Source organism: Meles meles, chromosome 6 (assembly GCF_922984935.1).
Source record: "Meles meles chromosome 6, mMelMel3.1 paternal haplotype, whole genome shotgun sequence".
Classification (NCBI taxonomy): Eukaryota; Metazoa; Chordata; class Mammalia; order Carnivora; family Mustelidae; genus Meles; species Meles meles.
The window spans coordinates 53,273,919-53,339,582 of record NC_060071.1 but is presented as its reverse complement, the minus strand read 5'-3'; the positions used below and the strand labels follow the sequence as shown (position 1 = coordinate 53,339,582).

At 41.6% G+C, this 65,664-nt stretch overlaps 3 protein-coding genes and 1 pseudogene across 3 annotated transcripts; 1 reads left to right on the top strand and 3 right to left on the bottom strand.

Annotated features, from left to right (window-relative positions):
• Positions 1-5,376: 5,376 nt before the first annotated feature.
• On the bottom strand, positions 5,377-6,333 carry LOC123944730 (olfactory receptor 10G2-like). Its single transcript, XM_046010062.1, has one exon. The coding sequence runs from the start codon at positions 6,331-6,333 to the stop codon at positions 5,377-5,379; it is 957 nt and encodes a 318-aa protein (XP_045866018.1).
• A 6,014-nt stretch (positions 6,334-12,347) lies between these two features.
• On the bottom strand, positions 12,348-34,061 carry LOC123943533 (annotated as a pseudogene).
• Positions 34,062-47,887: 13,826 nt separating this feature from the next.
• LOC123944707 (olfactory receptor 1509) lies at positions 47,888-48,814 on the top strand. Its single transcript, XM_046010025.1, has one exon. It carries the CDS (start codon positions 47,888-47,890, stop codon positions 48,812-48,814), a length of 927 nt encoding a protein of 308 aa, XP_045865981.1.
• Positions 48,815-52,220: 3,406 nt separating this feature from the next.
• Positions 52,221-53,168, bottom strand: LOC123944709 (olfactory receptor 4E1). Its single transcript, XM_046010030.1, has one exon. The coding sequence runs from the start codon at positions 53,166-53,168 to the stop codon at positions 52,221-52,223; it is 948 nt and encodes a 315-aa protein (XP_045865986.1).
• Positions 53,169-65,664: the final 12,496 nt, after the last annotated feature.

The following is a 65,664-nucleotide window of genomic DNA, read 5'->3' as shown; positions in this document are numbered from 1 at the left end:
TGACTTATTTCACTAAGCATGATACCCTCTAGTTCCATCTACGTCGTCGCAAATGGCAAGATTTCATTTCTTTTGATGGCTGCATAGTATTCCATTGTGTATATATACCACTTCTTCTTTATCCATTCATCTGTTGATGGACCTCTAGGTTCTTTCCATAGTTTGGCTATTGTAGACATTGCTGCTATAAACATTCGGGTGCACGTGCCCCTTCGGATCACTACGTTTGTATCTTTAGGGTAAATACCCAGTAGTGCAATTGCTGGGTCATAGGGTAGTTCTATTTTCAACATTTTGAGGAACCTCCATGCTGTTTTCCAGCTGGCTGCACCAGCTTGCATTCTGGGACCTGTTTTTAAGTAAGTTCCACTGGGGGGAGGGGGCAGAGTCAATTTAAGTTTTACAACCAAATGGCAGTTCAACCGGGGTGGGGCTGTTCTGGCTGAATAGGCCCTTAGAGTGTCATAAGATGACAGTATTATATCTACTAGCTAGGTGTTATATTCCACTCACACGCAGTAAGTAGAAATTAATTCTTCCAGAGTGTTGACAAGAAATACAAATTGCTGGGTGCCTGGGTGGCTCAGTGGGCTAAAGCCTCTGCCTTGGCTCAGGTCATGATCCCGGGGTCCTGGGATCAAGCCTCACATCAGGCTCTCTGCTCAGCAGGGAGCCTGCTTCCTCCTCTCTCTCTCTCTGCCTACTTGTGATCTCTGTCTTTCAAATAAATAAATAAAATCTTAAAAAAAAAAGAAATCTTGACTTCATAAAAAAAAAATAAATACACATTGCCTTTAACTTTTTCTTTTGCTTCCAGCTTGTTTATTTTCATCTTTATCTCAGCTGTATGGAGTTTATTTCAATTTTCTCATCACTGACACTAACAGTTTGTTCCCCCTCTTCTACCGGTTTTACCAGACATGGGAAAGATGCACAAACATGCTGTTCAGATGAAGTCAAGTAAGGTGAGGAGGCAGCAACCCCGACACTTTGGCTATCTGTCTACTGCTGCGAAAAAGTCGGCTGTTGTTCAAGAGACTGAATTCAGTGTACACAAGGAATTTTAATGCATACTTATCATGTCAAGGAAAGCCTGGAGTAAACCTGGACTCAGCAGTAGCTTCAACAGTCTTGATTCCATAGGCCATCCATGAGGGAAGATGATTCTGAATCTGCATAACAAAATGAGCAGTGAAGATTCAAAATTCCTGGTCAGAGAGGAGATTTCAAAAACAAAACTGAGTTCATGCCAGGGCTCAATGCATAGCTTTATTCCGCCCGCCCCCCCCCCCCCCCCAATATGTTGATCTCGAGTGTAGTGAAATTCTCTATCAACATTTATTTATTTATAAAAAGATTTTATTTCTTTATTTGACAGAGAGAGATCACAAGTAGGCAGAGAGGCAGGCAGAGAGAGGAAGGGAGGCAGGCTCCCCGCAGAGCAGAGAGCCTGATGCGGGTCTCCATCCCAGGACCCTGAGATTATGACCTGAGCCAAAGGCAGAAGCTTTAACTCACTGAGCCACCCAGGCGCCCTCAACATTGCTTTAAATAAAATTTAAAAATAATAGCTTTATTGAGGTTAATTCAAGCACATTTCACCTGGGGCATCTGGCTGGCTCAGTCAGTGGAGCATGCAACTCTTGATCTCGGGGATGTACGTTTGAACCCCATGTTGAGTGTAGAGATAAAATAAATAAATAAATAAATAAATAAATAAATAAATAAATAAAAAAAATCTTTTAAAAAGGGACCTCTGGGTGGCTCAGTGGGTTAGGCCTCTGCCTTTGGCTCAGGTCATGGTCTCAGAGTCCTGGGATTGAACCCCGCATCAGGCTCTCTGCTCATCGGGGAGCCTGCTTCCCCACCCCCTTCTCTGCCTACCTCTCTTTCTACTTGTGATCTCTTTCTCTGTCAAATAAATAAATAAAATCTTTAAAAAAAATCTTAAAAAAAATACATCCCAACCCCTGATAACCATAATCTACTTTCTGTCTCTATGGATTTGCCTCTTATGAACATTTCATATAAATGGATCATGTAATATGTGGCCTTTTGTGTCTGGCTTCTTTTAGTTAATATAATGTTTTCAAATTTCATCCATGTTGTAGCACGGACCAGAATTTCCTTCCTTTTTGTGGCTGCTTCTATTCCATTTTTTATGGGTATACTGTAATTTGTTTATCCATTTATCAGTTGGACATTTTGGTTTTTATACTATTTGGCTGTTTACATAATGCTGCCGTGACCGTGTACACGTTTTTGTGTGCACATATGGTTTTATTATTTTTTAATTTTTGGAATGTATGTAGGAGTGAAATTCCTGGGTCATATGCTCTATGTTGAACATTTGGAGGAACTGCAAGACTTCTCAGTGGCTGCACCATTTCACATTCCCACCGACAGTGTATGAGGGTTCCGATTTCCCCACATCTTCAACAACACTTGTTATTGTCCATCTTTTTAAAAATTTTAAAACTTTTTCTTATTTTTTAAAAGATTTTATTTATTTGAGAGAGAGACAAGGAGAGAGACAGAGAACATGAGCTGGGGTAGGGACAGAGGGAGAAACAGACTTCCTGCTGAGCAAGGAGCCTGAGGTGGGGCTCCTTCTCATGACCCTGAGATCATGACTTGAAATGAAATTAAGAGCCATTTGCTTAACTGACTCCACCACTCAGGCACCCCATCTATCTTTTTTTATTGTAGCTGCCTTTGATAGTAAATGGTATTAATGAGAAATCAATAGGTGTGGAAAAATATCGCACCAGAGGAATTTTTTTTTTGAAGATTTTATTCATTTATTTGACAGAGAGAGAGAGAGAGCGAGTTAGAGAGGGAGCACAAGCAGGGGGAGTGGGAGATGGAGAAGGCGGCTTCCCGCAGAGCAGGGAGCCCTATGCAGGGCTTCATCCCAGGATGTTGGGAGCACATCCTGATTAGGAGGCAGACGTTTAATGACTGATCCACCCAGTGCCCTGAGATCACAGGAAATTTCTTTCTGGAACATCTTATGAATGGGTGAGTTATGGGTGAGGTTTTTCTTTTTTTACTCTCTTTTTTCTTTAATTCTCATTTTCTTCCTCTCTTCTTTCCGCCATCTCATCTGTTTCCTATATCTCTTTTCTTTCCTTTCAGTTCTCTCTTTTTACTTTTTATGGTTTTATTATATTATTTTTAATTTATTTGTTTGGGGCGCTTGGGTAGCTCATTGGGTTAAAGCCTCTGCCTTCAGCTCAGGTCAAGATCCCAGGGTCCTGGGATAGAGCCCCACATCGGGCTCTCTGCTCGGCAGGGAGCCTGCTTCCCCTTCTCTCTCTCTGCCTTCTTGTGATCTCTCTTTCTCTCTGTGAAATAAATAAATAAAATCCTTAAAAAGAATTTGTTTTTAGTAATCTCTACTCACAATGCTGGGATTGAGTTCATGACCCCAAGATCAAGAGTCACACAGACTTCTGACTGAGCTGGCCACGTGTCTCTCAGTTCTCTCTTTTAAACTAAATAATGAAATCTGTTAATTTTTACATTGAGCAATAGAGGTGTGCAGGAAAACAATCCCCTCCACTCGCCACGGCAGCTCCTAACATAACCAATGTTAGTAGTTCACTGTGTGCACTCCCACACTTTTAAAATCATATATATATGTACATATGTATCACAAATACATGTATATAATGCATGTACTGACAAAGATAAGACCATTTAATGCCCAACACTCTGCAAATTGCTTTTGATTTTTCTTTTTCTTTTTTTTTTTTTTTAGAGAGAGTGTGAGAAGGGGGAAGAGCATAGGGAGAGGGAGAGAATGGTTTTTTGGGGGGGTTAAGAGGACAAAAAGCTAGTCAGGAAATCAAGAGAGATATTCTAAAAGTGGCGGGGACAGAATTGGTGTCTTAGTGTTGGGTCCCCCAATAATGGGTGCATGATTAAAGGAGCGAGACTGATACAAAGTGAAAGTCAAGCAAAGCTTTATTTCGCGCCAAGCATCGAGAATCAAACTGACTGGCCAGGGCCACGCCTCTTACAGAGAGCGCCTCACAGACTAACTTTTATAGAGCAAAGGCCATGTGGTTGGGCCTGGCCACACACAGGTTGTGAATGAGATTGTAACACACAGAGGAAGCTGCACAGTCATGCTAGGTCACACATAAGTGACCAATTGAATTACAATTTACCCTATAGTAGACATTTGAACCAGCCTATCACCTTGGTCAGAATTGGAGCCCAAAAGGCAGGGCCCACACTCCTTGGTAGCCAGGGAGACCATATGCGTGCTTTACTGATTGGATGTCTCCACCTGACCCGACTCATCCCCGCATTCTGGCTGTTATCTCTACCTGACCTGACCCACCCTTGTATTTGGGCTTTGTTACCTGGGACTGGTTTCCTGGACTTGCTTTTAAATAAGTTCCCCTGGGGGGGCAGGGTCAATTTAAGTTTTCCTGCATAAACAACAAAATGGCTGTTCAACCGAGGTGGGGCCGCTCTGGCTAAATGGGCCCTTACATTAGCACATGGAGAGAGTGAGAAAAAGGAAAGACACACAAATGATTCAGTATTTTCAAGTTTAAGTGCTTGGTAATGTTAATGCCATGCATAAGCAAAGAAACAAAGAAGTTGTAGAAGTCTAAGGTGGAGGGGTAAAGAGAATGTCATTTTTGTTTCCTTTCAGATTTTCTGGCATAATGTAATTCCGAAGTTGCTGACACATTCTCATCCTTTTGAACGTTTAATAAGGCATTTTCATATCTCACAAAGTAGTCAGAGTGGTAGAAGTAATGTATACACTTGTTTCTTTTTTTTAAAAACATTTTATTTTTATTTATTTATTTATTTTGAAAAAGATTTTATTTATTTATTTGACAGACAGAGATCACAAGTAGGCAGAGAGGCAGGCAGAGGGGGAAGCAGGCTCCCCACTGAGCAGAGAGCCTGATGCGGGGCTCGATCCCAGGACCCTGAGATCATGACCTGAGCCGAAGGCAGTGGCTTTAACCCACTGAGCCACCCTTTTTTTTTTTTTTAAAGATTTTATTTATTTTTGAGAGGGAGAGAATGAGCCGGTTGGGGGGGGGGCTGCAGGAGAGGGAGAAGCAGGTTCCACTGAGCAGGGAACCTATACAGTCTTGGGTTCCATCCCAGGACTCTGGGATCTTGACCTGAGACTAAGGCAGATGCTTAACTGACTGAGCCAGCCAGACAACCTATACATTTATTTCTAAACAAATAATATCAGGGGCACCTGGCAGGCTCTGTAAGTGGAGCATGTGACTCTTGATCTCTGGGTTGTGAGTTCAAGCCCCATGTTGGGTGTAGAGTACTTAAAAATGAGACGCGTGGTAGCAACCATGAAGCAGGTAGTCCCTGAGCCTGTAGTTACTTCTTTTCACTGGCGGCCCCTCGACCTGCTGTTATTCTCTTCAGAGCAGACTTCACCTCCTGGTTCCTCAGGGTATAGATGAGGGGGTTCAGAAACGGAGTGACAACAGTGTAAAACACGGCCACTGCTCCATCCAGGGGACTCTTGGAGCCAGCCCTGAGATAGATGAAGATACAGGGCACATAGTAGACAGTGACCACGGTTAGGTGGGAGCCACAGGTGGAAAAGGCTCGGCGCCGCCCATCGGCAGTGCGAATCTTCAGGATGGCGTAGACTATGTTGGCATAGGAGAGCAGAATTAACATGAAGCAACTGGCTGCCACCACCCCAATGTCCACAATGGTCACGAGCTCATTGATGGTTGTGTCAGCACAGGCCAGTCTCAATACTGCAGGGATGTCACAGATAAAGTAATCCACCTGGTTGGGCCCACAGTAGGGCAGGCGGAAGGTCAAGGTGGCCTGGATAGATCCATGGATGGAGCCAGCCACCCAAGCTCCAGCCACGAGGATGGTGCATAACCTCCCATTCATGAGCACAGGGTAGTGCAGGGGCTGGCATATTGCCAGGTACCTGTCGTAGGCCATCAAGGTGTAGAGGAAGCACTGGGTGCTGCCCAGGAAGTGAAAAAAATACAGCTGAGCCACACAGCCCCCAAAGGGGATTGCCTTGTTGGCGGGAGTAAAATCCAATATTAGCCGAGGGTCGATGACCGAGGAGAGCCACATGTCCAGGAATGAGAGCACGGCTAGAAGAATGTACATGGGCCGAGCATGGAGCTTTGGGTCAGCCCACACGGTGAGCAGAATGAGCAGGTTCCCCAGCTGAGTCAGGACGTAAATGATGAAGAAGACCAGGAAGAGGAGGGTCCTCAGACTCGGGGGATGAGGTAAGCCCAAGAGGATGAAGTCTGTCACCACCGTGTCCAGGGATGTATTTTTGGTCTCTCCCATGTTTTTCTGTAGTCTGCTAAAATGAATGGTGAAGTCAGACAGGGGAGATACATACAAGGAAGAGGCAAGAGAATGCTTTTGTCTGATGGTTTATGCCTTAGGGTAGTGATGAGATAAACAGAATACACAACTTATATATTTTTTTAATTTCTTTCTTTTTTTTTTTTTTTAAGAACAGGCAGTGCTGCTAAAAACTATCTTGGTTTACTTGGTTAGAGGAACTGTCTAGAGGCTGATTATTTTCCTAGATGGATGGAAACTCTTATCTATTAGGAGATACCAAGAAGCAGAATTTGGCAGATCAAGGCAAAAGGGTACACATGGATAGTAAAGAAGAACCATTAATTCCAACACAAAATGGTGTTCACTAATGGGCGCCAAGGTCGAGGGAGAGCAGTATGGAATACATACCCCACAACAGCCACATTGACTTTTCCCTCCAGTTACCAGCATTGCAATGTCTCAGCTAAGGTCCCATCTCCTTATCATAACGTGTAAAAATATTCATTATATGGCCTTATCTGTCACTCTATCAATCTCCTTTCAGTTCCTCCTTAGTGTTCAGTTCCCAGGACTCCTCAGGGCTCTCACAGTGGCCTACTCCAGCTTGAGCCTAAGTATGCACAACACCTCTGCTCACTTCACCTGGGTAATGTGAACTTTCCCTTCAGGACTGAGTTTGGAGGTCTTCTTTTTCAAGAAGACTTTCCTCATTCCTGAAGACCATGCTTACACTTTTCAGAGCACGTGTCACATTCCATTACTGTTGTCTAATTTCTTATTTGTCTCCCCCATTAGTCTTTCCATTTAACACAGCAAATGTGGTCATTATTTTCTGAATGGCCAATAGAATGGCTGTTACCAAAACCCAATGATCAGACACTGTTTCTTTCACTGCTGCTTCATCTTGTTTGACCCTTGGACCCTCCTGACTGGCAAGCAACCATCTCACTCTCATGAAGTATGGGTTGAGTTTTATTATAACAAACTTGGAGGGCCACTCATGTTTTTTATTGCTCCAGGATATTATTCAGGTTTTTTGGCTGATTTATGTGGTCTATTGGTTTGGGGTTGGATTTTTTGGTATGGGATTATAATTTTTATTATTTTTAATGGCATTGATTAATTCAGGACTTGATATCTATCTATATATTTATCTCTCTATATCTAGCAGTTGACCATGTAGTAACTCTCTCTAAACATCTTGAGAGAATTTGAAGTTTCTTCTCCAGATGAAAAGATAGAGGGATAATGTGTATTTGTTGAATAGAGTATTTGATGTTTTTCTCCCCACACTCAGGTTTGAGATAGAGTCATCTGCCATTTAACCATAGTATCTTTGTAATTTAAATGACTATTTTCAGAAAGCAATTAAAATAGTAACAGATTAATTATGAATGATATGTAAATATTAATAGGTTTAACACCTTAATCTCCATCAGAAAATTTTCCTGAGAGATTTTTTTTAATTAAAGATTTTATTTATTTGACAGAGAGAGAGTAGGCAGAGAGAGAGAGGAGGAAGCAGGCTCTCCACCGAGCGGAGAGCCCGATGTGGGGCTTGATCCCAGGACCCTGGGATCATGACCTGAGCTGAAAGCAGAGGTTAAAGCCTCTGAGCCACCCAGGCACCCTGAGAGATTTTTTTTAAAAAATATTTTATTTATTTATTTGATAGACACAAGTAGGCAGAGAGGCAGGCAGAGAGAGAGGAGGAAGCAGGCCCCCCACTGAGCAGAGATCCTGATGTGGGGCTTGATCCCAGAATTCCAGGATCATGAACCGAGCCCAAGGCAGAGGCTTTAACCCACTGAGCCACCCAGGCGCCCCTCACCCCTAGAGATTTTTATCTGTCATTTTTTATTTTAATTTTAAAAATTTATTTATTTATTATTAACATATAATGTATTATTTGCTTTAGGGGTAGAGGTCTGTGGTTCATCAGTCTTAATTTTATTTTTTTAAAAGATTTTATTTATCCATCAGAGAGAGAGAGCACAAGCAGGGGAAGCAGCAGGCAGAGGGAGCACAGACTCCCCACTGAGCAGGGACCCCCATGCAGGACTCGATCCAGACCCCAGGATCATGAACTGAGCTGAAGACAGAGACTTAACCGACTGAGCCATCCAGGCATCCCTCAGTTATTTTTTAAAGTAACTTAAATTCAGGGTGCCGGGGTGGCTCAGTCAGTTAAGCCGTTAAGGGTCTGACTCTCTCTCTCTTTTTTTTTTTTAAAGATTTTATTTATTTATTTGACAGACAGAGATCACAGGTAGGCAGAGAGGCAGGCAAAGAGAGGGGGAAGCAGGCTCCCTGCCGAGCACAGAGCCCGACGCGGGGCTCAATCCCAGGACCCTGAGACCATGCTGAAGGCAGAGGCTTAACCACTGAGCCACCCAGGCACCCCAATGCCCAAAGATTTTTAAAAGACAAGCTCGCTTCTAAAGAAAGTCACTTAGTGTCTTCTGCACTGAAGAACAGAAAGGACAAAATCGGGCTATGTTTGCACAACTACCGAAGAATCTCCTTCATGACCTTTGTGACTTTAGCACTTCCCAACTGTGCCCTGTATCACTACCCTAAAAAAGAAAAAATGGAAGGAAAATTGTGTGAAGATTCTTTCGAGACTTTTTCTCAGGCAAAATAAACTCCTTAACTTTGGAAAAAAAGGAACTTAATTCCAGCAAAGAGTTAAGGAAGATTAAGAAAGAGACTAATGAAATTAACAGTTAGATGAAATGACAGAAAACCTTAAAGTTCCAAAGTTAGTTGTTGGCCTTATTTTGAATGGAGCTAGTTTTTGGGACTGTTTTTCCATCTGCTTGGACTCACATGGGCAGAGCTGCAAAGTCGTGGAGGAAGATGGCTGCTGTCCTTGAGCTTCTGGAATACTCCAGCAGACAGACAGATGTCCTTCAGAGAGTCAGTCTAGCTTATGATAAAGGGCTCCTCATCTGTTCTGGAAAGGCTTTAGAACTCTTTCAGGGGTTTTGCCCATCAAGGAAGTATTCAGAATCTGAGAGCATCTGCCTTTCAGGGCTCTTTGATGAGTGTGAATTCTATATGTCTTGAGCCATATTTTACATTGGTTTTGATTAGCTGTTGCCTCTGGAGTTTTGATTAAAAGGAAAAACAAAACAAAACAAAACAACCCATGCTGTTAAGAGATACAAAGAAACATTCAAACCTCAGGGGAATTCCTGCTCTAACGTATTTTCCCTACTGACATCTTCCCTTCCTAAATCCTCATTATGTTATTTTGAGAGAGAGCAGGAAATGTTTCTAATAGATCTCTGGAAAGGGAGCTGTGGGGAATAACTTTGTCAGTATAGTTTTGGATGACCTCCAATTTCTTAGTGGTTTTATGAAGTCTCAGTTGATCACCTCTTTCCCAAATATTCATCAGGGAACTCATGTTATCCCTTTTGGTTTCTGTCCAGATATCATCTAATCAGTGAAGTCTCTCTTGATCCCCCCACCCTGTTCCTGTTGTATTTTTCTCAATAGCAAATCTGACATACTATGTTATTTGCTTATTTATCATTTGTCTTCATTCACTAGAATGTAGGCTCCATGACAGGAGAGAGTTTTGCTCACTGTGCAATCCTCAACACTAGCACAGTGCCTGGTACATTGTAAGTTCTCAGTAAATGCTTTTATTTTTTAATTTTAATTTTTTATTTTATTTTAAAAAAGATTTTATTTATTTATTTGACAGCCAGAGATCATAAGTAGGCAGAGAGGGAGGTAGAGAGAGAGAGAGGAAGAGAAGCAGGCTCCATGCTGAGCAGAGAGCCCTATGCGGGGCTCCATCCCAGGACCCTGGGATCATGACCTGAGCCCAAGGCAGAGGTTTTAACCCACTGAGCCATCCAGGCACCCCTTCTCAGTAAACACTTTTAAATAAATGAATAAGAGAAGCAGCCACACATATTAAATACTGTGGACAAAGAAAAAAGCCACGCTTTCCATTATGAACCTCAGATTTAAAGTTACCAGGAGCTGATTTTTTAAAGGAGATTGTATTTATTTATTTGAAAGAGAGAGAGAGAGAAGAGAACAAGTTGTGGGGAGGTGCAGAGGGAGAGGGGGAAGCAGACTCCCCACTGAGCAGGGAGCCAGATGCTGGGCTCGATCCCAGGATTCTGGGATCATGACCTGAGCTGAAGTCGATGCTTAACAAACTGAGCCGCCCAGGCGCCCCACCAGGAGCTGCTTTGATATCAAATTGATTCTCACACACATGTGCAGGTATGGGCAGCATATGCCAGTACAAATAACTTTGAGTATTTATATATTTATTTACAAAAGTTAATGTTAATCTGAGTAATACTGGGGAACTGGCTAAATGTGAAGAAATGAAGCCTGGAGTGGGATATAAGCTTCAGGAGCCTCCACTGTAAAATGATGGGTCTGAACAGAAACTGGATGACATTAAGATTCTTTTTCATCCTAAATTAATAAGCGAGAAAATGTTTAGTGCATGTGTGTGAAGTTGCAATGCTACAATCTGGCCACAAGATGACGGTACGATCTCTATTAAAACCAAGTATTGTGTCAGCTACTTAAATAGAATAAAAAATAGAAGGCTCATGAGGCAATTTCTTTAGTAAATATATTATATGGGGGGAGCATCCATTAGCTTGGGAAAACTGTGTGTCAAAAGAGATAATTTTCTTTTGTGACAACTGGGAAATAGTTTGAAATAGAACTTCCTCCCTCCATCTCTCTTTTCCTTCCTTTTCTCCTTCCTTTCATCCTAGTTTTCTCTTCCTTCTTTCTTTTCCTTTCATGTCTTTCAAGTTCCCACTTGATTACATAAAAAATTACAAGTCAAACAATATAGGGATGTATAAGAGAAGGTTAATATTCTCACCACTTGCTTTTATTTTTATTTTAATTTTTTCCACAGGTCATAATTCACATCCTTTTGAAAGTCTAGAATTTGGTGGGCTTTTTTTTTTAGTGTAATCACAAAGCTGTGCAACTGTCACTGCTATTTTCAGAACATTTCCATCACCTCAAAATGAAGCACCCCTCCCCTTCTCCCCTTCTCCCCATCTACCCAGCTCCTCCTACCCCTGACTCTCTCCACAGCTGTCCCCCAGCCACCCAGTCTGCTTGGTCCCTCTAGGTTTGGACTATTCTATTTGGCCTTTTCCTATGCGTGGAATCACAAGGTATTAGGTCAACCCTGGACGTCTGGTTCCTTTCACTTGGCATCCTGTTTTCAGGGCTCACCCAAGTGTTTGCCTGGATCAGGGCTCTGCTCCTTTGTATGGCACCATCGTTTCCCACAATGAGCCATTGAGATGAATGGAACCACCGAATGATTTTCACATGCTACTGGGTCCCTTTCCCCTTTTCTTAAAATTTTCAGCAGACTCACCATTGGCTTTTAACTTTAACCTTCGAAAGCAAAGCAACTAAAGTTGATAGTACTGTCTTTCCATTTCTTTCTCTAACTAGGTTCATACATACGTACGGATGGACATATTCTATTTCGTTAGACTTAACAAAAATATCTGATTGCCGGCGGAAAAACTTCCCCATCTTTTCTGTATTGTCACAAATATCATCATCACCAGATCTACTTACTGACCGCCTCCCCCAGCAGTGCATAACCCACCTCTAATCACAGTCCTGTTCCATTTTCTCATGCCCTGGGAAAGAGAAACTTTTATTATGGAGAAATTGACCACTTCTGCCTTTCCTTTTTGTTATTCTTCCCGCTTGTCACCTCTGTTCTTTACACGCAGTTCTATTATTGTTCAGTGTTCACAGAATCTCTTGGACTAAAACTTGTGGAGTCATCAGTAGAAAACGTTTCTGCGAAGACACTGCAGGCAGTTTTCAAAATAGTTTTTTTTTTTTCCAGTTAAATGATGGAAACTTTTGGTCTTTGTAACGACAGAGTCTTTTCTGGTGCGTGTTTTCCTGACGTGGTGCTAATTGTCCCCACATTACCAACACGACCCCTCCCACCGCTGCTACCGCTCCTCCTACCCCTGCTGCTACTCCAGCACCACTTCTTTGTTTCTGAGGAGCTCCTCCTTGAAAATAATGACGGGGCTTCCGGGAGTGCTGCCCTGGTCAGGGTCTGTGTCTTCTTGCAGGCTCCGCGGGGCAAGGCGTTGAGCAGCCCACCAGGTGAGGCGAGGGAAGCAGGTGGACTGCACACGTGCCAGACATCGGTCCCGCGGGCTGGGCTGGCACTGCCCCCGTGATGAAGTTCTAGAACCTAGGTGAAGTTCGGTGGGCTGAGGTCCGGAGCCGATGACCAAGAAAGAATTCTTGAGACATCTTTGGTGCAAAATGGTGGTTTATGAAAGCACGGGGACAGGACCTGTGGGCAGAAAGAACTGCTGCCCCGGGGATGTGAAGAGTGGTTGGTTATATACACAGGTGTTGGGTAGGTGAGAACAAAGGGGATGATGTTAGTCTCTAAGGAATTTTGGAAGCAAGGTCTCCAGGACCTCGAGAGGCTAGCTGTTGTCTGGGGAAAAGGTTATTCGTTACCAATAATAAAAATCTTCTTGTGAGACCCTTTAGATGTATATCAGTGGGCCATATGCTTGGGATTGATTCTCAACACTATCTTGGAGATCTAGAGATAAAGTTTCACATTTCTCCTATCAAGTGTCCTTGTTAGTGAGATTTGGGTTTAGAAGAAATTTAACTTTATTTAGGGCTTGAGGAACTGAGTTATTTGCCTCTGGAAATTGTGCTATTGTTAAAATAGCTTCTTTGTTGTAAATCTCCAGGACATTGGTAAACCAAGGGAGACTCCTATTTTGCAGGATTGTAATCTCTGCAAGTTAACTATTTGTTTCTCTTTTATGGCGGTCAGGGGTGCCTGAGGAATATCACACATATTACCGAGGGGACCGGGTGGAGAGGGGGTGCAAGGTGCCAGCTTTTGCTTTGTCCTCAGCCAGCCTCCTGCTCCCTCATCACCCGTGCTGCTGTCTTACCGTGTTGGAGATGGCTGGGGGAGGAGAGGTGGTTTTTCTTCATCCCTTAGTCTCTCTGATGCACCCAGTTACCTCCTCCTGATGGACCTGTGGGTGTCAGGCTCTGCCTCTGACCTGTGTGCTGTGACAGACAGGTGGCTCTAGGGCATCTTGACTGTAGCTAAATCCAGAGGCCACCGTGGCATGAGAAGTTGTATTTCCTGAGGTTGTGCCTACTATGATTTAAGACTGGGGACTTGGGGAGCAGACTGCCTGAACTTGAGTATGCTTCTTTCTAGCTGTGTGGTTTTGAGTAAGTCGCTTTCTCTCTCTTTGATTTAGTTTCCTCATCTATAAGATGAGAATAATAATAGTACCTTGCCTCATGGGTTGTTGTGAGTTATAACTATGTATGTATATCTCTGTCTCTATCTACCTACCTACCTCTATAACATGTAACTCAGAACAGTGCTGGCAGTAATAAGCTGTATTTAAGTGTTAGCTATTTCACTTCTAATCTTGAACTTTTACTAACTATTAAATGGCAGGGGTTCTGGGACTGGATCTCAGTATTTCTCTGTTCTCTGGTTTGTGGAAGGTGAAATCCTGGCAACAGACTATTTGTATCTTGGAGATCTAAGGCTGCAAGATGGAGTTTGTATATGGGATAAGTTCTTTGTGCAGGAGAGACCATTGTGGTGATACTCATTCTTTTTAGGGTGACCCTGAACTTTGGAAATCCAAATCAAATGCTTCAAAATGAGGTGTAAGTATTCGGATTAATTTTGTAAGGATATCTTTACTATGTGCATTCCTGAGAAATTAACATGATTCTAACATATTTTATTTATTTAATTTTATTTGACATATTTTATTTTAGGAGCTTATAAGGAAAGGTAGAAATGAGGTGTAGGGCTTTGAACTTGGGAGCAGGGACATAATCACCCATAGAAGATGGGGGAAAAAGGTAAGTATAAATGACATGCTACAATTCAAGGTGAGGAAGGACAGCTAGGAGGGGATTCCTATGACAAGGCATCGTCATTAGGCATTAAGAACTGTAAAAATCAGGACACCTGGGTGGCTCAGTCATTAAGCATCTGCCTTTGGCTCAGGTCAAGATCCCAGGGTCATGGGATCAAGCCCCACACTGGGCTCCCTGCTCTGTGCGGGAAACCTGCTTCTCCCTCTCCCATCCCCCTGCTTGTGTTCCTTCTCTCACTGCATCTTTTTCTGTCAAATAAATAAAAATCTTAAAAAAAAAAGAACTGTAAAAATCTGGGCACACCCACAAACACACACATGAACTGTAAAAATCTGAAGTCAATTTTAAGATTTTTCTTTCCTGCTTTGTAATTCCCTGTATATTGTCTTTAAATCTTCAGTGAAATTGGTTAAACATTATAGCCTACTGTCAGCTATGTTTAGAAAATAGATGATTATTGTTGTGGCTTTGTCCTCACACAAGCTAAAGCTGACCAGAGCTTTGAAACTCAAATTGTAGGTTATTTGAGTATGAAAAGTGAGGGCTGTCCCACATGAATATGATAATCAGCCATATATTGCACAATTTGTTTGGAATCAAAGACCGAACAAAATTCTCTTTGGGTGAAGTAAGGGTGGGTTTTCATTCTGATTTACAAAGTGAAATTTGAGATGGAATTTGGAAGTACACAATCTGATTGGAAAGCAATCTAACATTACAAATCAAGGTCATTAAAATGGTCATATTTCTTTTACCTGATAATTGTGTTGGGTCCATGGTCAAAGGAGTGAGACTGATACAAAGTGAAGGTCAAGCAAAGTTTTATTTCGTGCCAAGCATCGAGAATCAAACTGACTGGTCAGGGACATCTCTTGCAAAGAGGTGACCCCTCTCTTCTTTACAGACTAGCTTTTATAGAGCAAAGGCCATGTTGTTGGGCCTGGCCACACACAGGTGGCCAATGAGACTGTAACACACAGAGAAAGCTGCACAGTCATGCTAGGTTCCACAAGGGTGGCCAATTGAATTACAATTCACCCCATAGTAGCTATTTGAACTAGCCTATCACCTTGGTCAGAATTGGTGCCCAAAAGTCGCCCAAAAGGCGGGGTCCACACTCCTTGGTAGCTAGGAAGACAGTATGCATGCTCTACTGATTGGATGTCTCCACCTGACCCGACTCATCCCTGCATTCTGGGCATTAACTCCACCTGACATGACCTGCCCTTGTATCTGGGCTTTGTTACCTGGGTCTGGTTTCCCAGACTTGCTTTTAAGTAAGTTCTCCTGGAGTGGGGCAGGGTCAATTTAAGTTTTACTGCATAAACAACAAAATGACTGTTCAACCGGGGTGGGGCCGCTCTGGCTGAATAGGCCCTTACAATTCCATTTTTGAGTTCTGACTTAAAGAAAGGCAGGCCTAGGGCAATAGTTAGGCATCCAACTCTCAGTTTTGGCTTGGGTCATGATCTGGGCATCATGGGATTGATCCCCTTGTCAGGTTCTGCACTCAGCACAGAGTCTGCTTGGGATTCTCTCTCCCTCTGCCCCCTCTCCTGCTTCTCACAGGCGCTCTCTCTCAAATAAATACATGAATCTTTTTTTTTAGAGATTATATTTATTTATTTGACAGACAGAGATCACAAGTAGGCAGAGAGGCAGGCAGAGAGAGAGGAATGGAAGCAGGTTCCCTGCTGGGCAGAGAGCCCCATGTGCGGCTCGATCCCAGGACCCTGGGATCACCACCCGAGCTGAAGGCAGAGGCTTTAACCCACTGAGCCACCCAGGCACCCCAATAAATGAATCTTAAAAAAAAAAAAAAAAGAAAGGCCGGTCAGAAAGGAGTGTTTATATAGTAGCATTATTTATGAGGGCAAAATATGGGCAACAATCTTAAGTTATGATGGAGAGAAAATTCTAAAGCTGTATTAGTTTATATTGCTATATGACAAATTACCACAGCACCTGTATATTTCTTTTTAGTTCTTTAGGTCAGAGATATAGGCAGTCTCAGGTGGTTCTGTGCTTAGGTTATCACAAGACCAAAGTCAAGGTATTGGCTGGCTGAGTTCTCATCTGGAGCTCTGCTAATTTGTTATTGCCAGGATTCTGTTCTTTGTACCTGTGGAACTGAGATCCCTGTTTCCTTGCTGTTTGTTCCCTGGGGACCTCTTCAGCTCCCCAAGTTCCCCTGTATTCCTTCTTACATGATCCCATTCACCTTCAAAACAGCGATAGCACTTCAAGTCCTTCTGAGGCTTGGAATCTTCTGGCTTTACCTTCTGTCTTCTTCCTCTGCCACCAAAGTTCATGTGCAGGTAAGGTCTCATCTGATTAGGTTAGACACACCTAGAGGCCTCTCCTTTTTAAGATCAGCTGTGCCTCATAACACAACACGATCATTGGAGTGACATTTCATCATATTCAAGTTTCTGGGCATTAGAGTGTGGAATCTTAGAGCCATTCTTTGAAATTCTACCTGCCACACAGTAAATAAAAGACATTCATAAGACCGTACAAAAACTCTGGGGTGCCTTGGTGGCTTGGTCAGTTGGGCATCTGACTTCAGGTCAGGTTAGGATCCCCGAGTCCTGAGATAGAGCCTTGCATTGGGCTCCCTGCTCAGTGGGGAGTCTGCTTCTCCTTCTCCCTCTGCTACTCTCTTGCTCTCACTCTCAAATAAATAAATAAATAAAACCTTCAAAAGAAAAGATTATATAAAAACTCTGAGTTGTGGAGGAGGAGTCAAGATGGCAGAGAAGTAGCAGGCTGAGACCGTATCAGGTAGCAGGAGATCAGCTAGATAGCTTATCAAACAATTGTGAACACCTACAAATCCAACAGGAGATTGAAGAGAAGAGCAGCAATTCTAGAAACAGAAAATCGATCACTTTCTGAAAGGTAGGACCGGCAGAGAAGTGAATGCAAAGCAATGGGAAGATAGACTGCGGGGGGAGGGGCCGGCTCCCGGTAAGCAGTGGAGCAACGGAGCACTAAATCAGGACTTTTAAAAGTCTGCCCCACTGAGGGACATCGCTCCAAAGGCTAAACCAGGGTGAAGCCCACACAGGGTCAGCATGGCCCCAGGTCCCACAGGGTCACAGAAGGATCAGGGGTGTTTGAGTGTCGCAGAACTCGCAGGTATTAGAGCGGGGAAGCCTGCTACAGAGACAGAGCTGAGGAGTGAGCTCTCAGCTTGGGGCTACCTTGAACCAGTCACAGGCTGGGTGAGCTCGGAGCGCAGCCAGAGGCTGGGGAGATGGGAGTGATTGAGTGCTTTTCTCAGAGGGCGCACTGAGGAGTAGGGCCCCGAGCTCTTGGCTCCTCCGGGCTAGAGATTGGGAGGCCGCCATCTTCATTCCCATCCTCCGGAACTCTACGGAAAGCATTCAGGGAACAAAAACTCCCAAAAGTGAACCCAAGCGGATTACTTAGCCCAGCCCCTGGTAAGGGCAGTACAATTCCGCCTCGGGCAAAAACACTTGACAATCACTACCACAGGCCCCTCCCCCAGAAGATCAAAAAGAAATCCAGCCAAGACCAAGTTCATTTACCAAGGAGAACAGCGGATTTCTAGAGGAGGAGAAAGCAAAGCATGGAATTCATGGCTTTCTCCCCATAATTCTTTAATCTTGCAGTTAATTTAATTTTTTTTAATTTACTTTTTTTTTCTTTTTCTTCTGCTAAATTTTTAAAATTTTTACCCTTTCCTTTTTAAACATTTTTAACTAGTTTATCTTAACAATAATTTCTTTTTTTAAAAGATTTTATTTATTTATTTGACAGAGAGAGATCACAAGTAGATAGAGAGGCAGGCAGAGAGAGAGGGGAAGCAGGCTCCTTGCTGAGCAGAAAGCCCAATGCGGGACTCGATCCCAGGACCCTGAGATCATGACCTGAGCCAAAGGCAGCGGCTTAACCCACTGAGCCACCCAGGTGCCCAACAATAATTTCAAAAGAAAAAAAAATAATAATCTTTTTTGAATTTTCATTATTATAGTCATATTTTATCCTTCATTGTATCTAACTTTATTTTTTGTATACACATAGGGTTTTTTCTTCTAAAAAATTTGGGGTACAACTTCTTCTAATAGATCAAAATATACCCTAAGTCTAGCTCCAGGCTTGTTCTAGTCTCCAACCTGAGCAAATTCTCTCCACTTTCTTTTTCTTTATTCTCCCAACCAACTTACTTTATCAACTCCTTTTTTTTTCATCTTTATAGGCATATTCCATCCCTTCATTGTGTTTACCCTTATATATGTTTTTCATTCTTTAAAATTTTGGGAGGTAGTTTCTTCTAAGAGACCAAAATACTCCCAAAATTAAGTGGGTGACCCTGTTTAGTCACCAGTCTAATATATATATATATATATATATATATATATATATATATATATAGAAAAAATATAAAAAAATATATATATATATATATTTATATTTTTTCTTTGTTTTCTTTTTAAAAATTTTTTTCTGAACTTCTTTTTGTCCCCTTTCTCCCCGCCACAATTTGGGGTCTCTTCTGATTTGGTTAAAGTGCATTTTCCTGGGGTCTTTGCCACCCTTTTAGTATTTTATTTGCTCCTTCGTATATTCTTATCTGGACAAAGTGACAAGGTGGAAAAACTCACCACATAAAAAAGAACAAGAGGCAGTACCAAAGGCTAGGGACCTAATCAATATGGACATTGGTAATATGTCAGATCTAGAGTTCAGAATGATGATTCTCAAGCTTCTAGCTGGGCTCAAAAAAGGCATGGAAGATATTAGAGAAACCCTCTCTGGAGAGATAAAAGCCCTTTCTGGAGAAATAAAAGAACTAAAATCTAACCAAGTTGAAATCCAAAAAACTATTAATGAGGTGGAATAAAAAATGGAGGCTCTTACTGCTAGGATAAATGAGGCAGAAGAAAGAATTAGTGATATAGAAGACCAAATGACAAAGAATAAAGAAGCTGAGCAAAAGAGAGACAAACAGCTACTGTACCACAAGGGGAGAATTCGAGAGATAAGTGACACCATAAGACGAAACAACATTAGAATAATTGGGATTCCAGAAGAAGAAGAAGGAGAAAGGGGAGCAGAAGGTATATTGGAGAGAATTATTGGAGAGAATTTCCCTAATATGGCAAAGGGAACAAGCATCAATATCCAGGAGGTGCAGAGAACTCCCCTCAAAATCAACAAGAATAGGTCCACACCCTGTCACCCAATAGTAAAACTTACAAGCCTTAGCGACAAAGAGAAAATCCTGAAAGCAGCCCAGAAAAAGAAGTCTAACATACAATGGTAAAAATATTAGATTGGCAGCAGACTTATCCACAGAGACCTGGCAGACCAGAAAGAACTAGCATGATATATTCAGAGCATTAAATGAGGAAAACATACAACCAAGAATACTATATCCAGCTAGGCTATCATTGAAAATAGAAGGAGAGATAAAAAGCTTCCAGGACAAACAAAAACTAAAAGAATTTGCAAACACCAAACCAGCTCTACAGGAAATATTGAAAGGGGTCCTCTAAGCAAAGAGAGACCCTAAAAGTAGTAGATAAGAAAGATACAGGGACAATATACAGTAACAGTCACCTTACAGGCAATACAATGGCACTAAATTCATATCTCTCAATAGTTACCCTGATTGTAAATGGGCTAAATGCCCCAGTCAAAAGACACAGGATATCAGAATGGATAAAAAAACAAAACCCATCAATATGCTACCTATAAGAAACTCATCTTAGACTCGAAGACACCTCCAGATTTAAAATGAGGGGGTGGGAACCATGCTAATGGACATCAGAAGAAAGCTGGGGTGGCAATCCTTATCTCAGATCAATTAGATTTTAAGCCAAGGACTATAATAAGAGATGAGAAAGGACACTATATCATACTCAAAGGGTCTGTCCAACAAGAAGATCTAACAATTTTAAATATCTATGCCCCTAACATGGGAGCAGCCAACTATATAAACCAATTAATAACAAAATCAAAGAAACACATTGACAGTAATACAATAATAGTAGGAGACTTTAACACTCCCTCACTGAAATGGACAGATCATCCAAGCAAAAGATAAACAAGGAAGTAAAGACCTTAAATGACACACTGGACCAAATGGACATCACAGATATATTCAGAACATTTCATCCCAAAGCAACAGAATACACATTCTTCTCTAGTGCACATGGAACATTCTCCAGAATAGATCACATCCTGGGTCCTAAATCAGGTCTCAACTGGTATCAAAAGACTGGGATCATTCCCTACATATTTTCAGACCACAATGCTCTGAAGCTAAAACTCAATCACAAGAGGAAATTTGGAAAGAACCCAAATACATGGAGACTAAAGAGCATCCTTCTAAAGAATGAATGGGTCAACCAGGAAATTAAAGAAGAATTGAAAAAATTCATGGAAACAAATGATAATGAAAACACAACTGTTCAAAATCTGTAGGACACAGCAAAGGCAGTCCTGAGAGGAAAATATATAGCGGCACAAGGCTTTCTCAAGAAACAAGAAAGGTCTCAAATATACAACCTAACCCTACACTTAAGGGAGCTGGAGAAAGAACAACAAAGAAAGCCTAAACCCAGCAGGAGAAGAGAAATATAAAGATCAGAGCAGAAATCAATGAAAACCAAAAAACAAAAACAAAAACAAACAAACAAATAAAAAACCCCAAAACAATAGACCAAATCAATGAAACTAGGAGCTGGTTCTTTGAAAGAATTAATAAGATTGATAAACTCCTAGCCAGACATATCAATAAGAAAAGAGAAAGGACCCAAATAAATAAAATCATGAATGAAAGAGGAGAGATCACAACCAACACCAAAGGAATACAAACAGTTATAAGAACATACTATGAGCAACTTTACACCAACAAATTTGACAACCTGGAAGAAATGGTTGCATTCCTAGAGACATATAAACTACCACCACTGAACCAGGAAGAAATAGATAACCTGAACAGACCCATATCCAGTAAGGAGATTGAAGCAGTCATCAAAAATCTCCAAACAAACAAAAGCCCAGGGCCAGATGGCTTCCCAGGGGAATTCTACCAAACATTTAAAGAAGAATTAATTCCTATTCTCCTGAAACTGTTCCAAAAAATAGAAATGGAAGGAAAACTTCCAAACTCATTTTATGAGGCCAGCATCACCTTGATCCCAAAACCAGACAAGGATCCTATAAAAAAAGAGAATTACAGACCAATATCCTTGACGAACACAGATACGAAAATTCTCACCAAAATACTAGCCAATAGGATCCAACAGTACATTAAAAGGATTATTCACCATGACCAAGTGGGATTTATTCCTGGGCTGCAAGGTTGGTTCAACATCTGCAAATCAATCAATGTGATAGAACACATTAATAAAAGAAAGAACAAGAACCATATGATACTCTCAATAGATGCTGAAAAAGCATTTGACAAAGTACAGCATCCCTTCCTGATCAAAACTCTTCAAAGTGTAGGGATAGAGGGCACAAACCTCAATATTATCAAAACCATCTATGAAAAACCTACTGCAAATATCATTCTCAATGGAGAAAAACTGAAAGCTTTTCCACTAAGGTCAGGAACACGGTAGGGATGTCCATTATCACCACTGGTATTCAACATAGTTATAGATGTCCTAGCCTCAGCAATCAGACAACAAAAAGAAATTAAAGGCATCCAAATCGGCAAAGAAAAAGTCAAACTATCACTCTTTGCAGATGATACTTTATGTGGAAACCCAAAAGACTCCACTCCAAAACTGCTAGAACTTGTACAGGAATTCAGTAAAGTGTCAGGATTATATCAACGCACAGAAATCAGTTTTATTTCTCTACACCAACAACAAGACAGAAGAAAGAGAAATTAAGGAGTCAATCCCATTTACAATTGCACCCAAAACCATCAGATACCTAGGAATAAACCTAACCAAAGAGGCAAAGAATCTATATTCAGAAAACTATAAAGTACTCATGAAAGAAATTGAGGAGGACACAAATGGATAAATGTTCCATGCTCCTGGATTGGAAGAACAACTATTGTGAAAATGTTTATGCTACCTAAAGCAATCTACACATTTAATGCAATCCCTATCAAAATCCCATCCATTTTTTTCAAAGAAATGGAACAAAAAAATCCTAAAATTTGGGGCGCCTGGGTGGCTCAGTGGTTTAAGCTGCTGCCTTCGGCTCAGGTCATGATCTCGGGATCCTGGGATCGAGTCCCGCATCGGGCTCTCTGCTTGGCAGGGAGCCTGCTTCCTTCTCACTCTCTCTGCCTACCTCTCTGCCTACTTGTGATTTCTCTCTGTCAAATAAATAAATAAAATCTTAAAAAAAAAAAAAAAATCCTAAAATTTATATGGACCCAGAAAAGACCTCGAATAGCCAAAGGAATATTGAAAAAGAAAACCAAAGTTGGTGCCTTCACAATTCCAGACTTCAAGCTCTATGACAAAGTTGTCATCATCAAGACAGTATGGTACTGGCACAAAAACAGACACATAGATCAATGGAACAGAATAGAAAGCCCAGAAACAGACCCTCAACTCTATGGTCAACTAATCTTTGACAAAGCAGGAAAGAATGTCCAATGGAAAAAAGATAACCTCTTCAATAAATGGTGTTGGGAAAATTGGACAGCCACATGCAGAAAAATGAAATTGGACCATTTCCTTACACCACATATGAAAATAGACTCAAAAGGGATGAAGGACCTCAATGTGAGAAATGAATCCATCAAAATCCTTGAGGAGAACACAGGCAGCAACCTCTTTGACCTCAGCTGCAGCAACTTCTTCCTAGGAACATCGCCAAAGGCAAGGGAAGCAAGGGCAAAAATGAACTATTGGGATTTCATCAAGATCAAAAGCTTTTGCACAGCAAAGGAAACAGTTAACAAACCCAAAAGGCAACTGACAGACTGGGAGAAGATATTTGCAAATGGCATATCAGATAAAAGGCTAGTATCCAAAATCTATAAAGAACTTAACAAACTCAACACCCAAAAAAACAAATAATCCAATCAAGAAATGGGCAGAGGACATGAACAGACATTTCTGCAAAGAAGACATCCAGATGGCCAACAGACACATGAAAAAATTCTCCACATCACTCGGCATCAGGGAAATACAAATCAAAACCACAATGAGATACCACCTCACACCGGTCAGAATGGCTAAAATTAACAAGTCAGGAAATGACAGATGCTGGCGAGGATACGGCGAAAGGGGAACCCTCCTACACTGTTGGTGGGAATGCAAGCTGGTGCAACCACTCTGGAAAACAGCATGGAGGTTCCTCAAAAAGTTAAAAATAGATCTACCCTACCATACCCTATAAATACCCAGCAATTGCACTACTGGGTATTTATCCTAAAGATACAAACGTAGTGATCCAAAGGGCACGTGCACCTGAATGTTTATAGCAGCAATGTCCACAATAGCCAAACTATGGAATGAACCAAGATATCCATCAATAGATGAATGGATAAAGAAGATACACACACACACACACACACACACACACACACACACACACACACAATGGGACACTATGCAGCCATCAAAAGAAATGAAATCTTGCCATTTGCAATGACGTGGATGGAACTAGAGGGTATTATGCTGAGTGAAATAAGTCAATCAGAGAAAGACAATTATCATATGATCTCCCTGATATGCGGAAATTGAGAGGCAACGTGGAGGGTGTGGGGGGTAGGAAAGGAATAAATGAAACAAGATGGGATCAGGAGAGACACAAACCATAAGAGACTCTAAATCTCATGAACAAACTATGGGGGAGGTGGGTAGGGAGAGGGTGGTTGGGTTATGGACACTGGGGAAGGTATGTGCTATGGTGAGTGTTGTGAAGTGTGTAAACCTGATGATTCACAGACCTGCACCCCTGGGGCTAATAATAATACATTATATGTTAATAAAAAAATAAAAAATTAAAAAGAATTGTTAAATGAAGGAGACTAATAACAGGAAATTCATTGAAATGCAAAACTCATAATAGTACCCCTGAGTATTCATTGATGGGAAGTTCAATTCTAGTCATCCAGTGATCACTTCAAAATCCTGTGTCAGGCAGATAAAAATCCCAAAGCTTTCAAGCCTGATAGTCACCCTGTGTAAAATTTTGTGCTCTAGGATTTTCCATCCTGGGATTTGGTAACAGAATATAAGAGTACGTTGAATCAGGAGGAGGTGCAAGATTACGTGGAAAGTATTGATGTTAGTGGAAATTCTCTTAAAAAAAAAAACAAACATAATATGGCATTGGGGAAGGTATGTGCTATGGTGAGTGCTGTGAAGTGTGTAACCTGGTGATTCACAGACCTGTACCCCTGGGGCTAATAATACACTATATGTTAATAAAAAATTATATATTAAAAAAAGCAAGATAAGTGTATGAACGAATGTTATTGATTATACATTGAAGCATACTGCTTTGGCCTTTAAAAGAGAGACAGAGTTTAATAGAGTTAGTGGGTTGATGGATTTGGTTTGATGACATTGAGTTTTCCTATCCTCTTTCTGCCTCACCTTTATAAAGTAATAATGTCTATTGTTGCTTATTGTTGTGTGGTCAAATACAGGTCTAGATGTTGAGGGAGGGAGAGAGAATATAATAAGATTTTCAGGAGAAGTGTATCAACTGGGAATGATGAATGAACAATGGTCTTATATAACTAAACTTTCGTAAATCTAAACCATATTCCCATCTTTAAGATGATTGCAAGGGAGGTAATTGTATTAGTTAGGGTTCTCCAGAGAAACACAACTGATAGGCTATCTTTCTGCCTACCTGCCTGCCTATCTATCATCAGAATAAATTGTATATATAGAAAGAGAGAAAGAAAGAGAGACTGAGAGAGATTTACTTTAAGGAGCTTGCTCATGAGATCTGGGACCTGCCCAGTCTGAAGTCCCCTCACTGCCCTCTTGGAGAGGAAAGGCCCTCCTGCCTTAGCCAAAGCTCACTCACATGTTCCGCTGTTCCCGAGATCCACCCATCCTGTCAGAGTTAGAGAGGATGCATCCATAGCTAGAGGAGGCCAGGAGGACATCACAGGAAATACCCTTTGGACCTTACTCCTCATCATGTCTACTGTCACTATCTGACTCCCGACTAATATGGAGCCCTGGGGTGCTCCAGAGTGCTGACTGCTCTGTGCACAGGCTCACCATCAGCTCCCAGAGAAGCATCTGCGTGACTGCCCCTAGGAGAGCATCCTTTACGCTTGATGAATGAACGGGGCCCAACCAGCCCCATGGCAGATATCTGAGTGGGCCTGGGCCCCCTGCTCATTCCCAGGCATCCATGCTCTGGTTTCAGCTAGGCCACAGGCGTAGATGGAGTCTCAAATCTCCTTTTCCAATGGGAAAAGAGCCCAGCTCAAGACCATAGTGACTGGGAGGGATGAGGCAGAGGCTTCATCATGGGGAGCAGGACGATGATAAATGAGCACGACCATAGCCCTTCTAGCGGACCTTTCCACAGGGCCAGGCACCCAGGTGTACTTTCCCTACAGGACCCCACTGAGTCCCTAGAATAACTCTGCCCCTGTTACAGAGCAAACTGAGGCTCGGGGAAGTGTGGTGACATTCCCAAGACTCCCAGCGAGGAGGTGGCCAGATCCCACCAGGCTGTGGAGGGACAGGGTGCTCACCTTGTAAACAGCTGGTCCAGCACCTCTTGGGTGGTGGCAAAAGCTCTGTATGTGCCCAGAACATGGAGACGGAGCTGAGGTCTCTGTCTAGGAAGGCGGGCACCAGGTGTTCTACTTGCTTCTCCAGCAGGTGCGCCCGATGGGTCCACACCACGCAGGTCTCCTTGCTCCTCACGGCTGAGGCCTTTTACCCTGAGGTGGGATGGGGGAGACATGCAGTGAGCACTGCAGCCACCAGGAGGGTTGGGGGTTGGAGCCCAGAGCAGACCCCAAAGGTCTCAGTGACGTACAGAAAGAGGTGGGACAGGAGGGCCCACAGTAGACAAAAGGAGCAAGGTGCTTGGGTGGTTCAGTCAATTAAAGGTCCTGCTATTGGTTTTGGCTCAGGTCATGCTATGAGTGTATGAGATGGAGCCCTTCGTCAGGCTCTGCACTTAGGGCAGAGTCGGCTTGGAGATTCTGTCTCCGCCTCTGTCTCTCCACCGTCCCTCTGTCTCTGAAATAAATAAATAAATAAATAATAAATAAATAAATCTGTAAGGAAAAAGATTCTTGGCAACAATACAAGGATGTGAGGTGGGGGATGTCTGAACATGCTGGCATCTGAGATTAATTGCTAGCTGAGTATTTATAGCAGCTCCCTGCATTAATGGCATCATCCCTGGGATTTCTGACAACATACCTCAGTCTTGAGAGGAGAACACAGAGCCTGTCTCTGGGGTGGGAGTGCTCAGGTTTTAGGGCATATAGGATGTTCAGTGCAGCACTGTGAGTTGGCAACAGAAGGGAATCACATTGGAGTCCTGCGTCAGAGAGGGGCTCAATGGCTGTGCCTGATCGTCCTTCTGGAATGTTGTGCCCTGAGGCCCCTGCTCCTGACCCTGGAGGGACTCCAGGGATGTGTTCTTCACAACTGAATGGCAGAGCAACAGACATAGTACCAGGAGCCCCAAGTCCCTTTGGAAAAGTGTCTCCCAACTCACCATGATCGGGTGTAAGACTTGGAGAAGGTGGGGAGGGGCGGTCAGGCCTACAGGGACAGAAGGGAGCACTAGTTCAGAAAATGCATAGCATAGTGCAAAAGGACTCTAGACTGAATGGGATGAGACCTGGTTTAAAGTCTCTTTTCTGATATTCCTACAAATATGTGGACAGTGACTGTGCATCTGGCCAAGGCCAGGGCAGGGCCTTGAGGGCAAGTTTGGGGAGGAGATGAGGATCCAGATTCATGGGGAAGCAGGAATCTAGGAGGGAGCCCGGGGGAGTAGCAGGCTGGCTTCTGGGACCTGGGGCCCTTTTTGCCACATCGGGGCCCTGGGTGTTGGGTCTGCCCAGCACCTGCCCTCACTCTGAGCCAGCTTTGGACTCTGTTGGCAGTAGGGGGCACCTTCCTGTCCTTCAAGGAGGTAGGACTGGAGATCCCATTGTTCAGCTCCTGCCCATCTCTTGTGTGGAGCTCTATAAGGACAGTGCCGGACATCCAGACAGGAGGCCTCAGAGCCCTGTCTGGCAGCCTTGGCTGGTCCTCAGACCCAGGGGACTCCCTTCCAGACATACCACATGCCAGGATGTACCCTGCTCCACCATGGAGAGGAAAGTGACCAGTTGAGGGCCTTGGATTCACTCTGGCACAGGTGAGAGGCACCTCAGGAACCCTCTTTCCACCCTGCCCACTATGCCATCGGTGTGAACATGAAGGATGATGTTAAAGGATGATGCCAGGGCATCCACTGACCTGCAGCCTCCTCCAGCTCAGGGTGAGACCTCCCCATATATACCTCTTTCCCAGAAACCGAAGAGGAGGGGATGGGACTGCCCAGGGATGGCTCGGAGAGGTGGCCTGGCCTGGCCTAGGTCACTGGGTATTATGTTTTGGCACTTCCTGGCAAATGCCCCCACTCATCAGAGCTGAGGCTTGATCCATTGTCTGCAGCACGTGAAAAATCCCTCACTGTGCCGTTTCTGAAAGCTAGAACCCCGGGAAGTGGGCCTTTCTTTTCTTTTTTCTTTTTTTAACGAGGCTTGTTTTACTTAGAGAGGAAATTATGCCAGGGACAAAGTCAACACAAAGGAACAAACAACAAAAACTTGCAGGAAAGAGACCCAGGTAAGAGCAGCTCCATAAGCCCAGTAGTTCTTTCAGACATGGTTAACATGGGACCCAGCATGGGTGTCCATCTCACCTGTCTGTCTGTCCGTCCTGCATCCAGCACCTGCTGTATCACAGAAAACCTCCAGATTTCATCAAGTAGCTCCATCTAAACGTTAACAGGACAGACAAAAGGAAATCATTCCATAGGTTGAAAACAAACAGAAACAAAACAACATTGTTTCTTGTCCCCAAATGAAATCACACAAAAAGGTCCTGTGTGGTTCCATCTCCAGAGTAGAAATGGAATGATCTGAAATGTCAAAGACCCCATTATTTTGTAAAGAAAGTACACCTCCAAATATTCTAATTCCACATGTGAATCATGAACTACTGTCTCAGGTACCAGTGCCAGACCCAAGGGTCCTAGGAGGGTGGCAGGTATGGTCCCTGCCGTGTCCCAGTAGCTCAGCTGCGTAGTGACAAGCTGACCTCGGGGTAGTGAGACACTGCCGAATCCAGGCATGGGGTTGCATGGGGTTTTGTTCAGGTGTGACTTCTGTCTTTTAGGGGCTTTAAGGGCACCTGGGTTTTGTGTTTTCAGTGCTGAGATGAAGTCCAACTGTCGGGTCCTCTACCCAGCAAGACAATGTGCTCCCAGTGTCGTTAAGAGGCAGTGTCTCCTTTTGGCACCACAGTGTTGATATTACAGCAAGAAAAGCTGTGGCAGTCGCTGGTTTTGGATATATTTCTCCCTGCCAGCTCCCGGCGGCGTGTCCACACTCACGGTGATGATGATGCTCTTGTCCTCTTCTGTCTGGACCTGCTTCAGTTCCGGCTGCTCTGTCTGGTCACCATTCCAGTGCTTTGTACGCAGGGAGGCCGATGCTGATACATGTGTTGCCCACATGTGCAGAGAACTCGCCACCTTGTTCACCTGGCCGTAGCAGAGATTGGCACCACGTGAGTCCCATTTTGTGACATTTTTATTGGTAGCTGGTGCTGACCTAGAGGTGCCTGCTGCACTATGGTGACCATGTGAACAGGGGTGGTCTGTGGCATCTGAATGATGTGGCTAGCAGAGCCCAGTGTGGCATGGCTAATGGCAGGAATAGGTTCCACTTTCACTTTTACTTCTTTGTGATCTCCATTCTCTTGCGGCTTTGCCTTATGAGGGGCCAGCACGATCACCTGAATGACCAGAGCATGGCCAGTGACAGTGCATATGTTCTCTGGGGCCAGGCTGGCCATGCTGGTGATCTGGTGGAAGACATGCACCCTTTGCACAACAGGCTGCTGGCAGGTCGAGGTGACCACCAGGAATGGTGTCCGTGTGGGTGATGGGCTTGATCGTGGGTGGCAGCTGCCACTGCCCGGCAGTTAAAATGGGCCAACAAGAGAGAGGAGAGGTGAGCCTGGTACACTCTGGGCAAGCCATGCCTCATGATGATGGACAGTTTGAGCTGTGAGGCCCTGGACTCAGGCTTCAGGGGAACCAGTGAAGCATCCTTGACAGGCTCTCGGGGGTCCGGGCACCAAGGAGAGAGCAGACAGCACTGCAGCATGATTGGGAGAGGCCAGGGCACTTCTAGAGGGGAGTGGTCCCAGAGGGGTTCTAAAGCAAGGCACGCACCCAGGCCGTCTTTTCCTAAAAGCCTTCTCTATTAAGTTGCTTTCAGAGGCAGGATCTATCCTCTAGAATGAGCCTTTGTCTGGTTCTTCCTGGGAATGTTGTACTTGGATCAAATAAGGATTCAGAGAGAGATTGTGGTGAATTGGATTCTGCCAGCCCTTTTCTGCTGTCCTGCAGTATGGGTAATTTTTGATGATGTGAGTATAAATTCCATTTACAGTAAGTTTCTTCTCAGGAGCCATCGAAGTTGCTTGTACTGTGAATTGTGCACATGAATAAGGTGGCTTTGACTCATCCTTGGGGCTGTCTGCACCAGAAGCTTCCTTTTCATTTTCCGGCTGCCAGTTGTTGGCCATTCAGTTGATGTCAGTTGGTATCACCTAACCCATTTGTACCCGAAGACCCTGCTCCCCGGGGGGCTGGATGGGCGATTGTTGGCAGCACTGATGGTTCCCGTGGGGGAGGGAAGGGGACTCATGAGGTGGACCATGGTGTCTGGAATCAAGTTGATGATCAGGGACAAGAATGTGGGCCTGCACAGGTTTCACCCGAGACTGGGAGCCTCCTACTTTTGCCTCTTCCCACTGGACAGGGCAGTGTACAGGATCTTGATGCTTGTGCTCGGGAAGCATTGTGGGGCAGCTGCAGCGATAGCGCCCTGCGTCTCTGGAACATGGCGAACACCCGTTCTTGAAGAAGCAGTGCAGGTGGAAATCGCCGCTGGCGTCGGTCCTGGTCTGGGCTGGAACGCTCTGGGCGTGGTACCACGGCTGCCGCGCGTGCGCATGTGCAGGAGGCTGGGGTGGGGTGGGGTGGAAAGATCTCGAGGTGGCCCCGCGAGATGAAGCTCAAGCGGTTTGTGGTCAGGTCAACTGAAGCTTGTGAGGAGTTGTGGCCGGTGATGACATAGTGCGTCTTCCTCAGGTACTCCAACTCCCGGCGCTCGTGGCCCCACCGCCTCTGGGAGGCTGGCCTAGTGCTCTGGAGTGCCCAGTCGCCCCCATGGGCCGCCGAGGGCCCTGCCGCCTCCGCCTACATCGCTGCCATGGTGCTGAGGGCCCCCGCGAGGTTGAGGGCCCGGTGAGGCCGTTGGCCGGTAAGCTACGAACCTGGGATATACTCCTTTTTTTTTCTTTTTTTTAAGATTTTATTTATTTATTTGACAGACGGATCACAAGTAGGCAGAGAGGCAGGCAGAGAGAGAGGAGGAAGCAGGCTCACAAGTAGGCAGAGGCAGGCAGAGAGAGAGGAGGAAGCAGGCTCCCTGCTGAGCAGAGAGCCTGACGCAGGGCTCCATCCCAGGACTCTGGGATCATGGCAGAGCCTTTAACCCACTGAGCCACCCAGGCGCCCCAGATATACTCCTCTTACTGCTAACTTGATCTTTTCACTTGTTATAGGTCTATTCAGATGTTCTGTTTCTACTTGAGTCAATTTTGGTAGGTTGTGTCTTAGAAATGTGTCTGTTTCATATAGGTGACGTACTTTGCTGGCTGTTCATAGCATTACCTTATAATTCTTTTTTTGTGTGTAAGGTTGTAAGTAATGCTCCCATCCCAGAATTTAATCTTTTTAATGTTCTCTGTCTTTCTTCTTGATTAATCTAGCTAAAGGTTTGTCATTTTTACTGATTTTTACAAAGAACCAACTTTTGATTTTGTTGGTTCTTTCCTTTTGTTTTACACTATTTCATTTATGTCTGCTATGTTATTTCCTTCCTTATGCTTGTTTTCTCCCCCTTATGCTTGTTTTAAGTTTAGTTTGCTCTTTTTCTAGTTCCTTTTGGTGGAATGTTAGGTTTTTGATTCGAGATTTTTTTAAAAATACACTATAGGTGTTTACAGATTGAAGCTTTTCTCCAAACACTGCTTTAGTTGTATACCATAAGGTTTATAGTGGGATTTTAGTATGTTTTTGTTTTCATTCATCTCAAATTACTATCTAATTTAAACTTGTGACTTCTTTTCTGACTCACTGCTTAATTTTGGAGTGCCTTATTTAATTTCCACATACTTGTGGAATGTCCCAGATTTCCTTTTTATTGATTTCTTTTTCTTTTTAAAGATTTTATTTATTTGTTTGACAGAGAGGGGTCACAAGTAGGCAGAGAGACAGGCAGAGAGAGGGGGAAGCAGGCTCTCTGCTGAACAGAGAGCCTGATTCCAGGCTCCATCCCAGGACCCTGAGATCATGACCTGAGCCGAAGGCAGAGGCCTCAACCCAGTGAGCCACCCAGGTGCCCCTCTTTTATTGATTTCTAATGTTATCCCATTATGGTAAAAAAAAATTGTATGATTTCAATGCTGTTAAATTTATTAGGTTTTTTTTCTCTTTTGTTAAAATTTCTCTTTATTGATATTCTCTATTTGGTGTGGCATAATTCTTGCACTTTTCTTTAGTTCTTTATACATGGTTTCCCTAATTCTTTGAACATATTTAAAATAGCTCATTTAAAATCTTTATCTGATAAGTCTAACATGTAGCCTCCTCTAGCTTCTTTCTTTCTTTTTTTTTTTGACTCTTCTTTTTCTTGTATGAACCATGTCTCCTTGTTTCTATGTGTGATTTGTAATTTTTTAAAATAAAAACCAGGACTTTTGAAATAATGTAATATGGCAAGACTGGAAATCAGATTTTGTTGCTGTTCTTTGTGCTTGTGAGTTCGTTTGTCCACTTTCCTGAACTAATCTGTAATGTCTATACTTTTTGTCATTTGTGGCAACTGGCATTTCTGTTTGATTAGCTTAATAGCTCGTGACTAGACAGAAATTTCTTAAATGCCTGGAACCAGGAGGCCTCCTGCCCATTGCTGATGGGCTCCGTGTGCATGTTCGGGTGCTCCTTCAACATTTAGGCTTTACAGCTCTTTCTTGGCCTTTCCTTCTTGCTTTCACAGAGCTTTCAGGTCAGCCCTAGGTGAAAAAGTAGGGCCCTTTTAGATCTTTCATGGGACTTCAAATGGCCCTTGGCACGCATGCAGCCTCTCTATGCTTATGTGTGGCCTTGTAGATTCCCAGGAATAGGTTGGAGTTCTCAGGGCCCCCTAGGGACATCTTATTTCTTAGTTTTTCCCTTTAAGTATTTTGGTCAACTTCTCGTGTTTTCCATTATTTTAGTTTTCTCAGACAGTGGCAATATTAAATAATTGGTGCTGAATATTTTCAACAAACGCCCCTGAGGAAAAGGTTGTTTGCAACAAGTGGTCTCTGAGTCAGGTCAAATAACTGTAAATGCTAGCAGTGGAGGCTTGAGGGATGTGCCAGACACATCAGATAATGACAGTTCTCTGAGAATATGTTTTTGGAGAGTTCCAAACCAGTTTCCATTTCTCCAGGGCTTCTAGGCAGTTTTTGTTTATTTTGTTTTGTTTTTACCATGTTCAGAGGTTGTTGGCTTTCAAGGCTATCGCATAGCTGGGGAGAAGGGGATGAGCACAAGACAAGTTAAAAATGCCATAGAGGTGCTCCCTGTTCTTACCCAAACTCAGCCAGTTTTCTTGAATAAATCCTTCTTCAGTTGTTGCAAGCCTTAGGTTAATTTCCAGAGTTCAAAAAAATTCAATTTGATAATTATTTTTTGGTCAGTGTTCTCATTGCTTTTAAGGCATGACTTTTTGGAGGTCTTTACTCTGCTATTTCTACCAACCTCCCTCAGGCTGTTTTGTTTTGTCTCAGTCAACCTGGGTCCTAGGCAGAGTCTTCAGCACTTTCCATGAAAAAATCCAATTACAATGAGTCGTTAGTTTTCAACAGGCTTTATAAAAGGCTGTTGGAAGGATCTGAAGAATTCACAGATAAGGTCACTTTGCATGTATGCTGCCTTTTGCAACCTGAGGACTTCATCCTTATTTCCCTTTCTTTTTTTCCTTCAGTTATCTCTCACTTCATCATTGTGTGCCCCTCCCTGTAATAATAAGCATATTCTTTCCCTCTGAAACTTACTTGATGTTATTTTTTTCCCTTTTATCATTACCCTAAAGAATTGAAGTTCTATTACGAAGAATTCAAATGGACTATCATTTTATCTTGTTAAACATATTTAAGTTCATTTTTGGATGAGATGTATATAGACCATTTCATAGTGTCTGTTCAGTCTATTTCAAGGCATTCTGGTTGGCTACTATCCATGAAATCAATGTCTCCCTCTTCCTTCTTTCTTTTTCCTTCCCTTCCACGTCCGAATTCCTTTTTCTCCATTCATAAATATGAGACTTTTTCCCATGATTTCAAGTATGTAGCATCTATCATGGCTATAGTTTGTTGTATGTTTACTGTCCTGCAAGGATGGAACTTTGCCAGGGCCTGGGACATTTGCTGCTTCCATGTCCTTTTCTCCTCAATATCATCAAACTGCACCATCTCTTCATCTTCACTGCAAAGGTAGTACATGTTGTGATACACGTTGTATCATGTATCAGTACCTCATTCCTTTTTCTTACTGAACAATATTCCACTTTATGGACATACCACATTTGGTTTAACCATTTGTCAATGGATAGACATTTTGGTTGTTTCCACTTTTTGGATAGTATGAATAATGCTGCAGTGAATATGTACAAATTTTTTTATGTGGGCATATGCTTTCTTTTTTCTTTGAGTGAGAGAAAGAGAGTATGAGTGGGAGGAGACGTAGAGGGAGAGGGAAAGAAAATCTTTTTAAAAAAGTTAATTTTAATTTTATTATATTAAATTCAATTGTTTAACATATAGTGTATATTAGTTTCAGAGGTAGAGTTTAGTGATTCATCAGTTGCATATAACACCCAGTGCTCATTCCATCAGTTACCTTCTTTAATGCCCATCACCCTGTTACTCCATCCCCCCACCTACCTCCCCTCCAGCAACCCTCAGTTTGCTTCCTATAGTTACAAGTTTCTTATGGTTTGTCTCCCTTCTGATTTCATTTTATTTTAGTTTTCCTTCCCTTCCTCTTTGATCGTCTGTTTTGTTTCTTAATTCCCACATGTGAGTGAAATCATAGAATTGTCTTTCTCTGATTGACTTACTTCACTTACCCAATACCCTCTAGTTCTGTCCACATCATTGCAAATCATAAGATTTCATTTTCTTTGAATAACATTGAATAACACTCCATTGTATATATACACATCCAACACTCCATTGTATATATACACATAAAAAAACAAACCTTAACCCCCCCCTTTTTAAAAAAAAATTTCGTTTATTTAGTTATTTGTCAGAGAAAGAGAGAGAGCACAAGCAGGGCGAGCAGCAGGCAGAGGGAGAAGCAGGTTCCCTGCTGAGCAGGGAACCTAATATGGGACTCAATATCAGGACTCTGGGATCATGACCCAAGCCGGAGGCAGACCCTCAACAGCCTGAGCCACTGAGGCATCCCCACATCTTATTTAAAATTTTATTTTGTGAAGATTTTATTTGTTTATTTGAAAGAGAGAGAGAGAGAAAGAGAAAATGAGTGGAGAGAGGGGAGAGGAAAAGGGAGAAGTAGACTCCCAGCTGAGCAGGGAGTCCAATGTAGGGGCTCCATACCCGTACCCTGGGATCATACCTGAGCCCAAGGCAGGTACTTAACCAACTGAGCCACCGAAGGGCCCTGTATACCACATCTTCTTTATCCATTCATTTGTTGATGGACATCTGGGCTCTTTCCATAGTTTGGCCATTATGGACATTGCTGCTATAAACATTGGTGTGTACAGGTGCCCCTTTGGATCAGTATGTTTGTATCCTTTGGGTAAATTCCTAGTAGTGCAGTTCCTGGGTCATCGGGTAGCTCTATGTTTAACTTTTTGAGGAACCGCTATACTGTTTTCCAGAGTGGCTGTATGGGAAAGAATCTTAAGCAGGCTCCATGCTCAGTGTAGAGCTTGATGTGGGGCTGGATCTCACAACCCTGAGGTCATGACCTGAGCCAAAATCAAGAGTCCAGTACTTAACCAACGGAGCCCCTGGGTGCTCTGAACATGTATTTTCAATGCTCTTGCGTATAGGAGTGGATCTGCTTGATTAAGATCACTGTGTCTTTAACATTTTGACAAACTGCCAAATTATTTGCCAAAATGTGTGCATCATTTTATATTCCTACCAATAATTATTGAGAGTTCTAATTTCTCCACATCCTTTCTGACACTTGTCATTTTCTGTCTTTTTGATTATAGTCATCCTAGAGCATGTGAAGGGTATCTCATTGTGGCTTTGCTTTCCATTTCCCTGTAGGCTAATAATGTTGAAAATTTTTTCATGGGCTTACTGGCTATTTGTCTGTCTTCTTTGGAAAAATGTTAGTTAGAATCCCTTGACTATTCTTAAGTTGGGTTATTTGTCTTTTAATTGTTGAGTGGGAAGAGTACTTTATTTATTCTGGAAACAAGGTAGACCATATATATTTAATGTGATTATCAATGGGATTTGGTTTAAGTCTACCATTTTGCTATTTGTTTTCTATTCTCATTTTCATCTATGATTTTTTTTTATCATTTGGATTCACTGAGATTGTAAAAAAATATTATATTTCATCTCCATTATTATTACCTTATTAACCATATCGCTTTATTTTAGCTGTTTGCCAAGCATTTAGAGAATACATCTTTAACGCAGTACATCATCAAATAATATTATACCACTACCTGTATAATATAAGAATATTTCCAACTTCCATTTTCTTCCTCCCAGTTTTTTTGTTATTATTTTCATACATTTTATTCCTGCATATTTTCAGTTCCACAGTGCACTCTTATTGTTTTTGCTTTAGGTAGTCAAAACTCTTTTTGGAAGATTGAAAATCCACTGGTACAAACATCTGGATGTTTTGCCTTATAAAAAGAGGTTATCTTATGAGGAAAATCTGTAAAGAGTGGATTATAATTTTTTGCTTTGAACTTTTCCTCAAGCATTAGAAAAGACAAACGAGGAGGTGTCGAGTCCGATGTTTCAGGAAACTTAGTGAGTTCCAGGCTGCCTGTTGGGCATTTTGGGAGCCCATGGACTGATAGCAATTTATTTAGGATTCATGGGTGAGGTTCCATTTGTCAGTGGACTTTGACTCTCTGGTGTATGTTGCAGTGATTAGTACAGTGGCTGAACAAACTGATGTCATGCTAATTGCCAAAGGTTTGGAACTCTTCCATATTTGGAGGCTGCTGTTTTTATTGTCCATTTATTAAATTGCTAAATGAAGGAGACTAATAGCAAGAAACTCATTGAAATGGAAAACTCATAATAGTACCCCTGAGTATTCATTGATGGGAAGTTCAATTCTAGTCATCCAGTGATCACTTCAAAATCCTGTGTCAGGCAGATAAAAGTCCCAAAGCTTTCAAGCCTGACATTCACCCTGTGTAAAATTTTGTGCTCTAGGATTTTCCATCCTGGGCTTCGGTAACAGGATATAAGAGGACGTTGAATCAGGAGGAGGTGCAAGATTACGTGGAAAGTGTTTGATGTCAGTGGAAAGTCTCTTAAAAAAAGCAAGATAAGTGTATGAACGAATGTTATTGATTATACATTGAAGAATATTGCTTTGGCTTTAGAAGAGAGCCAGAGTTTAATAGAGTTAGTGGGTTGATAGGTTTGGTTTGATGATAATGAATTTCCCTATCCTTTTTCTGCCTCACCTTTACAAAGTAATAATGTCTGTTGTTGCTTATTGTTGTGTGGTCAAATACAGGTCTAGATGTTGAGGGAGGTAGAGAGAATATAATAAGATTCTCAGGAAAAGTGTATCACCTGGGAGTGATGAATGAACAATGGTCTTATATAACTAAACTTTCGTAAACTTAAACCATATTCCCATATTTAAGATGATTGCAAGGGAGGTAACTCTGTTAGGGTTCTCTAGAGAAACACAACTGATAGGCTATCTTTCTGCCTGCCTGCCTATTTATCTATCATCAGAATAAATTATATATATAGAAAGAGAGAATGAAAGAAAGAAAGAGACTGAGAGAGAGAGAGATTTAGTTTAAGGAGTTGGCTCATGAGATCTGGGGTCTGGCCAGTCTGAGGTCTGCAGAGCAGGCCAGCAGGCTGGACGTTGGCAGGAGTCAGTCTTGCAGTCTTGAGTCTGGAAACAGAATTCCTTGTGCTGGGGACCTCAGTCTTTTCTCTGACGGTTTTCCACTGATTGCCTCAGGCCTACTCACATTATGGAAGGTAATCTACTTCAAGTCTACTGATTTAAATGGTAATCACATCTGAAAAACATCTTCCCAACAACATCTAGACCTGTATTTGACCACACAACTGGGTACCATGGCCAATCCAAGCTGACACATAAAACTAACCATCACAATAATTACAGGGATCAAATTACTATCTGCTTTCCAGATAATGAAAATAAAGTCAAGTGATCTGCACAAGTGTACCCAGAGTTAGGATAGATCAGTTGGCTAAAGGGGTGAAAAGAGCAGGATCCAAAGGTTTTTAAAATTAGAGATTTCTTTTTTTTTTTTTTTTTTAAAGATTTTTATTTATTTATTTGACAGAGAGAGAGATCACAAGTAGGCAGAGAGGCGGGCAGAGAGAGAGGAGGAAGCAGGCTCCCTGCGGAGCAGAGAGCCCGATGTGGGGCTCGATCCCAGGACCCTGAGATCATGACCCGAGCCGAAGGCAGCGGATTAATCCACTGAGCCACCCAGGCTCCCCAGGTTTTTAAAATTAGTACTCAACTTGTTTCTCTCTCTCTCTCTCTCCCTCCTTCCGCACCCATGGTGGGGCTTGAACTCATGACTCAGAGATCCAGAGTAGCATGCTCAACCAACTGAGTCAGCCAGGTGCCCCAGAATCCAAATTTTTAGATATATTGTCTGACAAAATAAGTCTTCACTCAGTGATCCTCATTATTAGTTCAGCAGGACAACAGGAGAACCTAAGACTAACCAGCTTTGTTTGGGTACAACTTGTCACAAAATTTTACATTTTCTTTTTATCTTTATTGAGGTGTAATCGACAGATAGATAAAGATTGAATGTATTTAAGGTGGCAGTGTGATGTTTTGATACATGTGTACATTGTGATGTGATTACCGCGATGAAGACACTTTTATATTTTCTTGATATAAAAATTAAAGCTTCAAGTTAGTATTTGCTTATATTTCATAAAATGTGCTATTTATTTATATTAACTAAAAATGAGTATTTTCCTTCTATGCAAAATGTTTGTTGAATTAATGAGTGGCTTTGAGGAACAGATTTTGGAACCTATTCAAATATAGTTCTAATAGTGCCCATAGTAATTACTGATTAAAGTGGAAAAGGCAAGTAGGCTAAGTTCTACCTTCCTTGACTAGAAGAAGGCAGAAGTATTGAAAAGAACAAATGCAAAATTAATAGAGAGGGAAGGAGATTAAAAAAATCCAGAGACAAAATTAAAAGGGTGAAGCTGTTTGTTTTTCCTAAAGATTTTATTTATTCATTTGACAGAGAGCAAGAGAAGAGAGCACAAGGAGGGGGAGTGGCAGAGGGAGAGGGAGAAGTAGGCTTCCCACTGAGGAGGGAGCCCAAAATGGGGCCCCATCCCTGGGAGCAGGACCCAAGCTGAAGGCAGATGCTCATCCAGTTGAGCCACTCAGGCGCCCCAAGGGTGAAAATATTTTAATGGAAAACCAGTTACTAATGTCCAAATCACAGTGCTTTAAAAGATTTTGCTTTCTCTCTGTTTCATTTCAGAATGGATTAATGAAGAAGTGGAAGAAAGAACATTGTAACAGTTAGTTACATCACCCCTGTGTCACTGAAGAACATTGGTGAGTTTTACCACCTTTTTACTTGCATTGCCTGCTATGCCTTCTGCTATGCCTTCTGCGGGGTATGCACCATCTGCATATGTGTTCATGGTACTTACTGAGCAAGACCCATTCTCAACCACTTGTCTGATAAGGTTGCTTAAGTGTGTAGTATTTGTACATTCAGTAGAAGGCCTTTTAATTTATGAGAATTATTTTAACCTGTCTTCTGTCTCAGAACTCAGTATACTTCAGTGTGTTGCTTACCCCCAACATGCTACAAATAGACACACCCTCTAAGATTGCTCAGAATGTCTAGGATTATTACTTATCACCTTTTAGGTTTTGCCACAGCACCTGTTCCTTCTCTCTAGTCATCAAAAAAGTCATGGAATTATGGAGTTCTGGTGTTGGAAGGGATGAAAACCATCACTAGCACAGTGCCTGCTAGGCATTCACAAATGTTTGCAGAATGAATGTTGAATAAGATACACTCTTTCAAAGAAAGAAGAAGTCTCTTCTAGTGGCGGATGATCATTCAGTCTTTGCTTGTTTGTGGAAGCAAGGGAGTCTTTATGACCATCAGAGAAAGCCTGTCTTTCTTGTGCCTTGAAAGTCAACATGGAGCTTAGATTTGGGCTGTTCTGGAGAAGAAATGAAAGAGTCCATGGAAGAGTATAGCTGCTGCCGGGGGCTTCCCGATCCAGTGTAACTCTCTGAGACATAACTCACCAGGACTGCATCCCTGCAGTATATGCGGGAGGCGCTGTTGAGTGCTTTCTCTGGATGAAGAGAAGAGGATACCATTTGGTTCTTACTTTAAATAATCCTCACCTTTAAAATCCTCAGAGTAGGGGTGCCTGGGTGATTCAGTTGGTTCAGCATCTGACTCTTGATCTCAGCTCAGGTCTGGTTCTCAGGGTTGTGAGATTTAGCCCCACATCAGGCTCCACCCTGGGTGTGGAGTTTGCTTAAGATTCTCTCTCTCAGGGTGCCTGGGTGGCTCAGTTGTTAAGCGTCTGCCTTCCGCTCAGGTAGTGATCCCAGGGTCCTGGGATCAAGTGGTAGGAGCCCAGCTTCTCCCTCCCCCCACTCCCTCTGCTTGTGTTCCGTCTCTCACTCTGTCTTTCTCTGTCAACTAAACAAAATCTTAAAAAAAAAAAAAAAAAAAAGGATTCTCTCTTTCTCCCTCTGCCTCTCTGCCCCACCACCCTTAAAAACAAAACAAAACAAAACAAAACTTAAGAGCCTCAGAGAAGCTTTCTTTCTCCACCTCTTTTAGTTGGCAGCCAGGTAGATAATACCATAATATACCATGAAGAATTAAATTAAAAAAAAAATTTATTCAACTGAGGGGGGGGGGTGGATCTTGATCTCACAATCCTGAGATCACAACCTGAGCTGAAATGAAGAGTTGAAATGCGCCATCCAGGCAACCCTGAAGAATAAAATCTTAAAAAAAAAAAAAAAAAGTAAACAATACGACTTACTGTGAAGAGCAGAATCTTGAAAGAAGAAACTAAGTACAATATAAAGAGATTTAGAAGTTACTCTACCTGAGCCCTCTAGAGGCCACTGCTGAGTAGTGGAAAAATCTGAGGGCAGGAGACCTGGAGCAGAACTCCAGTTCTGTGGTGCAAAGGCAGGACAAGCCATAAAGAATCTCTGAAACTTAACCATAGTCTCTCTTTCTGAGAAATAAAGCTGTCAAAGTTCATGTGCCCCCAGGAGCTTCTACCTTGTCTCCTCTTTTGGGGTGAAGCCCCTGGCAGTCCCTTGACACAATCAGGCAGTTCTCTCTACAAGATCTTGGCAGCTCAAGATCAAATTGACTTAAGGCTGAAATGAAGACGTAAGGATCATACAGTAAGAATGTAGGATGAAAACTCAGGTTCCTCTTGGTAGAAGGAGGCTTCGCTGTGTGTCTATGCCAGGGTCTGAGCCTGCAGTGCTGAAGCAGCAGTCAGATGGAGACAGAGAAGAGAGAGAGAAAGATAGGGTTTGGGGTATCTCAGAGGAAATGGCAGAGGTTGAAACTGGGGAGTCAGGCGGTAAAGGATTAAACTCTGGTGCTCATCACATATGATCCCCAGCAAATTGCTGTACTGATTTCCAAAAGGGGAAAATTGTTACTGTCTCCTTTGTGAAGCTGCTGCAGGGATTACAGAGCCCTTGGGTGAAAGGTAAAAGGAAAGGGCAAAGGGCAGTAAGGGACAGATTCTCAAGGTTCTTCAGTCCTTTATAAAGAATTTCAGTGTACACAGTACACATTAATATACACGATATTGATGTCCAGTAGGGATTCTGCTCCCTTGATTCAATTACCCCATAGTAGATAAGATTCTACTCATTTCCTGAAATATCTGGGCAATTATTTTAATGCACGATTCACCTTCCCCCCAAATTTTGAGACTTTTCATGCTCATCACATACCATGTTACTTTTAAAATATTTTTTTGCCAGGGCACCTGGGTGGTGTAGTCAGTTGAATGTCTGACTTTTGGTTTTGGCCCAGGTCATGATCTCAGTGTCATAAGTTCAAGCGCCACATGGGGCACGGAGCCCACTTAGAAAAAAAGCAAAAGATAAAAGCCCAAATGAGAAAAGTTTAATTCATGGCTTAAATCTTGATACATTCAGTTGTGAGTTTAAAAAGGATGTTCTTGGGGCGCCGGGGTGGCTCAGTGGGTTAAAGCCTCTGCCTTCGGCTCAGGTCATGATCTCAGGGTCCTGGGATCGAGCCCCGCATCGGGCTCTCTGCTCAGCAGGGAGCCTGCTTCCCTTCCTCTCTCTGTGCCTACCTGTGATCTCTCTGTCAAATAAATAAATAAAATCTTAAAAATAAAAAAAAATTAAAAGGATGCTCTTTTCTAAGACATTTCATTTTTAAAAAGCCCACTATTTAGTCAATAAAAGAGGTATTTAACAACCAATTTTTGTTTGACCTCAGTAATTTGAATTCAGTATTTTCTGTTTGACATCCTTGGTTTGTAAGCCCTGAGTATTTTTTTCTACACTTGAAAGTCCCCATTTGCCCAATTATTCATGGATCAATCCATCTGTGAGTTTACTGGATGACTCAAGGAATGAGTGAAATGTAATAGGTTTACAGTGAGCGAGTACTGCATAGGTGTCACTAACAACAACTTTGTGTGTACATTTCTTTCGTCTAGGTTTATTGGGCCACTCCAGTATGCCTCACTTGTCCACATGGTTTAAGAAGCTTGCTAAGCCCTCCAGATTTTTTTTTCTTTTGTCAGGGGATGGGAAAGAGAGAAGAAAAAAGATTTGACAAAATAGTTCAGTATGGTGGTGAGTAAGTAGTGGGAAAGTCTCAAGAGGAATAGAGAAAGATGTGATGGAAAGGTTGAAGGAGGTGCTCTACATTTTTTCAGAAGGAGAATAGAATGAAATCTTAAGAAAATCAGGAGAGTGCTAAGCCTCTTACTTCCAACAGGCACTATATATTAGTCAGTTTCTTTTTTTTTCTTAGAGTAAGTTAATCATTATTATTTATAATTATTTTAAACATACTAGTTTAAGACACACATGTTTTGTTTTTATGGATTCTTTAGAACAGAAACTGCTTTGCATTTCTTGAGGGGCTTCATAGTTTTGGAGTGTGGAAGTCTTAGTCCCAGTGCTCAACATAGCGTGGGCTGGGTTTGGGGATCTCATTCACAGCTGAACCCGTTTTGGATGTGTAGCAGTAAACATGCAGATCTAGTCCTTGCCCTCAAAGGATTAATATTTGGAAAGGCAGCTGATAAACATAGATGTTAATCATTCAGAGGATTGCAGGTGTTTCTAAGTGCTACAAAGAAGATGTACCTAGGATACTGTGTCATTGGGGAGTGTTCTTGGTATAATCATCAGGAGGGCCTCCATGCCGAGGTGGTGACCCAATCATGGAGTTAAAATCTCAACCAACTTCTTTTTATTTATTTTATTTGTTTAAAAATTTTTTATGTATTTATGAGAAAGAGAGAGAGAATGAACAGGGAGGAGGAGCAGAGGGAGAGGGAGGAGCCGACTCCCCACTGAGTAATGATCTGGGATCACAACCTGAGCCAAAGGCAGAAGCTTAACTGACTGAGCCACCGAGTGCCCCTATTTTATTTTTTTTAAAAATATTTTGTTTTTAATTAATCTCCACACCTAACATAGGGCTCAGAACTCATGATCCCGAGATCAAGAATCACGTGCTCTACCAACTGAGCCAGCTAGGCACCCCATTAACCCACCTCTTTTAAAAACCAGAGCAAAAACTGTTTTCCCAAACACAGTGTAGATTCCTCTGGTGCTGAAAATGTACCAGCTACTATCTGTTGCCCCTGGAAATAGCCTAAGGACCTCAAGGGGATTATCCTGGCTTTGTGAATTTCAGCTAGGCCCAAGATTCAGTGCTACTCAATAAATTCTTCTCAAGTAAAATGTGTGTATGAGCTTCAGATTTAACAACAATCTTCTGTGCCCCAGAACTCCTAACAAAGTCAGACATTCTTCCCATCCTCTTGTGTCTCTCTTAATCTTTTCAACAGGAGACCTGAATATTTGCTGCATCAAATCATGTATAAGAGATGCATCTAGTTCCTTTTTTATAGCTCAGAAAACTGAGGCTTCAGAAGGTGAAGGCTAAAGGTCATAGTTGTTTGAATTCACTGCATGTGCTCTTAGGGAGAGCCTCTGTCCTCTTCTTCCTAGCTGAAAGCAAAACAGCTCTTGATTCTCTGCTACCAGTGCATTGCTGACCAACAGTTTATGGGAAAGATCTCCCCATTTTAACAGTACTGCCTTATAAAGCATATAACCAGATTATACACTATTAGATGTGGAGAAGGAAAAATGTACTCATATCCCATGAAGTTTTCATTTCTTTCCTTTTTTCCCCCATATGCATGCTTTTAATGTTTTGTTTTTTATTTTTTATTTTTAAAAAATATTTATTTATTTATTTATTTGACAGATACAGATCACAAGTAGGCAGAGAGGCAGGCAGAGAGAGGGAGGAGGAAGCAGGCTCCCCACTGAGTAGAGAGCCCGATGTGGGGCTCCATCCCAGACCCTGGAATCATGACCTGAGCTGAAGGCAGAGGCTTTAAACCCACTGAGCCACCTAGGTGCCCCATGTTTTGTTTTTTAAAACAAAATAAGCCATGCTTATTAAATAAACAATTATGAAGTATAATGTAAAAATTAATATAATCTTGCAATTTTTTTTTCCATTTTATACTTCCACAGGTAACTAATATTGAGATACTGTGTATTCTTCCACACTTATCATCTATCCTTTAGGAATAAATACCACACACTAATTCATGAATATGTATATATGTATGTTTGAACATAGGCACACACACAGAGAAATCTCTTTTGATTCCCTCCTTCCTCTGTTATTTTGTTTGTTCCTTATTTCCTGCTTCCTTTCCTTCCTTCCTCTCTCTCTCCCTCCCTTCCTTCCTGGTTCATAATATATTCATAATGTACTTTTTTCACTTAACAATATATGGTTGACATTCCTTGAAGTTAATAGTTTGCTACGTTGGCTCTATATTGGAAATGCCAAAGAGCATTAAAAGTACTAATGGGTCCAACCCCCAAAGATTCTGAGTTAATTGTCTTAGGTGAAGCTGGGCAGCAGAATTCATACCTCCCCTCCCCAGATGGTTCTAACGTGTAGCCGTATTGACAACCACCGCTTTAAATTTATATGCACAGACGCAATTCATTCTTACTCATGGCTACATAATGTTCTAAATCATGGCTGTATTAAAATGTATTATTTCTCTATTAATAAACATCCAATTTATTTCCAGTTCCTTGTTTTGCTAAAAATGCATCAGTAAACATTTATCCTTAATTACAGATTCCTTTATTTCTATGAAATACCGCCGTAGAAGTGGGCTTCTTGGTTAGAGGTAGGGGCATTAGAATTCTGATAGGTGCTGCCAGATCATTTTCCATAAAGGTCTTAATAATATCTATCTCCAGTAGCAGTCTATAAAAATGCTCAGTATCTTATACCTTTGTCAATCTGAAGAGAGACAAAAACATTTTTTTAACCCACTACTGAAGCTGAGTATCTTTTTATTCATACTTATTTGTCATTTTTGTTTCTTTTTCTGTGACTTGCCCTTTCATACTTTCTTGTCCATATTTTTTTTTTTTTTTTGATTTATTTATTTATTTATTTGACAGAGAGAGATCACAATAGACAGAGAGGCAGGCAGAGAGAGAGAGAGAGAGAGAGAGGGAAGCAGGCTCCCTGCCGAGCAGAGAGCCCGATGCGGGACTCGATCCCAGGACCCCGAGATCACGACCTGAGCCGAAGGCAGCGGCTTAACCCACTGAGCCACCCAGGCGCCCTCTTGTCCATATTTAATGGTCATCTGTCCTTTCTTGCTGTATCTTAAGAGCCCTTTAAGTAATAGGAGTATTATCCTTTTTTGGTCATATATGTTGCAGTATTTTTTTCTAGTCTTCTATTTGCATTTTGATAATTTGTATGGCACCATATATATTTTAAATTGTTGAGAATGTGTAAACGAAGTTTTATCTCCTCTTATTCTTCATGAGATTTGAATATTTTTTCATATTGGCAATCCTTTGTCACTTCATTCCTAATGGCTGCATGTAATTCTTTTCAGCTTCCACTGTATTCATTCAAGCTTCAAAAAAAAATCCCATGACTGTTGTTTTAAATAATGCTGTAATTAGTATTTTCTTGCATTTAGCTTTTTGATAGTTTAGATGCTTAGGAGACTCCTACAAGTGAAAGAGTTGGATCAAGAATATAAATAATTTTTGTGGTTTTGGTAATTATTTCTTAAACTCTTGTTAGAGCTGTAGGTTAATGAATCAGTATAGAAATTCAGGGACAGGGGTACCTGGGTGTCTCAGGTGGTGAAGTGGCTGACTCTGGATTTTGCTCAGGTCATGACCTCCAGGTTTTAGGATCAAGCCCTGCATCGGGCTCTGCCATCATGGGGAATCAGCTTGAAGATTCTCTCTCATTCTCCTTCTGCATCTCCCCCCACTCATGTTTTCTTTCTCTCTCTCTTGTTCTCAAACAAATAAATCTTAAAAAATATTAGGGACAAAATAATTAGTATTTATACAATAATATTTCTTAGAGGACAAATCAAATTATAGAATTTTAAAAGTTAAATTTCTTTTTTTAAAAAAATTTATTTATTTTTTGAGAGAGAGTGCATGCACATGCTCTAGTTGGGGGAGGGGGAGAGGCAGAGGGAGAGAATCTTCAGGCAGACTCTCCGCTGAGCATGGAGCCCTACTCCAGGCTTGATATCACCACCCTGAGATCATAATGTGAGCCAAAACCAAGAGTCAGACACTTAACCGTTGGAGACACCTAGGCACCTCCTGTAGTTACTGCTTTTTAAGAAGATTGTGATTTAATGAAAAACAGAAAGGTCTTATTTTCTTTTATAGTTCAGTACCATAAAATAGTTATGAAAGAGAAGAGATAGGATTTGATTGTAACAGCAAAGTTTTTTTTTTTTTTTTTAAAGATTTTATTTATTTATTTGACAGACAGAGATTACAGGTAGACAGAGAGACAGGCAGAGAGAGGAAGGGAAGCAGGCTGAGCAGAGAGCCCAATGTGGGGCTCGATCCCAGGACTCTGGGATCATGACCTGAGCCAAAGGCAGAGGCTTTAGCCCACTGAGCCACCCAGGCACCCCTAGCAAAGTTTTCTTAAAGGTGGGGTAACATGGCAAAAATATAGTAACCGGCTTGTCTGAAGAAAAGAATATGTGTGGAAAAAGGAGGATTCCAGACTGGAAAAATAAACATGGATTAGTCTGTTGCAGGCTTTGGACATACATTTAATTTGATAGGAAGAGAGAAATGGTGAATGACTGGAGTTCCTGGGTGGCTCAGTAGGTTAAGCCTCTGCCTTTGGCTCCAGGTCATGATCTCAGGGTCCTGGGATTAAGCCCCTCATGGCATCGGGCTCTCTGCTCAGTAGGGAGCCTGCTTCCTTCTTTCTCTCTGCCTGTCTCGGCCTACTTGTGATCTCTCTCTCTGTCAAATAAATAAGTAAATACATCTTGGGGAAAAAAAAGAAATGGTGAATGACTTTAGTTGGGAGTCAATTTGGGAAGATTAATTTGGTGTTATCTGTGGGTTATACTGAAATGAAAAAAGCCAGTTAACTAGTGGCTAAGAGTTTTGGCAACTTATTAATTCTTGTGAGATTCATGTATCTCATCTGTAAGCCAGGAACAATAATACCTATGCCATGGTGCAGTTGTGTTTAATAGATAATGGTGTATATAAAGTACTGGGAATGGCTCCTGATACATAATGGGTATATTGTACCAATCATTATTAGGTTGTTCTTCTATTTTATGTGCCCCGATAATAAATAAACAATTCATATAGGAATGTAGAATCACTTCAATGAGTTCTAGTCTTGTAATATTAAAGCTAAATTAGCTTTCATGGTTTTTTTCCTTCTCTACAAGGTCCTTTAGAAACTCATTGGATGGATGCTCTAAATCAAACAAGAGTGACTGAATTTGTCTTCTTGGGACTCACTGAGAACTGGGTGCTGGAGATACTATTTTTTGTGACATTCTCCATTGCATATGTACTAACCCTTTTGGGGAACGCTCTCATCATAGTTACTATAGTTTTTACTTTGCATCTTCATACCCCCATGTACTTCTTCCTGAGCAATCTGTCCTTTATTGACCTCTGCCACTCGTCTGTCACTGTGCCCAAGATGCTAGAGGGCTTGCTTTTGGAGAGAAAGACGATTTCCTTTGATAATTGCATTGCACAGCTCTTCTTTCTACATCTTTTTGCTTGTGCTGAGATCTTTCTACTGACCATAATGGCTTATGATCGTTATGTAGCCATCTGTGCTCCGCTGCACTATTCCAGTGTGATGAACATCAGGGTCTGTGTACAGCTTGTCTTTGCTCTCTGGTTGGGGGGTACTGTTCACTCTCTGGTGCAGACCTACCTGACCATTCGTCTACCTTACTGCGGCCCCAACATTATCAATAGCTACTTCTGTGATGTGCCTCCTGTCATCAAGCTGGCGTGTACAGATACATACCTCACAGGAATGCTCATTGTGTCTAATAGTGGAACCATCTCCCTCACCTGTTTCCTGGCTTTGGTTACCTCTTACATAGTCATCCTGGTTTCTCTTAGAAAACAGTCAGCTGAAGGGCGCCGGAAAGCCCTGTCTACCTGCTCAGCCCACTTCATGGTAGTTGCCTTCTTCTTTGGACCGTGTATCTTTCTCTACACTCGGCCAGACAGCAGCTTCTCTGTGGACAAGGTGGTATCTGTCTTCTACACGGTGGTCACTCCTTTGCTAAATCCCCTCATTTACACCTTGAGGAATGAGGAGGTAAAAAATGCCATCAAGCATCTCAGACAGAAACAGGTTTTTTCATGAAGTCAGGTACATGGTTGATTTGGAATCACAAGTATAATTATGGCCATATATTTAATGAGTCAGTAGAAGTAAAAAACAAAGTCAGTAGGGAGAATGGCACTGAGCAAGGCACACTTCTTTATAAAGAGGACTTATTGAGTATTACTTCTGTAAGGGAAACGATCATGATGGAACCTAAAGGAAAAAGAATCTGGGGGGTTTTGGGTGGCTCAGTTGGTTAAGTGTCTGCCTTCAGTTCAGGTCATGATCCTGAAGTCTTGGAATGGAGCCCCGAGTCCAGCTCCTTGTTCAAAGGAGAGTCTGTTTCTCCCTCTGCCCCTTAACCTGCTCATGCTCTCTCTCACTCTCTCAAATAAATAAATAAAATCTTAAAAAATAAAGAACCTAGGAAACTTTAAAGAAGGATTCTGGTTTCTCTAGTAAGAGAGCATAGTTTGGGGCATGGACTGAGTTTCAAGAACAGTTAGTTGTGAGAGAACATATTTTCTTGATTTGTGGATTGTGGGTTATTGCCTCTGGGAGGCAATGTATCACACTTATGTTCTATAAATTAAAGTGCTTTTAATCTTGCTTTCAAATATAGATTCAAGGTGTTTACTTAAGCCATCACTGATTTATAGTGAATTAAATTGTTACTTTGAAAGTGATTCTCTTCTTATTCCTGGATCTATTTTGTATGTTTCATAATACTTTGATAAAATCAAGGTAGAAATATATAAAGGACTTACTTTAAAATAAACTTTATTGATGTAAAATTTAGTTACATAAAATGCATTTGTTTTAATTAGACAATCTGAGAAATTTTGATGAAGGTATATATATACCCATGTAACCATCTCTTCAGCAAGATATAGGACATTTCCATCACCCCAGGGAGTTTCTTTGGTCCTTTCCCAGCCAATTCCTCTATCTTCACCCAAGCGTTCAAGGATCTGATTTTTGTCACTATGAATTAGATTGCCTTTCTTAGAGCTTCATATAAATTGAATCATACAATATGAACTTTCCTGTACCTGACTTCTTTAGTTCTGCATGCTATTTCTGATATGAACCAATGTCTTTTAGGGGTATGAGCAGTTTGTTTCTTCGTATTGTTGAATACTATCTCATGGTATGGGTATACCACACTTGCTGATTCAGTCATGTATTGATGGGCATTTGGGTGTTTTATATTTTTGACAGTTATGAACAAAGTAGATATAAATGTTTACTAATAGGTTATTTTGACTACATGTCTTCATTTCTCCTGGGTAAATATATAGGAGTAGAATTATTGAATCACATAGCAAGTGTATGTTTAGCTTGTAAAACTAAAAGACTGGTTTCAAAGTGGTTGTATGATTTTTTTTGAAGTTATTTATTTATGCTTATGTAAACTATGCCTCTGCTGTGGGGTTTAAACTCATGACCCTGAGATGCAGAGTCTCATGCTTCCCTGATTGAACCAGCCAGGTGCCCCCCAAAGTGGTTGTATGATTTTATACTCTCATCAGAAGTATGAGTTTAGGGCGCCTGGGTGGCTCAGTGGATTAAGCCGCTGCCTTCGGCTCAGGTCATGATCTCAGGGTCCTGGGATCGAGCCCTGCATTGGGCTCTCTGCTCAGCAGGGAGCTTGCTTCCTCCTCTCTCTCTGCCTGCCTCTCTGCCTACTTGTGATCTCTCTGTCTGTCAAATAAATAAATAAATAATCTTAAAAAAAAAAAGTATGAATTTAACATCCAATAATTGGTATTGTCAGTATTTAATTTTAGGTCATCTAGTGAGTGTGTGGTTTACTCTTCATTTTCCTAATTACTGATGATGCTGAGAATCTTTTAATTAGTTTATTATCCTTTCATAGAGCTTGCATTGTGATACGTCCAAGTGTTTTGCTCATTTATTATGATTGGTTTTTGTCTTCTTGTCACTGTGTCATAAGAGTAAACAAAGTATTCTTTGTATATTCTGGATACAAGACCTTTGTTGGACAGATGGCTTGGCAGTATTTCTCCTCATGGGGTGGCTTGCAGTTTTATTTTCTGAATTACATATTTTGAAGAACAGAAGTTTATATTTTGATTAAGTCTTATCTATTCTTTTAAGATTGGTGCCTTTGTGTTGTAAGAAATCTTCACCTATCCTGAAGTCTCAAAGAATTTTTCCTGTTTTCTTTTAGAAATTTTACAGTTCAGCTTTAAATTTTAGGTTCATGATCCATTTTAAATTTAGTTTGATAGATGGTGTGAGATGAAGGTTGAGATTAATTTTTCCCATCTACCTAGATGATTCAGTACCATTTAAAAAGAGTTTCTTCCCCATTGTGTTGACCCTTGAGAGAATATGAAAGTATTCTTTTTACCTCTTCACTGTCACCTCTCACCATTCTCTGCCTTAGGGTCTAAGCTGTAACCACACTACACTTTCTCTCCTTGGAACAAGCAAAGGTCTTTCCCAATACCTGCCATTTCCTCTGCCTAGAATGTTCATCACCCTTCCTTTCTCATGTGTACCTCCTTTTCATCCTTCAGATCTTAGCTTCAGTGTCATTTGTCAGAGAGACCCTTTTTGCCTACCCACTCTAAAGACAGTCTTTTCCAAAACTCTCTATTGCATTCAATGCGGTTTTTTTTTCACAGATTTTGTTATGATCTGTAATTAAAATGTATTTGCTTATATTTTTGTTTCCTATTTTCACTAGACTCAACTGCATGAAGGGGGACCTTTTTTTTCTTTTTTCTTTTTTTTTTGTGATTGTAAGCCTGGTCCTTAGCACATAATAGGTGCTTGGTAAAAACTGGTCAAATGAATAATAAGATACCCTCATTTCATTGCTCTGGTGGTAGACTTTCCTGGACACTTGAGGATATCAGTACCTTCAATGACTCAAAGTCTTCTTTCTACATCACTGAAGTCATAAGCAAACTCACTTGGTCTGAGTCATCAGTGTTTGCTGAGCCATTTAGGCAAGTGTCTGAGTGAATGATGTAGTCAAGTGCTGCCCAGCAATCAGAAGATTCATTTAAACGTTAGTTATCACCCTAAGACAACAGCAGGGAGATGCGGCATGGTGTAATGAAAAATAGCATGAGTTCGTGTTGATACACCTGGCTTAATAGCCTGCTTCCAGTATTTCCTAGCTGGGTGACCTTGGGCATGCTGTTGGCTCTCATTGAGTTTTGGTTCCATCATTGCAGATAAGCATAATACCTAGCTCACAAGTGGCTGTGAGAGTGGAGTAAATGTAGAGTGCCTAGAACGGTTTCCAGCATATGGAAGATCCTAAAAATCATAGCTACTGATATGATTGTCAGATATTGGACCAGAAGGCAATTTATAAGTTATATATCCTGATAAATGTTAGGTGACTTGTTCTTTGCAAGACATTTCTTCAATGTGGAGCACCAGGACTCTAAGAGCTTAGACATTGTCATTTTTTACCCCTCCTCTCCACCCTCCCCATGAACTTGTTCAAGGCATTCTTCATGTCTTCATTCCTAAGAGTGTAGATGATGGGATTTAGCAGGGGGGTAACTGCAGTGAAAAACACAGACACCACCTTGTCCTCTGGGAGGCTGGTGGATGGACGGGAATAGATAAAGATGCAGTGTCCCAGGAAGAGTGTGACAACGGTGAGGTGGGCTGCACAGGTGGATAAGGCCTTCCGCCTGCCTTCAGAGATCTGCTGCCTCAGGCTCACCAGGATGACCGCATAGGACACCACGAGGACCACGAAACAGACCACAGAGATGAGCCCACTGTTAGAGACGATGAGGATTTCAATAATGTGGGTATCTGTGCAGGCCAGTTTGATCACCTGAGGCACATCGCAGAAGAAGCTGTCAATCTCATCAGGACCACAGTAGGGCAGCTTGATGGTGAGGGAGGTTAGCGATATGGAGTGGATGGTGCCCCCCATCCAGAGGGCCACAGCCAGTAACACACACACTTTCCAGTTCATCACTGTCATGTACTGCAGGGGTTTGCAAATGGCCACATACCGATCGTAGGCCATGACAGTGAGGAGAAAGATCTCGGTGCAGGCAAAGAGGTGCAGGAAAAACATCTGGGTGACACAGGCCTCAAAGGAGATGAGCTTCTCTTCTGACCATGTATCTATCAGCATCTTGGGGACAGTGACCGTGGAGTGACAGACATCGATAAAGGACAGGTTACTGAGGAAAAAATACATAGGAGTATGGAGCCGGCGGTCATAGATAATAGTTACGACAATGAGGATGTTCCCAATCAGTGTCAGGATGTAGAAAGTGAGGAACATGGCAAACACGGCCATCTGCACCTTCTGATTTACAGATAAACCTCTAAGCCGAATGTATGTCACAGAAGTGGTTTGATTGAGTAGATCTGCCTCTTCCATTCTCTTTGTTGGACACTCTGTCAAGAGTTAGGAAAAAAATAACACTTAGCACCTGCATCAATCATTTGGTCACTTAATTTCTTCTGTGTTTGCTTTTCCTTCCATCTAGAACTTATGATCCCGTATCTTATTTTAAAAACCCCATTCAGGGGCACCTGGTGGCTCAGTGGGTTAAAGCCTCTGCCTTAGACTCAGGTCATGATCTCAGGGTCCTGAATCGAGCCCGCATCGGGTTCTCTGCTCAGCGGGGAGCCCGTTTCCCTTCCTCTCTTTCTGCCTGCCTCTCTGCCTACCTGTGATCTCTGTCTGTCAAATAAATAAAATCTTTAAAATAAATAAATAAATAAATAAATAAGCACCCGGGTGGGTCAGTTGGTTGAACCGCTGTCTTCAGCTCGGGTCATGGTCCCAGGATTTGGGATTGAGTCCTGCATTGACCTTCTTGCTCGGCAGGGAGCCTACTTTTCTCTCTGTCTCTGTCTGCCACTTCGCCTGCCTGTGCTCTGTCTCTCTGACAAATAAATAAATAAATAAAATCTTAAAAAAGAAACCCATTGAGCATCTTAAATCATGCTGGACACACAGTAGGCACCACACACACATTTTTGGAATAATAGTGCAGAGAACCACAATTCACTAAGAGATCTAAGGCAGCTTTGGAGAGGGGAGTGCTTATATTTAGTCATAAATCTTTAGGGGAGAAAAAAAATGAAGATTTTTCTACTCCAAGCCAGTAACAGTTTCCAAGTTGTATAAATCCTGGCCTTGAGCACACTTTTCTCTATTGCCCGTTGACTGCATTTTTCACTTGGCCAAACAACTTCCACGCCTGAGGTGAAAAGCAGAGGCCTTTCCCCAAGCTGCCGGGAACAGGCAGTGTGGCTGGGGTGTGTTTGGAATATTTCTTTAGAGGAGGCAGGAGAAAACTCTGGAAGCCTTGGAAACTCTGGCAAGGGAGACTGGCTTCTGCTCCAGCTCATCCTGCTGGTGCAGATCAAGGTCCACCCATGAACCTCCCTGTCTTGACTGGGTTATCCTCAGCTCTTCGTAAAGTCCAATTCTGTTGTCTGGCCCACAAGTCAAACAAGAGTGTCCTTTTCTTTTGACCCATGCTCCACTGTTTAAATTTTTTTTTTTTTTAATTGTATTCACGGGGTGCTCATCATGACAGGTGCACTCCTTAATCCCCATCACCTGTTTCTCCCATCCTCCCCACCTCTTCTCTGGTGACCATCAGTATATTCTCTATAGTAAAATCTGTGTCTTGGTTTGTCTCCCCCCCCTCCTCTTTTCCCACTGTGTTCATTTGTTTTGTTTCTTAAATTCCATGTATGAGTAAAATCATATGGTGTTTGTCTTTCTCTGACTGACTTACTAGCTCCATCCATGTTGTTGCATATGGCAAGATTTCATTCTTTTTCATGGCAGAGTAACATTCCATTGTGTATATATGCACCATATTTTCTTTATCCGTTCATCAGTCAGTGGACGCTTGGGCTGCTCTTGTATCTTGGCTGTTGTAAATAATGCTACAATAAACCTAGGGATGCGTATATCCCTTTGAATTTGTGTTTTTGTTTTTTGTCTTCTTTGGGTAAATGCTGAGTCATGTAATTACTGGATTGTAGGGTAGTCCTCTTTTTAATTTTCTGAGGAACTTCCATACTGTTTTCCATAGTGGCTGCACCAGTTGCAACAATGCAAGAGGGTTCTCAACTATTTTTATAAGAAATGTATTTATTATTATCATCATTATTATTTTTTTAGATTTTATTTATTTATTAGAGAGAGAGAGAGATTGAGAGAGTGAGTGCGAGGAGGGGCAGAGGGAGAAGCAGACTTGAGACCGACCTGGGACTCGATTCCAGGATCCTGAGCTGAAGACAGATACTTACCTGACTGAACCACCCAGGTGCCCCACAAGATCTTAGCTCTTAGAAAGATCTGAGAGCTTTCCTCATCTTTTTTTTTTTCATTTGATAGGTAGAACAGAGAAGTAAAGCAACGGGCCCAAGTTCCCAGAGAATTGCATAATAGCTGTATCTGGAAGCTCAGGCCTTGTGATTCCTGGCCCATGCTCTCTCTGCCACCACTTTGAACTGAATCATTTACGTGATGATAGGCATAATTAGGGCTAAGTGGAATGTGTCTTGGTGACCTGTCTCTTCCTCTGCTAGGTTTCCCTGCCAGCTTGATTGGGTATCTGTGGGGAGTGTCTCTTGTCTCGCTTGTCTTCATGCCACTGCCTGGATGCACAGTCTTCCAGGGGTGCCCACCCGTATAAGCCGCCCTCTTGGTTCCTTGGGTCCTATCATCCTGTGCTATCTTCTTCCCATCACTGATCACTACTAGAGCTTTCCCTCATTCTTCAAGGTCAGGCTGTCTTGCAGACAAAAGAATTGACTCCACGTTGCTTATGAAAAAGAACTAGAGAACTCTTTCCCTTCTGCTTCTAGTTACCTCATTCTTCTCCAGTATTTCCTATTAATTACTCATCATGCTGGTATTTTGCTGCCAGTGGCCCTTTTGACAGTCTGAATCAATAGAGGGAAGACTAAGGTAGTGTAAAATTAGGAAACTAGCAAAGTAGAGTCATGTGAAAAGAAGGTATTTCTGTTGCAGAAGTCTTTCAGTGAACATTTGAATTAAACTCATGGTATCTAGAACTCATTAATATTTATTGTAGTATCTTTTTTTTTTGTAGTATCTTAATATAGTTGTAGATTATCTTTATTATTTAGAAAATTTTCTTATTCACTTAAAGCTTCTGCTCTAGAAAACTACTTTTATGTTTTTCAAGATTTATTTATTTAATTTTAGAGAGAGAGAGTGTGTGTGTGGTGGGGGGTGGAGAGACAGAGGGAGAAGGAGAGCAAATCTTAAGCAGTCTCAACACCTAGCACAGAACATGAAATGGGACTTGATCCCACGACCCTGAGATCAAGACCTGAGCTGAAACCAAGAGTTGGATGCTCAACCAATGGAGCTGCCTAGAGATCTATTTTTTTTTTTTAAAGATTTTATTCATTTATTTGCCAGAGAGAGAGCACAAGAGTGAGAAGGTGAGAGAGCACAAGCAGGAGGAGCGGCAGACAGAGGAAGAAGCAGGCTCCTTACTGAGTAGGGAGCTTGATGTGAGACTTGATCCCAGGACCCTGAGATCATGACCTGAGTTGAAGGCAGAGGCTTAACCAACTAAACCACCCAGGTGTCCCTCCAGAAATCTATTTTGAATGTTGAATGATTTACATCTGTTATCTTTTCAATTTAGTAAGTTCCAAAATGGTGATTGCAAAATTGAAAACTGAGAAACTGAGCAAGAATGGAGCCAGGGGTTTATTTTAAATCAATGCCGTGTTCCAAGATTCATTGTTTATGTACAACACCCAGTGCTCCATACAATACCCTTAATATCCTTAATACCCATTTTATGGTGACTAACGTAACACAATAAAATAAAATAACACAATAAAAATTTTAAAAAGTAATAAAAATGGGGGAATCAATCTGGAGATTTCCACCTGCGCACACAGGAAAGGCTGTGCAGATGGAGAACTATGTCTGAAATGAAGACTTGTGTTCCATCATCATCACTTTTTTTTTTTTTTTCTGTTTCTTTGGAGCTGCAGGAAAAAATCTTTTGAGAAATGGAGATGTGCCCAACTGCAGTAGAAATTTGATGTCAGTTTTTGTTGAGAATACTGTGCACAAAAAGAAAATCTAATGTCTGTGGCATACATTTCAGAAAGATGGAGGTAAATAACTAAGAGCAAAAACAGAATAAAACAAAATGTCTGTAAAACTCACCCTAGGTTGTTTCCGATGCTCCCAGCCCCTCCAAAAAGAACTGAATTGTCACGGTCTGGTAGTTTCAATGTCAAGTTTCATAGTGAATTATTTTCCAGTAGAAGTAACTAATCAGACAAATGTAATGTTGGACAAAGCAGATAACCCTATTTACCTTGATTTTTCCATCAGGGTGGCCAGAGCACTCAAAGTTCCCTTGGGCTTGTTAGGTTTTTGGTGATAAGTCACAGTAAATATATTTGGTGATATTTTACCAGAAGAGCTTCAGGATTCCTGCAAAAATATTACACCTTAGCACCTATATTATTATCATAGTTTTCAATAAGTAGAGCATGTAACTCTGCCCTGAGGTTTTCTAGAATTGGTTTCCAGTCATCTGGAGATGAGGTGTAAGAATGATATATTTTTTGTACTTTTTCGGATAGTATTGGCAAAGAATTATTCAAAGTTGCTACCAACTACTTTTGCAGGCCATGCTGGTTTACCAGGAGACTTGTAAACAGACTTGACTTGATGATTCAGAACCAGTGTGATGGAGGCATTCTCTTTCCTTGGCAGTACACTGTCTAGGTGTAAGTTTTATATTGCTAGCTTCAGAAGGATTGTTCTACCAAGTGCTGAAAGGAAATCTGTACAGAAAGAAAGCAGCTGGGCCTGGCAGCTGTAGTGTTGGTGTTTTTTTAACCTGGATTATATAGGTTTTATGTCCTTGGGACTTTTAAGTAATGATATCGGCTTGCCTTAGTCATTAGTTAGAAAAAGTCAATTCTATAGGGACTAAAGTTACAGACTTTGAAATCATCACTAAGGGAATTTAATGGGAAAGCAGGTCTTCCAAATGTAAATCTTTAGGATGTATTTATACATGATTAAATGAACTACCACTTAGTGATTGCTTGTTCTGTGCAAAGTATTAGGTTATTAGGTGAGGGGCTTTCATGTTTTCTTATTTAATCCATGTAAAAACACAGAGATGAGGGATTGGCCATGAACTTAAGATTTTAATCAGCTCTCTGCCAGAGGGGTCAAGATGTTCGGACTTTTTTTTTTTTTTTTTAAAGATTTATTCATTCATTTGACAGACAGAGATCACAAGTATGCAGAGAAACAGGCAGAGAGAGAGAGGAGGAAGCAGGCTCCCTGCTGAGCAGAGAGCCCAATGCGGGGCTCGATCCCAGGACTCTGGGATCATGACCTGAGCTGAAGGCAGAGACTTTAACCTGCTGAGCCACCCAGGCGCCCAAGTGTTTGGACTTTTGAGTCAGATTGTCTGAGTGCAAATTCCAACATCCTGGGTATGTAAATTTGGACAAGTTATTTAGCCTCTCTGGGCCCTAGCCTCTCATCCATAAGCCATAAATAACAGTGGTATTTTTTTTTTAGAACCCTTGGAATATTTGCCAAGCATGTGGCACTTGGTGAATATGTTGCTTAAGTTAATATAGTTATGCAGTAGCAATTCAAGCAATCAAACAGAAAAGCCACCACCCACCCAGTAACAGCCAACTCTTTGGGATCAATATTCATTGTTTTGTATACAGTGAAAATCTAGAACCTCTTTCTCTAGTTACCCTTTGGCTTTCTCTGTTTAGACATAAGAACTTGGTAGTTTGAGTTATGAAAGAAGAACCCAAAGTAGAGGAATACAGATCATACTTTGAGTTTTTCTTTTAAGTTTTATTTCTTCAAGTAAATTCTATACCCAACATGGGGCTCAAACTCACCTCCCTGAGATCAAGAACCACACACTCCTCCGACTGGGCCAGTCAGGTGCCCCTATACTTTGAGTTTAACTTTCAAGATTGAATAGTTTTGTGGGATGATTGGGATATATGAAATCAAGGGTGTGAAGTTAGAAGGAAGCCTTGTAGCTGACTATTCATGAAAAAATGTGCAGAAGAGAAGATGGTAGTAGGGGAAAGTATCAGAAATTACCAAAAATTCTTACTCCTAAGGACTTGTGGCTTGGGCTCCTTTCCCCCAGTTTTCTTGTTGCATTTATTACCATTGATAATAGGGGAGACTTGATAGCATTGAAAAACTCAGAGCTTCCAGAACTTACAGATATTGCTACTTGGTCGTTGTGGAACTTGTGTTATATTGTTACGTTCGCAATGGGGGTATGCATCAAGAAGAGGGATATACTGACTGTAGTCATTCTCAGGTATTTTTGGAATTGAGGTCCTTTGTCATGGGTATAGTATACCAAGGATAGTGTAGAAAATGATGTTCAGTTGATTATAGCGCAATTACTGTTGCCACTATCACTGATAAGATGAAGGTGGTTAAATTAATTTTGACCTAACCTACAGTTTTTATATTTTCCCCCTTCTTCTTGGTAACCCTCTCTTGCTGGGCCACTACTTCCCTCTCTGACTGTATACAGACTGCCACTTAAATGTCCCATTCAGCCTCTTCCTCCCCAGAAATCCCTCATGCACCGAAATTGTGTGTTCCCCTTTCCTCTGCAGATTAAATGAGAACAATTGTTTACACTGGCACTTGAGAGCTTGCAAAGCTGTCTCTCACTCATTAATTTATTTGATCTTCACAATATCCCTGTGAGGTAGGAGCATTATAGAAAAATTGGACTTGGCATTAAGTGATTTTTCACAGAGTTTATATGTTAGGTGAGCAATTGAACCAGGTCTTTTGCTACTGATTCTGATATTTAGTCTGTTACTTCACTTGGATGCTGTGCTTCAGAGAGAAGCAACACTTAAAAAGACTTGCTTGGTGAATCACATAGAAATTTTTCACCAGTGTTGGGATAGGTAAACTTCTGGTGTTTTTTTCAAAAAATTATTTAGTTTTGGGGGGGGAGAGCGAGCATGAGTGGGGAGAGGAGCAATGAGATATGGAGAGGGACAAGCAGACCCCTCACTGAGCAGGGAACCCCTGACTCAGGGCTTCTCAGGGGGCTGGATCCCATAACTCTGGGATCAAGACCTGAACCAAAGTCAGATGTTTAATCAACTGAACCACCGAGGGGCCCCACATTTTGGTATCGTTTGAACCTCCTGACTGTTTCCTTCTTCCAATTTCATTCTCTCTATTCCAAAAGATCAAAGTGCCATGCTCCTCCCTTATGAAAGGTCACTGACTCTCTGTTAAAAGCAATCACTAAATGGTCTAAATCTAAGTTGTGTTCAATATCATACTTACTGTAGTATGAGATAAAAAGATCCACGAGAATCATGATTTGTTCCTATAAAGAATTTACAGTGAATTAAGTTGACTTCTATTTTAAGAATTTGAAGAAACCCACTGGAAAATCTTTGAAGTGGTGCCACAAAGGAAATAGTCAACAAGACTAATTAATAGGCAACACACAGAATGGGAGAAGATATTTGCAAATGACATTATAGATAAAGGGCTGGTATCCAAGATCTATAAAGACCTTCTCTAACTCCACACACAAAAAACAATCAAGTCAAAAAATGGACAGAAGACATGAACAGACATTATTCAAAGAAGACATACAAATGGCTAACAGACACATGAAAAAATGTTCAACATCATTAGCCATCAGGGAAATTCAAATCAAAACCACATTGAGATACCACCTTATACCAGTTAGAATGGTAACAATTAACAAGACAAGAAACAACAAATGTTAGCGAGGGTGTGGAAAAGGGGGAACCTCTTAACATTGTTGGTGGGAATGTAAGCTGGTGCAGCCACTTTGGAAAACAAAATTTAGTTTCCTCAAAAAGTTAAAAATAGGGGCGCCTGGGTGGCTCAGTGGGTTAAAGCCTCTGCCTTCCGCTCAGGTCATGATCCTGGTGTCCTGGGATCGAGCCCCGCATCTGACTCTCTGCTCAGCAGGGAGCCTGCTTCCTCCTCTCTCTCTGCCTGCCTCTCTGCCTACTTGTGATCTCTGTCTATCAAATAAATAAATAAAATCTTAAAAAAAAAAAAAGTTAAAAATAGAGCTACCCTATGATCCAGCAATTGCACTACTAGGTATTTACCCCAAAGATACAGATAGTGAAAAGAAGTGGGCACATGCACCCCAATGTTCATAGCAGCAGTGCCCACAATAGCCAAACTATGGAAGAAGCTGAGATGTCCTTCAATAGATGAATGGTTAAGATGTGGTTCATATATACAGTGGAATATTACTCAGCCATCAGAAAGGGTAAATACCCATCACTTGCATAGACATGGATAGAACTGGAGGGAATTAGGCTGAGTGAAGTAAGTCAAGCTAAGGACACATCATATGGTTTCACTCGTATGTGGAACATAAGGAGTAGCATGGAGGACCAAAGGGGGAAGGGAGGGAAAATTGAAGGGGTGGAAATCAGTGAGGGAGACAAACCATGAGCGACTATGGACTCTGGGAAACAAACTGAGGCTTTCAGAGGGGAAGGAGGAGGTGGGATGGGGTAGACAGGTGATGGGTATTAAGGAGGGCATGTGTTGTGATGAACACTGGCCGTTACATGCAACTAAAGAATCATTGGACGCTACATCAAGAACTAATGATGTACTGTGTGGTGGCTAACTTAACATCATAAAAAAAAAAGAAAAAAAAGATCTGGTGATGTAAAGTGACCTTCTGTCCCAGTCTTCACACCCACAGAACTTGCATGCTTCTAGTGAGACCATCCTTCTGCCCTCACAAAACTGCAGGAATCAGACTCCAAGAGGAAGCTCTCATTACCTACCCACAACCCTCAACAAGAGACCAGCCAGTCTAATCTCATCACCCTGAACACTGCCTATTCATGTCAGTCCACAACCTTTTGGAACCTTTTGTTCAACCCTACAGACCCTTTATCTTTTTAAGATGTGGTACTTTTGAGTCAAGTTCTTATCCTTTTCTGACCCTGCAAACTCTTCATTATGTCCTGTAGTTAGCATTTTGCAAGTAGAGTACTGGGCCTCTTTTTTATATATTACCTTTGCATTCCTGCTCTAAGTGGCTGTCTCCTACACCTTTTTTTTTTTTTTTTTTTTTTTTAAGTAGGATCCACAGCCAGCATGGAGCCTAACTCAGGGCTCAGACTCAACCCTGAGATCCAGACCTGAGCTGAGATCAAGATGCCTAACTGACTAAGCCACCCAGCCACCCCTCCTGTGGACTTCTTTAGTGGTACACATTTTTTCTTCTATGTCAGGCCTCAAGTTTTAGTTGATACCCCCCCCCCCTTTTTTTTTTGCTTATAATTGCTGATTCAGATAAGGGAAAGAAAAAGGGTGAAGAATCAGAAATTATTCTGATTTTGCTGTGTGCTGTTGGAAGCTGTTTAATTCTGTCTTGTTCTCTAGTTTTGGGAGGCAGCTATTCACTTTTGTAGTCATCACCTTCTGGTCAATCTAAAAGAATCCTTAATCTGAGGTCACCCGGTTGAATAGATTTCCAGGACCATGAAAAAATGGATGTGTCTTTTTTAGATAGGAAGTGTGGCTCCAAGGATCAACAGCTTAAGGTTTTACTGTTGTGTCAGTTAACATTCTCTGGCAAGGTTTTTTCACTGAAGCTCCAGGAGAGTTTTCTCTGACAACTTTTGCCAAAGACAGTATCTCCAGATTTCAGATCATGGAGTGCGTGTTTTGGAAATGTAGCTTGAACCTGGTGAATGAATATTTCCTGGTATTTAGTTACACAAATCTGAAATAGGGTAAGATCTGGGTGTAGAAGTAAGATTTTTCAAATGAATGGAGTAGCCTGTTATTAGGTCAGAAGGAGCTGACCTGTGGGTCCCAGGGAAGGTAGATCACATTGCTGTCAAGGCTAATGGAAGTACCACTGTTTTTTGAGAGTTGTATAAATTTCAGTTTTAGAATTTCTTTGCTTCTCTTTCCTTTTCCTGAAGTTTGTGTGTGATAAAGATAGTGGAATTTTGAGTAAAAGTTAAAACTTTGTAATTTTTTGATAATGCTGCAAGTGAAATGTGTGACCTTGTTACTAGAAAAATGAGTTGGAATTTTCCAGATAGGAGAAAAGAAAATCAAGCAAATTTTGGCCACAATTGGGGCCACAGGTCTTTGGCAAGAAAAGCATCAACTTATCATGAAGACAAACAACAATAAGTAGAATATAGTTATGGGCCACAATAAGTAGAATATAGTTATGGGCATTTATATGAAATAAATTTGGAGGTGTTCAAAAGGGAATTTGAAGCCTTAGTTCATACCCTGTGCCTATACTACCTTGATAATCTTAGGAAATGATGTCATTGGAATATAGAACATGCATAGGAAACATCCTTGGATATACCTTTCAAGTAATTCCATCATGTTAAATATCTTTGCCAATTTATTTGTTATTTTGGATGATATTGTGAAGCATTTTTGTGAAATGCACTTTTATTGTGGCAGTCTTCTTATACAATAGCAACATACCTAAAATTTCTTCTTTGTCCATCTGAGAGTGTTTCCTAAAGAGGTCAAGAAAGCTCTTTGTTTTAAAATTATTTTGAGGGGCACCTGGGTGGCTCAGTGGGTTAAAGCCTCTGCCTTCGGCTCAGGTCCTGATCCCAGGGTCCTGGGATTGAGCCTCATATCAGGCTCTCTGCTTGGTGGGTAGCCTGCTTCCCCCCCTCTCTCTCCCTGCCTCTCTGCCTACTTGTGATCTCTGTCTGTCAAATAAAAAAAAAATTTTTTTTTAATTATTTTGAAATTATACACTAACCTCAAATCATCCCTACTAACAATATAAATATTTATTCTTTTATCATTTGTTATCAGGCAGGTCCAGGCAAGGGCGATAAGTCTAGTCATCAAAAATGATTTGATTTCTGGGAGAAGTTGATATTTTATGAAGAAGTCCAGACTGAGATAGTATAACCTTAACAATTTTTTAAAAACAATATGAAATAGTAACAAATAATTTTGAATCAGGATAACCAAGGGAGTCACTAATTTTGTGAAGGTATGGCTAGTTTGTTCCCTAATAGTGATAAGCAGTCGTAGGTTTCTCCTTTGGGTGAAGGATGGAAGGTGACTAGGGCTGGTGTTGCATGAATGGATAATGATGTGTAAGGGAAATAGCAATAATTCATAGGCAGTTTGGCTACCAGCTGTGAAATGTTGAGTGATTTTTGTCTTTTAGAATTTACGTAGTGTGGTGAACCATTAAGTTCAGTGTAAACCCCAGAACTAAATTAACTGGTGTTTTATATTGATGCTATAGCTTTGAGACAAGCTTTTAGACCCACAGGTCACCTCTTTTTTGGCTATTGAATCAAAAGACAGACTGAAATATGAGACCTCTGACAATTCCCTTGCATTTGAATCAAGACCCCTTCCAATTACTCCTCTCTATTGTGCTGCATCACAAAGCTTGGGATGGATGGATAGGTTGATTGGTCCCATTCCCCAACTCCAGTTATAGGCCTGATTGAGTTAAGGCAGTAAGTCTAATCATTGACCTTTATTGTATTAAACTTTCCCCGAAACCTGCTTCTCTTCCAGCCATATTTAAGTTTTGTGTGTCAATAAATCCCCCTCCGTTTGAGTTGAGATTTCTGTTCCCTATAATTGAAACCATCCTGACTGAGAAAACATCTGACCGATTTTGACTCACTGAGTTTTATTGTAAAGAATGTCTTGGAGACAGTGAAGAAAACTGTTACTTTGGGTTTTATTCTGATTGATAAGAAAGAACTTGTTAATGTCATGTATGATGAGCAGAATAATTCCCCGCAAAGATACTCATGCTGGAATCTGGGGAAACTGAATATGCTAGATTGCATGGCAAAAGGGACTTTGCAGATGTGATTAGGTTATAGACCTGGAGGTGGGGAAATTCTCCTGGAATATCTGGGTGGGTCCAAAATAATCACAGGGGTCTTCCTGAGTGAAAGAGGGAAGCAGGAGAAGCAGAGTTCAAGAAGGATCCATGACCATAGAGGCAGGGGTAAGAATGATAAGATTGCTGGCTAGGGGTCACAGGCCAAGAAATGTAGGCTACATTCATTCTAGAAGCTAGAAAAGTCAAGCAACCAGATTTTCTTCAAGAGTTTCCAGAACGGGGGTGCCTGGGTGGCTCAGTGCGTTAAGCCTCTGCCCTCGGCTCAGGTCATGATCTCAGAGTCCTGGGATCGCGCCCCACATCGGGCTCTCGCTCAGTGGGGAGCCTGATTCCCCCTGTCTCTCTGCCTGCTTCTCTGCCTACTTGAGATCTCTCTATCGATAAATAAAATCTTTAAAAAAAAAAAAAAAGGGAGTTTCCAGAAGGATGTAGCCCTATCGCCATCTTGGTTTTAGCTTCATGAAACCCATTTCAGACTTCTGATTTACAGAATTGTAAGATAGTAAATTTGTGTTGCTTTAAGGCATTGAGTTTGAGGTAATTCATTACAGCAGCAATCAGAAACTAACACATTGTGGAAACTGTCAGAAACTTAGAAGAGATTATGTGTTGAAGGCAAGGAAAAATTTTCCCTCTATACCCAGGGTCTTCTGGCTGTACTAAGAATGAAATGTACTGAAGACAGATTTACAGGAGAAAAAACCCAAAGTTTTATTACAAGTGCATGGGAAATTGAAACCTAAAGAAATAACCAAAGCTGGGACACCTGGGTGGCTCAGTTGTTAAGTGTCTGCCTTCAGCTCAGGTTATGGTCCCAAGGTCCAGGGATTGAACCCTGCATTGGGCTCTCTGCTGGATGGACAGCCTGCTTATCCCTCTCCCATTCCCACTGCTTGTGTTCCCTGTCTCACTGTCTCTCTCTCT

Excerpts from the sequence above, each read along its gene's own strand:
- LOC123944730 (XM_046010062.1), bottom strand. The coding sequence starts at position 6,333 with ATGGGAGAGACCAAAAATACATCCCTGGACACGGTGGTGACAGACTTC.
- LOC123944707 (XM_046010025.1), top strand. The coding sequence starts at position 47,888 with ATGGATGCTCTAAATCAAACAAGAGTGACTGAATTTGTCTTCTTGGGA.
- LOC123944709 (XM_046010030.1), bottom strand. The coding sequence starts at position 53,168 with ATGGAAGAGGCAGATCTACTCAATCAAACCACTTCTGTGACATACATT.